Genomic DNA, 72,089 nt, shown 5'->3' with positions numbered 1-72,089 from the left:
ATGTCTGCATTGTTGGTCTTCCCTCTAATTTTCACCCACAGGCACTCAACCTGATCATCCCTGATCTCTAGTTGCATGGCATCTAGATCCTCCCTGATGTACAGGGACACCCCTCCACCCCTACTCCCTTGCCTGTCTCTCCTGAAGAGCCTGTAGCCATCCATTACAATGCTCCAGTCATGTGAGTCATCCCACCACATTTCTGTGTTTGCAGCTACATCATAACTCTGTGACAGTTTTAGGCTGTGCCTTTAAGAAAAGACATCTATAGAAAACTCTAGCTGAATGTTTTGGTGTAAAAAGGAAAACAAAGATAATTCTAAATGAATTTCATTGGTAGATCAGTGGGAATGTAACTTTAGGGATTTTAGTTTCAGTCTCAGTGTGTTTGGCTGTTTTCTGTGCTGTGCAGTTTCTTTCTGTTCTTGGCCGGTGCCAGTGCTGTTCTTGGACTAATGAGATAAGAAAACTAACTTGTTTTTCCCTTAACAGCTGCTTTGAACTAACAGAATTTCCATTAATGTCCATTTTTTCTCTAATCCTTTTTGGGAAAAAAGGAGGAAGGGTGGGAAAGGGGTTTTGGGGGGAACCCTCCTCCATTGAGGGGAGGAGTTTTCTGTGTTACATTCTTTCCTGTGTATTTTTGTACATACTGTAAGTACTGTATATTGTGTATATATTCATTGCGTTTCATTCTGCTTGTAAAAATACAGCTCTTTTCCATTTTGCTTCTCCAACTGAGTTAGCTGTGGTCTGTGTGTGGGGGGAGAATTGAACTTTTCTCACTACCACACTCTCCTGCTGTAACAAGGCTTCCAGCTCCTCTTGTTTGTTACCCATGCTTTGTGCATTAGTGTACATGCACTTAAGCTGGGCTGCTGGTTTCACCCCTGACTGCAGCTTACCACCACCAGGCTCCTGTCTGGGAGGACTCTTTTCAGCCCCCTCCCCCTTCAAATCTAGTTAAAGCCCCATCAATGAGACCTGCCAACTCCCTTCCTAGAACCTTTTTCCTTTTGGGTGATAGGCCATTCTCATGCACTAAGATCCTTCTCCCCCTCTGAGATGGATGTACTCCATCTGCTGCTAGCTGACCTGGTGCCATAGAAAGTTCCCCAAGATAAAAAAAAACCAGCAAAATTCTTTTGGTAGCACCAGCCTCTGAGCCACTGGTTAATTACAGCTGTTGACCTGTTCCTTTCAATATTCCTTCCTACAACTAGGGGTATTGATGAAAATATTACCTGCAACCCTGTCCCCTCAGCCAGTTCTCCCAGAGCCTTGAAGTCCTTTTTGGATTGCCTTGGGAGCTGTGGTTGCAACATCGTCGTTCCCTAACTGCATAACTATTAAGGGATAGTAATCAGAGGGCTGTACCAGACTAGGCAGCCTTTTGGTAACATCCCTGACCCAGGCTCCAGGGAGGCAGCAGACTTCCCTGTGGGAGGAATATGGCGTACATATGAGGCCCTCTGTTCCCCTCAGGAGGGAATCACCAATAACAATTACCCTCCTCTTTTTTTTCAGGGAACAAGTCCTGATGTTGGGGGTAGGCTGTTTGGCCTCAGGCTGTTTTGCCTTAGGCAACACCTCAGATGGTGTGTCTTCTGCCCTCAGAATCACCTCACCCTCAACTTCCAGTGCCCCATATTTGTTTTGCAAGGGCAGAGGGGAAGTTTAAGCAGAATCCACACCTCAGATAAATATCTGAGGCTTTGTGAGGTTGTCTTTTGGGGCTATATATGCAGAAATGCACTAACAATGTGGGATCAGGGTCTAAGGAAGGCAAAGAAAAGCATTTAAGCTTGTGTCTAGTTCAAGAATTAAACCAAATTTTGGAAAGGTCTGTAGCATTCCTATGGGTATTGTGCTGTGTGTCCTATTTACACTTTAGACTGATGGTGTTTGCCTGCACAGAGTAGCTCACTGCCTGGCTTCTCAGGGCCATTTTTCTTGGAAGACAAGGGATATATTTGATGAATGAGTTGCTTGGACATAACCTTGGCTACGTGACTCCTTGCCAAACATGCCTGAGGCCAGGGACCTGGGAAGATTCCACATCCTAAGTCCCGGTTTCCACTTGTGGTGGTTACTGGCTCCTCCCATGTATTTTGAAGCACATTAATGATAATTAGCTATCTATAAACCTTATCATCAGCTCACCTACTAGGAAACAATGCTATAGGATTTGTGTTATGGCAGGAACTGGCCAGAAAAAAATGTGCTGAGGTGGGCAGGTGCATCAGTGATGGCAGCAGCTCCATTAGCAATGACTGAGGCATTGAGTAGGCCTCTCCCTTTTCTAGGAGCTGAATGGTGAAGGCTCTCATTTACATCCCACACTGCAGCAGAGACAGGACAGACCCAGGGGCTGAGCTATCTGTTCTTCAGGGCATCAACAGACTGTGAACACAAACATGAAGGACAGAGCACTCTATGTTAGGGTGGTGGCAGAGTGGCTAGTGTCCCTGTGGGTACCCTGCTGCAACAGGGACGGGGGAAAGGGCAGCCAGGGCATGAACACCCCCTGGAGGACCGTGTGCCTGTGATGAAGGCACATTATGCCCAGATATCGAATCTTGTCCCAGTATGTGGACAAGTTCCCCCTCCTTCAGGAGGAAGACAAAAGCCAAGGCATTAGCCAGGCCAGCACGCACTCAGCGCATGCAGTGCTCGTGCAAACACCAAATATGGGCAGAATTCTAGCTTCACGCTTTCTATAGGCTGAAGCCAGTTGTTTATGAGAGTGCCCACTGGTCAAACCCAGCCTTGAGGAATCTATAAGTATCACCCCAGTTGGTACACAAGTTGCCCCCTCTTTCACTTTGTCTCTGTGCTTGCTCGAGAGAGCAACTCTTGAGCCGCAGCGTCTGCCATTGAGCTTATTGTTGTTAGCTTCTGTCATACATGCACGCATACTGAAAGCCTCTGCATCATGAGGATCATCTCCAGAGGGAGGACCTTTGCTGAGCCCAAGAAGCCCAGCGTCATCACAGCCAGTCGTACCGACCAGGAGAGCCCACCGTGCCACTGGAGGACTGGACCAGCCCCCGAGGGTAAGATCTGCCCAGTTGCTGGGGAGAAAGGACTTGATCGAGACTGAGTCCACATATGCCTAGCCCCGCCGTAGCGGGAGAGGAGCCGCCACATGTGCCGCTCTGAGCCCTGTTAACCTCAGGGAAGACCAAAGCATTGTTCATGCCTATACTGCACCGAACCTGGGACCACTCCGAGCGTCCCTCTATTCCTTCAAGCTCAGTAAAGGAGAATCCGCCGCGTAACGCAGCTGCATTCTCTCCCCGAGGCTGTTTACATCAGCCCCGAGAATCGCCGTAGCTGGGCCGACCCCGTAGCTTTGCCTGCTGCCATGTCTTCCAAGCCCGCCTACCGGCAACCGTCGCCCCACCCTGTCGTGTGAGCCGACTCCCAAGGGCCAACCCCGACCAGGACCGATCCCTGTTGTCTGGAGGCAATCAACCAAGTCCTGAAGGGAACCTGCTTCTGAGCTAAGCCCAGGTTCCATTATTCCCTCTCCGCTGCTGCAGAGAGAGGAGCCAGTAACCCAATGCCGCCATCCAACTTGACTAGGAGCCAGTCCAGCAACAGTAGTCTGCCAGACTTCCACCTTGCTACAAACAACAGCTACAGAGTATTTTCCACGTGGTTTCCATCCACTAGCACTCAGTTCAAAGTATCTGTGTCTAGCAGAGTAATCGCTGACACATAGAAAGATTATAATATTGCTGTGTATAGCCAGAAGCCACCAGCGTCCCACTGCGTCGCCATCTAGTGGCCAAGCAGCAGAACTGCACCCTTCATTAGATGAATATAGAAATGGTCAATAGTTCAATTAAGTTCTAATCATAACACTAAGGCACTTATGGAATGTTTTTCACAAATGTGCACTAGAACATGTATATAAGTTGGTGATTCATCGGTTATTAATAACTTGATAATTAATAAAAACAATATTTTCATCATTCACATTTCATATTCATAAATTTAATAACCTCTTCACCACAGTGCCCAGGACACGAGCTTCATAGAAAGCTTTGCTAGATGAGGTTCACAGAGGTGTATGCAACATTTTTCAGAATAAAGTGTATGTACCAATACCACTGCACTTAATTTATGCACCATAATTACAAATCAAAATCAAGACACAAATGTCGTCACTCTAGCAGGAGTTTGCTCAGTCCTTAACCGGAAACCTCCAGTAATGTTTTTATCTCCATTCATGACGCCATTATCTTAAGTACTGGTCGCAGTAACCATACCCTCCTTCAGTATGATTTTTTTTTTTTTTACTTTGTTATTATTCTTAAAACAAAACAAAATAATCTAGTCTGGTCTGTCCCTATATTTAATTAATAATATCTCTGAGCTCTGAAGAGTCATTCCTCTAATATAATCTGTAATATATCAAAGATTATAGGGGTGGATTTTGGTTTTGGGGTTTTGTGTGCATGTGTGTATGGGTTTTTTTGGTCTTCAGCTCTGCACAGTTGCTCATGCTCTTGGGAACACTAAAACAATCTCTCTTTAATTGGTCATATACCATTTTTTAAAGGTCACACCCATGACTCTTCTTATTCACTTGAGAGCAGGCCTTCACTTGAGGGCAGGCCTGGGTGCAGATTGATAGTCATGTGCCTATATTGTGGCTGCATGGAAAACAAGAAAAAACATAAATAATCCTACAGGGAAGTCAGCTGTCATAAGATTTCCAATCCATAAGACTCTTGACTGAATTGCAACAAGTTTCTCAGGAAATGATTCAAACTCCTAAATTTCTCTTCATGCTGTAAAACTTTGGATGCTTATGTCCACATGATTTCACTTTTAAAATAATGATATTTTGTCCCAGAGTTGACTTCTTATCTGTCAATCACTAAGTTCTTTTAATATTTGAAATTACCAAAGGGCATTTATTTATCCTTTGAAAGAAATAATTTAGGACTTAGCAGGTAGTTTGCATATGTCACTGGTTTAATTAGGCAAAGATTAGCAAATTAAAATATAATAAAGTGTAAAGTGGAGAGATTTTGCATATTTTGCCAAAATTATATGCTTTCTGTGAATGACAGGTGGGTGATAAAGCTTTTAATAGAAAGTGTGTTCCAAAAGCGTGTCTGACTTCACAGAGGTTTCAGTAGAAAAGCAACTATGTATTTTATTATTTTATTTTAGTGAAAATGAGTCTATCATTAACTCTGGATTAAGGTAGAGAATTAGAAGATAGTTTATTATCTTTCTACAAATTGTAATGCAATTTACATTTCTTTTTCACAAACTCCAGCAGTGCTTTAGTATTCTACCCAGAAAAGCTTAGAGTCTCATCAGGTTAGCTTGCTCCCAATCACTGAAACAGACTCAGGTTCACACTGCATTCAAAACTGTGCAAAGAGGTGATTTAGACTATGGAAGGTGAACAAGTGTGTGGTGGGTTGAAGTTTCCCCCCAGCATTAACTTCAGTCAAACTAACTCAGTTAGAAGCAAATGAAGCTGTATTTACAAGCAAAAACTACATTCTACAATGGAATGCAATGAATATGTACAAAATATACAGTATTTACAATATTAAACAGATATTTACAATTAGCAAACAACATGAAACTCCTCCTGGTCAAAAAGACCTGGAGCGCTGTTCCACTGCCCCCCCAAATCCCCTGTCCCAGAGAGAGAGAGGAGTGGAGAGAGAAAAACAGTGGGTTGGACTTAACCAAGGCCAGTCAAAAGCACGTCATCTCTCCCAAGTGAAGCGAACCAGCCAGAAATCAGAAGAGAGGAGAAAAATTTAAAAAAATGTTGTGGTACAGCTCTTTTTATTCCAGATATTTATCCAATTAATCTGTTTAGAATAATCTTTTGTTTTCCTTTTTATGCACAACAGCTATTTATTTACATTTTTCTACTTTTCTGCTCAAAATCTGCAGCTAAATTTTAAAGGCATAGACTACAACCACCACAAAGTGTGAACAGTTTTTGAGAAGATACACATTTATCCCATAGAATGTCAAAATAATGGAGCATCAGAGAATTGTTTTTGTAAAACTTATGTGAATTCTCTGTATTTGATTACCCTTCATAGACAATTCTGTGTCTCATAATGTGTGTTTTCTATTTAATAAGTTGACATGAGATGTTGTAAAAAGGAGTACCTCTCAGATGGCTGAGAGGAAAAGGCTCCTGTTCTGTTACACAGTTGCAGAGTATTTCCTGTATTGTGTAACAACATAATGCTGGTTACACACTTCATCTGCCACACAGATAAACTTGCAGCATTAACTGCATCCTGGCCTATATTAGGAGTAGCGTGGCCAGCAGGACAAGGGAAGTGATTGTGTTCCTGTGTTTGGCACTTCTGAGGCCATACCTCAAATACCGTGTTCAGGTTTGGGCCCCTCACTACAAGGAAGACATTGAGTTGCTGGAACATGTCCAGAGAAAGGCAACAAATCTGAAGAGCCTAGAGAACAAATCCTATCAGGAGCATTTGAACGAAATGGGATTGCTTATTCTGGAGAAGGCTGAGGAGAGACCTCATTGCTCTATACAGCCACCTAAAAAGAGGTTGGAATGAGGTGAGAGTCAGTTTGTTCTCCCTAATATCAGGTGATAGAATTATAGATTTTCACAGAATCATAGAATTGTTAGGGCTGGAAGGGACCTCAAGGATTATCTAGTTCCAATGCCTCTGACATGGGCAGGGACCCCTCACACTTGATCAGGTTGCACAGAGCCACCTCCAGCCTGGCCTTAAAAGCCTCCAGGGACTGAGCTTCTACAATCTGTTCCAGCTTCTCACCACCCTCCTAGGGAAGAATTTCTTCCTAACATCCAATCTGAATCTACCCATTTTGTTTCATTTCCCCCTAGTCCTACCACTACCTGACATCCTAAAATGCCCCTCCCCAGCTTTCTTGTAGGCCCCCTCAAGATACTTGGAGGCCACAATAAGGTCTCCTTGGAGAGTTCTTTTCTCCAGACTGAACAGCCCCAACTATCTTAGTCTGTTTCCATAGGAGAGGTGCTCCAGCCCTCTGCTCATCCTCATGGCCCTTCTTCAGACATGCTCCAGCACCTCCAGATCCTTCCTGTAACAGTGGCTCCAGAATTGGACACAGTACTTCAGGTTGGGACTCACTAGAGTGGAGTAGAGGGGGAGAATCACCTCCCTCGACCTGCTGGCTATGCTTCTCTTGATGCAGCCCAGGATGCAATTGGCTTTCTGGCCTGCAAGAGCACACTAGTGGCTCATGTTGATCTTCTCATCCTCCAGCAACCCCAAGTCCTTTTCTTCAGGGCTGCACTCAAGCTAGTCACTGCCCAGCCTATATCAGTGCTTAGGATTGCCCTGACCCAGATGCAGGACCTTGCACTTTTTGAATGATAGAATGATAGATTTTGACCTCAGAAGTTTTCAAGAATTTTCAATGTGGAGCAGCAGTATCATCAAAATGCCTTGTATATGGTTAGAATTAAGATTCAGATTTACACAAACTAGAAGCAGGAGATATATCTCCTGAAATAGCTATTCTCTTGCTAAGGGTTCCACTGAGGCTTGAAGGATGACAGATTGCCATTATAAATAAGCTGTTGTCTGCTCAGCTGTGGATGACAAATTCAGGTGCTACAATGCTTTGCCTTTTGCAATACATCATTTTCTTAAACCATGCAATGGTTTAGGCAAAACTCTGCTCAGGTGCTAAAAATTCACAGGAGGACAATTAGCAGAAGTAGGACGATTGTATCTGACAGTTCTGTAATAATACAAAACCTGTTGAGTTCCCCAAAATAATAGTGGCAAGTGAGCCTGAGACACAGTGTATGTTTGGTCTTTTGCCTGTAATTTAAAGGATGCCTTGCATTTTCTGCTGTGTGATAGCACAATTAATTACTTTTTTTTTTCACCCCCAAAGGTGCCTATTTTTAGCATGGGAACAGAATAAGGAAGTTGTAATTGGGGAAGGAGAAGAAGTTTTTAAAAAGAGTACCAGAGACAGTGACACTGTGTGGGTAATGTGACTCCTTGTGAAAGAAATGGTAGTGTGACCACTTTCCAGCAGGTCAGCAGTTCTCAGTTAGTTTAACATCAGCTAACTCAGCATCTGGCAGCTGATTTTTAGTTCAGCTTTACTGTTCATGGAATCATAGAATTATTTAGGTTGTAAGTAGCTTTTAAAGGTCGTCTACTCCAACCCTTCTACAGTGAGCAAGAATATCTTTTACTAGATCAGATTGCTCAGAGGCCCATCCAACCTGACCTGGAACATTTCCAGTGATAGGCCATCTACCACCAGTTCCAGTGTTTCAGTGCAAAAAATTCCTTCCTTATATCTAGTTTGAGTATTCTCTCCTTTAGCTTAAAACCACCATCCTTTGTCCTACTACTACAGGCCCTACCAAAAGCCTTTCCCCATCCTGCTGAACAACCCCAAGTCTCTCAACCCTTCTTCACAGAAAGAGGTTTTCTGATCATTTTTGTAGCCATCCTCTGGATGTGCCCCAATACGTCCATTTCCCTCCTGTGCTGAGGACACCAGAGCTGGAAATAGTACTCCAGATGTGGTGAGCAAAATCACTTCCCTCAACATGATGGTCACAATTCTTTTGATGCAGCCCATCATATGGTTGGTCTAATGATTTGCAAAAGGACATGAACATATCTGGTTACAACAATTAAATTGTATGAAAATAATACATCTAAACAAACAAACAAACAAACCCCCACCAAAAACAAAAGCCACGCAAAACAAACAAAAACCTCAGTCCTTCTTCCCACTAATTCTTTTCAAAATTTTCTCAATTGTCCTCAGACACCTATATAAGATTCTGAGGCTGCCAGAATTCCCAAAATATTTTCAATTATGGAATAAAACGCACAAGCAATCCTCTCTTTTCCTCTCCATTTTTGTTCACTAACATTGCGTACAGAAGACCAAGATATTGTGTGCAGTTGTCACACTCTAAACAAAACAAACACTTCAAAGGAAAGGATTAGGGACATACCCTGAGCTGGTGGCTTGGGGTTCTCCTCATGGGCAAATGCACATCTTCCAGAAAGGGGTGTTCTATTGTCTCAAACAATGTGTAGTAATATCTGGCCTGAACAAACAAGGCAATGGCTTTTTTTGGTCCTCAACTACCCCCTTTCTGGAGCTACTGGCCAGACTTGGTCCTGGCAGTATTTTAACAATGGGAAGAGATAAGGTTCTGCATAGGTGTAATTCTGCCTTTTCCTTGCTATTAACCACTACAAATGTGTCATGGAAAGGTGTTACACTGGAGGAGACCTCCTGCAAATGAGCACAGCCGCCCTTTGTGAGTTGGGGAGGGCACCTCATGTCTGACGGCTATAAAAGGACTGAAACCTCTTGGACCCAGGTTGTTGCATCTACTACAGAAGTCCTCACTGGATGGGCACCCACCACTGAAGAACTTGGGCTATTGCCATAAGACGTCACTGGATCTAGTGGTAATGATATCTTTCTTTCTTACTTCTTATATTACTCTCGGTCTCTCTCTTTTCTCTCCTTTTATTTTCTTAGGCTACAAGTGACCAAGAGCTTTCACATAAAACTTTCTGGATCAAATAACATGTCAGCCATTTGGTGTTCACCTTAACTTACTCCAAGACAATTTTTGAATCTAGCACAACCTCCCTGCTACCCAGGGTTGGCTCAGGAAATTGGGTTAGAAAAGTATCCCTGCAACCTGGAGTAATATAGATCAGTTCAAGACTTATGCTTATAGCTTTTCTCTCTGGCTAACATCAGGCAGCTATAGATGAAGTGCTTTGACATTAAGTAACTGATTACTTAATGTCCTGCTTCGAGCCATTTCTTTGAGCCAGGGTTAGACTAGATGATCTTTTGAGGTCCCTTCAAGCTCCTGAAATTCTGTGATTCTGTACCACAACACAAACTAGCATTTGCACAAGGATCACAAGGGGCTATGGTCCTTAGAGTTGAGCACCTGTTACAGAATTCTGCATTAGGGTGAATGGTCATTCAATAGTTCTTATCCACCAAAAAGGGATAAAATTGTTCCATCTTGTCGGTTTATGCATCATCTTCATGTCCCTTAGCCAAGCACATGCTTAAAGTCCTCTTTCTCACGGAAACTCTTAATGGAATAAAATTTTAGTCTTTCTACATCGTTTGTTGTTTATGAAACAAGGGGCCAGCACTGATCCCTGGGGGATACCACTAGTGACTGGCTGCCAGCTGGATGTGGCACCATTTACCACCACTCTTTGGGCTCAGCCCTCCAACCAGTTCCTAACCCAGCACAGAATGCACCTGCCAAGCCTCTGGCTGACAGCTTGGCCAGGAGTTTACTGTGGGGGATAGTGTCAAAGGCCTTACTGAAGTCCAGGTAGGCTACATCCACAGCCTTCCAATAAATAAATCCACCAGGTGGGTCACCTGATCATAGAAGGAGATCAGGTTGGTCATGCAGGACCTGCCCTTCCTAAATCTATTTTGGCTGGGCCTGATCCCTTGGCCATCTTGCTGGTGCTCTGTGATTGCCCCCAAGATCATCTGCTCCATAATCTTTCCTGGCACTGAGGTCAGGGTAACAGGCCTGTAGTTTGCAGGTTCCTCCATCTGACCCTTCTTGTGGATGGGGATCACATTGGCCAGTTTCCAGTCACCTGGGACCTGTCCAGTGATCCAGGATTGGTGGAAAATGATGGAGAGCGGCTTGGCCAGCTCATCTGATAGCTCTGTCATCACCCTAGGATGGATCCCATCTGCTCCCATGGACTTGTGAGTATCCAATGGCTCAGCAAGTCCCTAACTACTTCCTCATGGATTTCAGGGGAATTATACTGCTCCCTACCCCCTTCTACTAGTTCAGGAAGCCAGTTATTCTGAAGTCCTCCTGCCTTACTGTTGAAAATGGAGGCAAAAAGGGTATTTAGTACCTCAGCCTTTTCCTCATCTTTAGTTACAAAGTTCCCGTCCTGGTCCAATAAAGGGTGGAGGTTCTTGCCCCTCTTTTTAGCATTACTATATTTATAAAAATGCTTTTTATTGTCTTTCACAGAAGCGACCAGTTTAAGTTCTAACTGGGCTTTTGCCTCTCTTATTTTTCGATCTAACAACATCCTTAAATGTATCACGAGTTGCGTCCCACCCTTTCCAAAGGCGATACAGTCTCTTTTTTTCTTTTAATTCCTTCAAGAGATGCTTGCCCATCCAGGTTGGTCACCTTCTCTGCTGGATCATCTTTCTGCACATGGGCACAGCCTGTTCCTATGTCGTCTAGAGTTCCTGCTTGAAGTAGGTCCAACTGTTCTGGACCCCTTTCTTCTTAAGGGCTGCTACCCAGGGTACTCTCCAAATTAGTTGCTTAAATAAGCTGAAGTCTGCCCTGCAGAAGTCCAAAGTAAAGGTTCTGTTATTGTGCCTCCTTATTTCCCTGCATATTGAAAACTCCACTATCTCATGGTCACTGCACCCTAAACAGCCTCCTACCATCACATCTCCCACCAACCCCTCTCTATTTGAGAACAGCAGGTCAAGCAGGGCCTGACACCTGGTTGGCTCACATTAACAGCTGCATCAAGAAGCTGTCCTCCATGTACTCTAAGAACCTTCTGGACTGCCTCCTCTCTGCTAAGTTCCCAGCAGATGTCTGGCAGGTTAAAGTCATCCACAAGGACAAGGTCGGATGATCTTGAGACAGCCTCCAGTTGCTTAGAGAATTTTTCATCAAGCTTTTCATCCTGGTTGGGTGGTCGATAATAGACTCCAACCAGGATGTCAGTTTTGGTAGCCCTTCCTCTGATTTTAACCCACAGGCACTCAATCCTACTTAATCATACTACTGCATAACCTCAGCATGTTGAATATTGTCTTTGTGGTTCTTTCTTTCCAGAAGGTGTAGATAATAATTAGAAAATATTCAGAGAGGTGGCATACAAATCTACAAAGTGAGACCAGGAATCTCTGATCAGAAAAAGTAGAAAGGACTGTGATAACAACCTAAGAAACAGAGTAGCATAAAAAAACTTGAAAAGGCAGTGACCATTCATTGTTTCATAATTTTTTTCTATGCAGCCAGGCACATTATGTAAAACTGCCACACGAAAAGCATAGCAGAAACAAAGGGAACAGCTTATCCACACAGTTGGAGTAAAGGTGTGGAGTCAGCTACCGCAGAATACTGGGGACTTTGAACATGTCTATCAACTCAGAAAGCAATTTGAAAAAATGCTGGGAAGAAGAAAAAAACAACCCATACATTACTGATAAAAACAAAAATACCTTTCTTGTGGTTGCCCCAGAAATCTCTAAGTCAGTTATTGGGAGGATATAGTAGAGGAAGTGTACTTGTGTGTTTGCCCTCTTACTATATTTGGACATTTTTTCTAGGACTAGGTCATGGTCATACTCATAGTGCACTAGAACTAAATCATCCTGACTTCACAAACCTGTTCTTGTATTCTCATGTAAATCTGTTGACCTATTATTTTATAACACATTTTCCAAGAGAGGTTTAATCTATGTCCTTCTTTTGCTGGGACAGAATACTGAGCCAGCCACAGGCTGCAGGCTATCAGCAGTTCTGAGTCATCCAGAAGAGGTGACTGGGATTTGGTACAGTTGTATCCCACACCATAAGCATCACACTCAGTAAAATAGGAGGAAGTTTGCTGAAGGGATGCCCCCTGCTTGAAGCTTCTGTATTGGGTTCCTTTTTATCCTGCTCCTTTATATTCTGCTGTTGAATACTGTGTTCCCAGGTATTAGAATACATTAGAACACATAGAATAAACCAGATTGGAAGACACCTTCAAGATCATTGCATCCAACCCATCAACCAATCCAACACCACCTAAACAACTAACCCATGGCACCAAGCACCCCATCAAGTCTCCTCCTGAAAACCTCCAATGACGGCGACTCCACCACCCCCCCAGGCAGCCCATTCCAATGGGCAATCACTCTCTCTGTATAGAACTTTTTCCTACCATCTAACCTAAACCTCCCCTGGCACAGCCTGAGACTGTGTCCTCTTGTTCTGGTGCTGGCTGCCTGGGAGAAGAGACCAACATCCACCTGTCTACAACTTCCTCCCTTCAGGTAGTGGTAGAGAGTAATAAGATCACCCCTGAGTCTGCTCTTCTCCAGGCTAAGCAACCCCAGCTCCTTCAGCCTCTCCTCACAGGGCTTGTGTTCCAAACCCCTCACCAACTTTGTTGCTCTTCTCTGGACTTGTTCCAGCAAGTCAACCTCCTTCCTAAACTGAGGGACCCAGAACCAGACACAGTACTCGAGGTGTGGCCTAACCAGTGCAGTGTACAGGGGCACAATGACCTCCCTGCTCCTGCTGGCCACACTGTTCCTGATGCAGGCCAGGATGCCATTGGCCCTCCTGGCTGCCTGGGCACACTGCAGGCTCATGTTCAGCCTACCATCAACCAGCACCCCCAGGCCCCTCTCTGCCTGGCTGCTCTCCAGCCACTCTGACCCCAGCGTGTCGCACTGCATGGGGTTGTTGTGGCCAATGTGCAGAACCCGGCACTTGGATGTGTTCAGTGTCATGCCCTTGGACTCTGCCCATCTGTCCAGCCTATTGAGGTCCCTCTGCAGAGCCTCTCTACCCTCCAGCAGATCAACTTCTGCCCCCAGCTTGGTGTCATCTGCAAACTTACTGATGATGGACTCAATACCCTTGTCCAGATCATCAATAAAGATATTGAGCAGGATGGGGCCCAGCACTGATCCCTGGGGCACACCAGGAGAGACTGGCTGCCAGCTGGATGTGGCACCATTCACCACCACTCTTTGGGCTCAGCCCTCCAGCCAGTTCCTAACCCAGTGCAGAGCGCTCCCATCCAAGCCACGAGCTGACAGCTTGGCCAGCAGTTTGCTGTGGGGGATGGTATCAAAGGCCTTGCTGAAGTCCAGGTAGACTACTTCCACAGCCTGCCCCACATCCACCAGGCAGGTCACCTGATCATAGAAGGAGATCAGGTTGGTCAGGCAGGACCTGCCCTTCCTAAATCCATGCTGGATGGGCCTGAGCCCTTGGTCATCCTGTAAGTGCCATGTAATTGCAGTTAAGATGACCTGTTCCATAATTTTGCCTAGCATTGAGGTTGAGCTGACAGGTCTGTAATTCCCTGGCTCATCCTTCCAGCTCTTCTTGTGGATGGGCATCATGTTGGCCAGCTTCCAGTCACCTGGGGCCTCTCCAGTGAGCCAGGACTGTTTATAAATGATGGAGAGTGGCTTGGCCAGCTCATCTGCCATCTCTCTCAGCAGCCTAAGATGGATCCCATCTGGTTCCATGGACTTGTGGGGCTCCAAGCTGCTAAGGAGGTCTCCAACTACATCCTCCTGCATCACAGAGGAACTCTACTGCTCCCTGTGTCCATCTGCAATCTCAGGAGGCCAGCTGTCTGCTAGACCACCTATCCTGCTGATAAAATTTGAGGCAAAGAAGGTGTTAAGTACCTCTGCCTTTTCCTCATCTTTTGTTACTCTGTTCCCCTCAGTGTCCACCAAGGAGTGCAGGTTGTCCTTGTCCCTCCTCTATTAGCATTATCAGGACATATTATTACCTTAGTGAAAGACTAAGGAAAAAATAGCATTATCAGGACATATCAGAAAGAACTAAGACTCCTACACTGAAACAAACCAGATCTGTACTAAATTTTCCAAATAAACTCCAGTGATAGCCTTAACTAAAAATAATATACACCAGAATAGTAATAATTACATGCAGATAAAAGTCATATCAAGTAAGGTGACAAAACCATTTGGGGTCACATAATGACAGATATGTAGCTGGAGACTGAACTGGTGGTGACCTAGACAACAACTCTGAAGTTGGCAGCCTTTCTGAAAGGCTGCTACTTGAGTTTGCTGGACATGCTGTTTATTTATGAATCAAATCTGTCAGAGGCATAGAAGATCGACAACTTAAAAGTCAACAACTTCTGGTGTGAAAAAGAAGGTGGAATCATGATTTAGGTTTTCTTTTTGGTATTACATTTCTGTGTGCTTCTGACTAATAAATTCACTCACACCAAACCTTCAAATTAAGTAATCACTTATGCTTTCATTCACAGCTATAGACATGTACAGCCTCATTTTCAGGCTTGTGGACTCTGCTGTTGTCATTGATTCCATGGCCTCAATATACTATTGAGCCAAATCTCAGTGTTCCTCACAACTTACACCTCATAAAGGATTGCTTAAAAGTCCATTAATTCCTGGCTATGTTAGCTTTAGGCACTACACCCTCTTTTCCCCCTTAATTCCTTCAAGAGATGCTTGCCCATCCAGGTTGGTCACCTTCCCTGCTGGATCATCTTTCTGCACATGGGCACAGCCTGTTCCTATGTCGTCTAGAGTTCCTGCTTGAAGTAGGTCCAACTGTCCTGGACCCCTTTCTTCTTAAGGGCTGCTACCCAGGATACTCTCCAAATTAGTTGCTTAAATAAGCTGAAGTCTGCCCTGCAGAAGTCCAAAGTAAGGGTTCTGTTATTGTGCCTCCTTATTTCCCAGCATGTTGAAAACTCCACTATCTCATGGTCACTTGTGGTGGTGAGAGAAGGCCCAGCTTTCCCTCCCCCACAAAGAAAGAAACCACATTTCTGTGTGCTTCTGACTAATACATTCACTCACACCAAACCTTCAAAATAAGTAAGCACTTATGCTTTCATTCACAGCTATAGACATGTACAGCCTCATTTTCAGGCTTGTGGACTCTGCTGTTGTCATTGATTCCATGGCCTCACTGTACTATTGAGCCAAATCTCAGTGTTCCTTACAACTTACACCTCATAAAGAATTGCTTTAAAATCCATTAATTCCTGGCTACATTAGCTTTAATTACTTGGCATTATAGAGTGTCATGGATTGAATTGAATTTGTTGCTGTTATTATATCATGCTGCAGTCATGCCAGCTTCCAAAATGAAGTGTTAAGTGGAACAAAGTGTTATGGGGCATGAAGTTCTGATTGCAACATGAGACGCTTCCTGTTCCTGTTGTTGCTTTTGGGTTCCGCGTATTGTGTTTTGGCTTCCTCCTGTATATATTTCAGTGAGAAGTTGGGAGTTGGGTAGCTCACTGTCTTTGGTTTTCTGTTTTATGCTGGGTTTTTTTCTCCTGGTATTTCACTATGCTGCTTCTGCTTGGCGGCTAAGCGAAGGTAAAAATGTTTTGTATTATTCGATTAATTAGAATATTAGATAAGATAATTATACATTGTGATTATAACATCTTATGTTGTATTATAACATCCTATATTGTATTAAACTCTTATCTCTTTATCTCAACCCTGAGTTTTGTGTGTTACTTCTCCCCTCACTTTTGTGTTGGGGGATCAGGCAGGTTAGCCTCTATATTAACCTCTTACATAGAGATATATAATCTGCAGGACAGACAATGCAGTCCCTAGTTCTGAGTAGGAATAAGCATATAAAACCATCTTTGACAATTATGTCAGACCTATTTAAAAAAATCTCTAATGAAAAAAGTTCCTTGACATTGTGATCCTGGCTATTTCATAGTTTATTAAGATTTCTGCAACAAAACAATATATTTCTTTCCCTCTTTTGGAATATGGAGAATAGTTAATTCCTCTCTACAACACAAAGGTTACTTTTCAGGAAAAATGAAATACAATTCACTTCAGTGTTTCACTTTAGGTTATATTTTGGGATTTGCAGATTATTGGTTTCCTCTGCCTTCTCTATTACCTGTTTATACTTGTGCTAAAGCATGATTCCCAGCATTTAACACTGTATTCAAGTGTCAGCTGAAGCAGAATAATTACTTTTAACCTCTCTGACATTCATGTAATTCTAAAATATAGTTGTTTATTTGCAAATATATACCATTAAATAAAGGCCTTTCATCTGCCTATGTGCCTATTAATATATCCATACCTAAAATTAACTTTTTTTTCCCCAATGTTATCACATTAATCTCTGACAATATTTTGTCCTGGGTAAGAAATTTTGAAGTAAATTTCTAAGAATTCCCATTTATTACATTCTTTTTTATCATTAGAGTAAACATACCAAATTCTTTTAGGATGAAACTCACTTGAAAGTTGTGCCCAGGAGCACTTGTGAGCACAAAAGTGCTTCAGCTACCACCATGGCTTCAACAACACAAGAAGGAGAAGTCTAGAAATAATCTGAATTTCCCCTGCCTACATACACATTTTGTTGTTATTTTATATTTTCAATGTGTCCTGTCTAAAAAAAAAATCCTTTCTTCTGGGTTGTGCTACTTGCTAATATAAATGTAGATATTTTGGACTTTCACTTATTGCAGGCCTGCAGGTACATTTATATCAGTATCCTCCACATCCTAGTTTGAGGATCCAAGTTCTAGTGACAACCACCAGACAGGGTTACAACAGAACTCGGTGGCAGAACAAAGAACTGAATACCAACACCTTACATTGTAAGCCACTGGCTTGCTTTTTCCTCTGCATGTTAGCAAAGGGATCTTTGTGGTGGTTTTGGTTTTTTTTTTTTTGTGTTTTGTTTTGTGGGATTTTTTTTCTCTCCAAATGCTGTTGGATGAAATCAAGTAGGGTTGATCTGTTATATTGGGTAATATTATTCAATGGACATAGGTTTTTCCTATTACTTTTATTGTATTCTTTCTCAGTGCATAGAACTTCCCCTTCTCATTTTTCATTGCCTTATTAGTAATTTTGATAGTCTTTCTGCATCAAGACACCAAGATTCAGCACCCACAAGTGTTATTAAAGATAATATTTTAGTTAAGAATATTCTGTATACATGCTGTAATAGTATTAGACCAATTTTTTTATTAGTAAATTAGCATTAGGCTATTGCAACAGTAATTTGATTTTACAATATAATAGAAGCTGGAGGAAAAGAAATATTAAGTGTTATTTGCCAAGAAGAGTGATCTTTATTAGATCTGACCTTTCTCTAAAGTGACACAATAAAAAGGTGAGTGTCATTTTTATACTTGCAAGATTAGTTTTGCTTACAGTAAGCAAAATATGAGTGTCTCAAGGGGCCTTAACATTCTCATTGGAAATAATTGAATCTCATTACCTAGTGTGAACTCTGAAGCTCTTACGATTTGCCCCAATCAACTATTAAAAACATATTCCTACTCAGAGCATTACCTTCTCAACCTCTGTGGCTGAATAGCATAGTACTAATGAACTGACCTTTTATGCAGGCTTAAACCACCACATAATTAACAGTTTCTACATGTAGAGGTAAGACTTAATAAAATTGTGAGGTTAAACATCAATATGTCCTTTGCAAGCATTTTTTTGTATTGCAGTTCTTGGCTTTCAGATGGTAATGACATACGTTCTATAAACTGTTTAACAAACAAACAAATACAAAAGCCCAATAAATTTGTGCTGCAGTGGACAACTTGGTCCATGTTTGGTCCTTAAGCCGTCAATGAAGAAGAGCTCTGAAATGCAAAGCAAGAAGACATGTTCAAGATGATTTTATGATTTTGATCGTAATCCATTGAAGTGAATGGAAATGTGTTGTACTCAAGTGTAGGAAAGCAGGAAGTACTATGGAAGGTTTCAGGACAAGAAAGAACAACAGGACATTGATACTGGAAGGATGGCTTGATGATAAAGAAGAGCTGACCATGGTAAACAACCTGAAGTGCGAGACAGGAGGACATTTGCCTCCATGCTGGAGAAGATCAACCTGATATGGGATGAAGATAACAATGGAGAGCTGCATATCAAAGGAGAAAACTCAATTAGCAGCAGTGATGCAAGAATGTCAGGGAATTGCTTACCCTGCTCGATTTTTCCTATATAAGCTTCTTGTTCTGTACCAATAAATGATTCCTGCCTCACCAACAAGGGAGTCCGTGCATGCTTTCCGATACTCAAGGTTGCGTGTTCTCCACATATGTCATTCAGTATATTTTCTCTTTAATATCCAAGGAATCTCTGTGTAAGACATCTAAATATTCATAAACAATATAGCAGGGACAGGAATTGATCTGAATACCTCTAAACAGAAGTGATTACCCTAGAAATAGGCATTTATCAATAGGAATTTCAGTGGTTGAAAAGTCTTACTAAAGGGATGAGTGAGTATTTTTTCCCTCTATATCTTGATTCTCCTTGAAATTCAGAGAAGAGAATCTTCCACTTATCATTTCACTTTTATTCATTCACAATTCAACATCATTCATTAACTCAAAGATTATTGTATGGACTGAATGAATCTTCTCAATATTTAAATGAGCACTCTGGATTCAACTAGGACCAAGTTGCAGTTTATCAGACACAGCTAGAGTTGCTTCCTCTCGAGTACCACATAAGCTTACTGTATTTCTTGACTCGATTAGATCCGTAAATATTAGCTCCCAAACTGCAGATACTATTGTGTCTTATTGTCATATCAAATTAATAAAGCCAGAATGTAATCTGTACAAGTTGCCATGCACTACATTTAATAGATAGATTCTGAGACAATTAAGAAAGGTCATATTTCTAGGGTAATTTTGTCTTTCTTTCTTTCTTTCTTTCTTTCTTTTTTTTTAAACACCATTGACCAACACATTTTAAGTAGTTGTGAAATCCATACACAGCTTATAAGGTCTGGAATTTCTGAAAGCCACATTCCTATCTTATCAGCTGGTCTACTTCATACACCTTATGATATATACCTCTCTCTCTGCTCTGCCAAGGTGTCCCAAAGGGACAAAAGGCCTCAAAAATGCTCTGAACTAGACAATGAGGCAGGGGCTAGTAGGTCTGGTTCTTCAGGCTTTTCAAGTCTGGGTTTCCATTGCCCAGACTTGCCTGAACATGTCTTTGAACCCGAGTGAGCCAGGTGGACATGCATTTGGCCACATTTGGATAGAAACCTTTCTATAGGTGACAATATCAGGGTTTTATTCCTCAATCTGTGTTGTCACTGGCCATTATTGTCTCGGGAAATCTATAAGTACCAGCCCAATGAGCCAGAGCCTTGCCTTGCAATTGTCCACGCTCTGGAAGGAACCACAAGCTTCGCTTGGAAGCCAAGATGTGTTTAAATTTACCCAGACAGGACAGCAAAGATTCCTCACTGTTTTTAGCATTGTAAAGCCCAGGAGCAGACAGATGCTTCTTGCCAGGCCAAAAGGCGAAACCCCAGAGGAGCTGAGTCCTCAGGACAGTTTTGTTTGATTGGAGCAAGGAACGACCACCGCTGTGAAAGGATTGCAGCAGAGGAACCTCGTTTCTACAAAGCTTTCAGCTACAAAGCCTTGGGAGTAAATCCTGTCTCAGCAACAAGCTGCAGACACCAACAGAAAGTGAAACTGTGCTCCCGCTGTTTCCATGTGGTTGATGCCATTTCGATTTTAAATCCTAATGTGTGCCATGAGGTATCAGGATCAGTGAGTAATTACGAAAGCTGAGTTTTTATAAGCATCTATTGAAGGTCTGTTGCCCTAGGGAGTTCTGGAGTTCCACCCCCCCTTGTGGGCAATCACCAGCTTCATTGCTGATGTTCCTTTTCTTTACAGTTTAAAGTGCTGTTTGTTGTTTCTGGATTTTTGTATATATTGTTTAAATTGATACTTGTTCCTGCTGGTGAGGGATCTGTTCCATGACCAAACATCTTGAACCTGTAAATAGGGTTTTAAAAATATTTTTCGCAGAATTAATCACTCTGCTTACTGAATATTAAAACAGCCTTTTACAGGTCATAACACCAGGCAAGGCTACTTATGCATCAGGACATCAATTGAAATGTATATACCATTCAGTATATACAATTCTCACTCAGTAGCAGAGAATTGTTATAAGGAACTATTGCAAACTAGCTAAGAGGCAACAGGATATAGACCAGAAATTCAATTTGAGACAATAATCTACTAAATCTCCTTGACTCCAAAGAGTAAAGTGACAAATTTCTGAAGTAGCTAGAAAGGAAATCTTAAATTCCATGAAAATTATGATTTAACCATTATCTAACCCATGGTGCCACAACACATGGAAAGGCCAATGGCTTCCAAATATATCCTTTCAGGTTTTCAGGGAAAAAGTCTTTATTACAACCTACAGTGGAGAAGTGTTTCTTGAAAGATTTATAAGAACAGTACTCACACACTTGTCTTCAGCAAATTAATCATATCCAACCAGACAATTACAAAGTGTTAAAGAAATTCTGTTACAAAGAGTTTCTGTAAATTCTAATACTTCACTTATGGGCTCCTTGAAGTTGCAGGAAATTTCTCCTGAGTTAGAAGACTCTGGACTCTGGGTTAAAATTAGAGGGAGAGCTAACAAAACTGACATACTGGTTGGAGTTTATTATAGACCACCCAACCAGGATGAAGAGCTTGATGAAATATTCTATAAGCAACTGCAGGCTGTCTCAAGATCATCAGAACTTGTTCTTATGCGTGATTTTAACATGCCTGATATCTGATGGGAACTTAACACAGCAGAGAGGAAGCAGTCCAGAGCTTCTTAGAGTACATGGAGGACAGCTTCTTGATGCAGCTGTTAATGTGAGCCAACCAGGTGTCAGGCCCTTCTTGACTTGCTGTTCTCAAATAGAGAAGGGTTGGTGGGAGATGTGATGGTAGGAGGCTGCTTAGGGTGCAGTGATGTGACTGTTTGAGGCTGTGCCTTTAAGAAAGGGACAGTGCTGGAACACTCTGGCTGAATATTTTGAAAACATTCAGATATTCTAAATGAATTTCATTGGTAGATTGGTAGAATGCAACTTTTACTGCAGTTGGAATCTTTCTCAGTTCCACTCTGTTCTGCCTTTCCATCCTGTCTGCTCCTGAGCAACTAGCCAGAGTTTGGCCTTGAATACCAGATAAGAACTAATCCTGCATGCACTTTGAAGCCTAATGGAGCATTTCCTCCTTAATAACTACCTTTTCTCTCTCTAACCCTTTTTGGGAAAAAAAGGGAGGTAGGGGGAGAGAGGGAGGTATGGGGGGGGGGGGGGGGGGGGGGGGGGCGGAATCCTCCTCTGTCCGGAGGAGGGAGTTTTGTTCCTGTATTATTTTCTTTGCTCTGTATTTCTGTATATATTGTAAATACTGTATATACTGTGTATATACAACCTGCATTCCATATTGCTTGTGAATACAGCTCTACCCTTTGCTTCTCCGACTGAGCTAGCTGTGGTTTCTTTCTTTGTGGGGGAGGGAAAGCTGGGCCTTCTTTCACCACCACAAGTGACCATGAGATAGTGGAGCTTTCAACATGCAGGGAAATAAGGAGGCACAATAACAGAACCCTTACTTTGGACTTCTGCAGGGCAGACTTCAGCTTTTTTAAGCAACTAATTTGGAGAGTGCCCTGGGTAGCAGCCCTTAAGAAGAAAGGGGTCCAGGACAGTTGGACCTACTTCAAGCAGGAACTCTAGATGACATAGGAACAGGCTGTGCCCATGTGCAGAAAGATGATCCAGCAGAGAAGGTGACCAGCCTGGATGGGCAAGCATCTCTTGAAGGAATTAAGGGGGAAAAGAGGGTGTAGTGCCTAAAGCTAACATAGCCAGGAATTAATGGACTTTTAAGCAATCCTTTATGAGGTGTAAGTTGTGAGGAACACTGAGATTTGGCTCAATAGTATATTGAGGCCATGGAATCAATGACAACAGCAGAGTCCACAAGCCTGAAAATGAGGCTGTACATGTCTATAGCTGTGAATGAAAGCATAAGTGCTTACTTATTTTGAAGGTTTGGTGTGAGTGAATTTATTAGTCAGAAGCACACAGAAATGTAATACCAAAAAGAAAACCTAAATCTTGATTCCACCTTCTTTTTCACACCAGAAGTTGTTGACTTTTAAGTTGTCGATCTTCTATGCCTCTGACAGATTTGATTCATAAATAAACAGCATGTCCAGCAAACTCAAGTAGCAGCCTTTCAGAAAGGCTGCCAACTTCAGAGTTGCTGTCTAGGTCACCACCAGTTCAGTCTCCAGCTACATATCTGTCATTATGTGACCCCAAATGGTTTTGTCACCTTACTTGATATGACTTTTATCTGCATGTAATTATTACTATTCTGGTGTATATTATTTTTAGTTAAGGCTATCACTGGAGTTTATTTGGATTTTTCCATATGATCAGAAAATTTAGTACAGATCTGTTTTGTTTCAGTGTAGGAGTCTTAGTTCCTTCTGATATGTCCTGATAATGCTATTTTTTTCCTTACTCTTTCACTAAGGTAATCTCTCCTATTATTTCAGTTTGATGAAAGGACTTTTGATATATGATGTTCAGCTGTGATTTTTTCATGCTTTTCATTTTAACTAACCACAAATATTTAATAGATTTCCAAAGTGGTAAAAACTGAATTTCTCAAGTCCTCTTCCTTAAGTCTAAATTTGCTAAAATGACAGGACAGAGTTCCTGCTTCCAGGCTACTTAAAAACATCTTCAAATGTACATCAGTATTTCCCAAAGCCTGTAGAAAGAAGTGTGAAAAACTACTCAGAGTGCTAAAAGATGCATGCCTCATGGACATCCTTAAAATTAGTTGCTTTAAACACCTGAAGCATGAAACATCTTCTGCATGGGTTATGATCAAACTTTAATCTAAAAATTAAGAGACACTGCTGTTAGTCCAGAGGAAGCAGTGTTCAATAAACAGAATACAGATTCATCTTTTATCTGCTCTTTTCTTCTTCTGCTCATCTCTTGAATGGTCTTTGCCTACTGAGCTTATAACTCAACTCATGAGTATTGTTCCCTCCATGGCAAGAGCTCTGTAATGTCCAGCTGCTGCCCTACATCTGACAAGTCAGTCACAAATGCAAATCACTTCTGGCGTCTTCATACACATTTCTATCAATCTGTGGGTAAAACAATCTCTAGCACCAGGAGAGATGAAGATTTGGGTACATCCAATCCAAACTGCCTGAAGCAGAGCAGCAAGGGGAGACACCCTATTATGTAGTCTCTTGTCTGGTTAGTAAAGAAACATTCTAGGAAATTGAAAAGTCTGATCACGAATTTAGTCAGTGATGTGAAGTGCAAGGTGTATACAAAACTAATTCTAGAAAGCACTAGGCTACTAGCCTATATGAATACAGCTCTACTAAACCTAATAGGATCTATAGAAGTTATTAAGTGTTCACATTAGAGCAGGGCTCCTCTTCAAATTGCTCTCAACCAAAGCAAAAAATGAACTCGTGGTTGTCTTTTGACCCAATCTTCCTATGTGCTGTGTACTCTCAGAGACCTTAGATTTCAGTAGGAATGGATGGAACATATCTCTTTATAATAAAAGGCTTGTTATTTGACATATTTCAGTATGGCAGGCAGGTAGCAAAAAGCACCTTCTAGATCAACTTTAATAAAAACTTTGGATCTGTACATCAGGGAGGCTCCAGACACCATAGAACTGGAGATCAAGGATAATCAGGTAATGGGACGACGGAGACTGGAATCAATACAGCTGATCAATATGATCTGGTATTGTTCCTTTATTGCTTCAGTGTTGTTCGATTATAATGCAAGCATAGTACAGAGCAGGCAGTAGAGCTGACAGGCTAGTAAGAAGTGTGTAGAAGTGCATACTAAGAAAACCTTTACAACTTATATAAACTCGGAGAGCATTGCTGGCATGGCTTCATTGGCCCCTCACAAGTGACCACACACTGTACTACTATTGATTATTGGTTAAACTAGTAATAACATGCAAGGTTGTTGATGCATGTGTGCTTCCTGTTATTCCAAGATACCTCTCTGTGTTTATAGCTACCAGCGTCCTGCTTTGGTTACGCGGTGCAGGCACAGCACTATTCTGCTACACTGCTAGCCACTTCCATACCCATGCTGGACGCGGCCTACCACCATGTCAGGCTCTAGGCCTACACTGCCAGATTGCTCACACTTCTTATTGCAACCATTACCACAATCAGGTTGAGTGCCCGTGGGTGAAAATTAGAGGCAAGACCAACAAGGCAGACATCCTGGTTCAGTCTGTTATAGACCACCCAACCAGGATGAAGAAGTTGATGAATTATTCTATAGGCAGCTAGAGGCTGTCTCAAGACCTACAGACCTTGTTCTTATGGGCAATTTTAACATGCCTGATATCTGATGGGAACTTAACACAGCAGAGAGGAGGCAGTTGTGGTAGGTTGAGAGAGGGCTTAGCTCTCCCTCCTCCACAGAGTAAGAAACCACAGCTAACTCAGTCGAAGAGCAAGCTATATATTTACAAGCATATATGGAAAGCAGGTTATATATAACACAATATATACAGGTATTTACAATATATACACAGAAATACATAGCAAAGACAAATAACACAACAAAAATCCCTCCCCGAGGGAGGGATCCCCTCCTTGGAACCCCCTCTCTCCCCCCCCTACCTCCCTTTTTCCCCAAAAAGGGGTTAGAGAGAGAGAAAGGCAAGTTACTAAGGAGAAGAGTTGTTAGCAAGCTTCAAAAGCCCATGCAGGATTAGTGTTTGCTTATCTGAAGGCCAACTCCAGCAGTTCGCAGAAGAAGCAGGCAGGGAGAACAGGCTGAAACCTCCAACTCCCCCAACTCCCAAACCGAACTCTAAACTGAGGAAAAAAAAATTCCAACTGCCAGAAGATGAGCCGCTGGGGTAGACATCCGGCCTGGATGGGAAATGGAACTTCTGAGCTAATTAAGGGGAAAAAAAGAGGGTATATCAGCTTGGGAAACAAGAAGTTACCCATTTAAGGATGTTCCTAGGTCATGCAGGAAAAAAAAATAGAGAGGCAAGAGCCCATTTAGAGCTTAGACTGGCCACTGCTGTGAAGGACAACAAAAAATCCTTCTGCAAATATATTAATGGCAAGAGGAGGGACAAGGACAACCTGCACTACTTGGTGGACACTGAGGGGAATATAGTAACAAAAGATGAGGAAAAGGCAGAGGTACTTAACACCTTCTTTGCCTCAAATATTAACAGCAGGATAGGTGGTCTAGCAGACAGCTGGCCTCCTGAGATGGCAGATGGACACAGGGAGCAGTATAGTTCCCCTGTAATCCAGGAGGATGTAGTTAGAGATGTTCTTAGCAGCTTCTATCCCCACAAGTCCATGGAACCAGATGGGATCCATCCTAGGCTGCTGAGAGAGATGGCAGATGAGCTGGCCAAGCCACTCTCCATCATTTTCCTCCAGTCCTGGCTCACTGGATAGGTCCCAGATGACTGGAAGCTGGCCAAGGTGATGCCCATTCACAAGAAGGGCGTTTGACACCATCCCCCACAGAAAACTCTTGACCAAGCTGTCAGCCTGTGGCTTGGACAGGAGCACTCTGTGCTGTGTCAGGAACTGGCTGGAGGGCTGAGCCCAGAGAGTGGTGGTAAATGGTGCCACATCCAGCTGGCAGCCAGTCACTAGTGGTGTCCCCCAGGGATCAGTGCTGGGCTCCATGCTCTTTAATATCTTTATTGATGATCTGGATGATTTGGATCAGTAAGTTTGCAGATGACATCAAGCTGGGGGCAGGTGTTGATCTGTTAGAGGGTAGAAGAGCTCTGCAGAGGGACCTTGACAGGCTGGTCAGATGGGCAGAGTCCAATGGCATGAATTTTAACACATCTAAGTGCCAGTTTCTACACATTGGATAGAGAGCGGCCAGGCAGAAAGGGACCTGGGGGCACTGGTTGATAGTAGGCTGAGCATGAGTCAGCAGTGTGCTCAGTGGCCAAGAAGGCCAATGGCATCCTGGCCTGTATCAGGAATAGTGTGGCCAGCCTGAGCAGGGAGGTCATTCTGCCCCCGTATTCAGCACTGGTTAGGCCACACCTTGAGTCCTGTGTCCAGTTCTGGGCCTCTCAGTTGAGGAAAGATGTTGAGTTGCTGGAACATGTCCAGAGAAGGGCAACAAAGCTGGTGAGGGGTTTGGAACACAAGCCCTACGAGGAGAGGGTGAGGGAGCTGAGGTTGCTTCACCTGGAGAAGAGTCAGCTGAGAGGAGAACTTACAGCTGTCTACTACTACCTGAAGGAAGGTTGTAGCCAGGAAGGGGTTGGTCTCTTCTCTCTAGCAACCAGCACCAGAACAAGAGGACACAGTCTCAAGCTGTGCCAGGGGAGTTTAGGTTGAATATTAGGAAGAAGATCTTCATAGAAAGAGTGACTGGCCATTGGAATGGGCTACCCAGGGAGGTGGTGGAGTCACCACCACTGGAAGTGTTTAGCAAGAGACTGGATGGGGCTCTTGGTGCCATGGTTTAGTTGATTAGACAGTGTTGGATGATAGGTTGGACTTGATGATCTCAAATGTCTTTTCCAACCTGGTTATTTCTATTCTATTTTCTTCTGTATCACTGAGTTTCCTTCTCTAGAGACTTGGACGTGGCACTTGAAGCCATGGTTTAGTTAGTCATGACGTGTTGGGTGATAGGTCGGACTTCATGATCTCTGAGGTCTTTTCCAACCTTATTGATTCTATGATTCTATGATGATTTCTGCTGTGTCTTCTATTAATTATTAATTATTGATGTTTGATTTTTTATTTGCTTGTCTTGACCACTGAAGTGGCATTTCATGGAATTATGGACTAAAATTTTAAGATCCCTTTCCTGAGTGGTAATAGCTACTTTATGCCCCCTATTGTGTATACAAAGTTATTATTATTTGTTCCATGCCCCTCTTTGTTAATTTCTGTACAAAATTTCATTTGGCATTTTATGTCCAAGTCTTTCAAAGTGAGATTCTTCTGGTGACATGTGAGCTTTTCACCTTTGGTTCCCTTTGTAATCCATTGAGACAAAGTGGAATTTTTAAGGGATGATTTATCGCACTTTGCATTACAGTGAGACAAGTCACTGCATAAAAGTACCTATTTCCTTCCACTGATTGTGAAGAGGGAGCAAAGGCCTCTCTGCACTGCAGATGCACATATTTGGTCAGAAGAATGACACTCTTAGTATTATGAGATTTTTTCTGTATTTCTTCTCAATCAGTTTTTTAGTTTCTTTGCTCTACATGATTTAGTTTGATTGGAAAGCTTTATTACCTCATTATTAACTTATTTTCCAACCTTTTTGATTCTATGATTCTATGACATTCAGCACACTGTACAAGTGGAGAACGTGACTGCATAATGCAAAAGGAATTCAAGGCAAAATCATCAATCTATGGTCTTTTTCCTCTGTCTTTCAGAGATATGTCTCCGGTTCACAGTTCAGTACTTTCTTCAGACATGTAATTTGATATATTTAATGCTGGTTCTTATAATCTATGCTTTACCTATACATTTTTCTCTCTCTTATACACAAATAATCATAGTAATGCAGAGAGGTAGAGAACATTAAGGACATCCATTTCTGTAATCTGATATTTTAAACCAAAATTTAGAGAGATGTTCCAGTGCTACATGAAAGATCTGATAGAGGCCTCAACTGCATTACTACAAAGCATGAAGTCTTATTAATAACTAGAATTTTCCTTTCCATTCTTCCCTGACTCCATTCCCCAAGGCTGATGTATGATTTATATATTCATTCTAATTTCATTCAGTCAGAATTTAAGTACCAGGCCCTCCTAATTCAGGTGAAAATTGACAGGTTAGAAAGGGACCTCGACAGTCTGGACAGATGGGCAGAGTCCAACGGCATGAGATTTAACACATCCAAGTGCCGGGTTCTGCACATTGGCCACAACAACCCCATGCAGAGCTACAGGCTGGGGTCAGAGTGGCTGGAGAACAGTCAGGCAGAGAGGGACCTGGGGGTGCTGGTTGACGGTAGACTGAATATGAGCCTGCAGTGTGCCCAGGCAGCTAAGAGGGCCAATGGCATCCTGGCCTGCATCAGGAACAGTGTGGCCAGCAGGAGCAGGGAGGTCATTCTGCCCCTGTTCACTGCACTGGTTAGGCCGCACCTCGAGTACTGTGTCCAGTTCTGGGCCCCTCAGTTTAGGAAGGATGTTGACTTGCTGGAACGAGTCCAGAGAAGAGCAACAAAGTTGGTGAGGGGTTTGGAGCATAAGCCCTACGATGAGAGGCTGAGGGAGCTGGGGTTGCTTAGCCTGGAGAGGAGGAGACTCAGGGGTGACCTTATTGCTCTCTACAACTACCTGAAGGGAGGTTGTAGACAGACAGATGTTGGTCTCTTCTCCCAGGCAGCCAGTACCAGAACAAGAGGACACAGTCTCAGGCTGCACCAAGGGAGGTTCAGGCTAGATGTTAGGAAAAAGTTCTATACAGAAAGAGTGATTGCCCATTGGAATGGGCTGCCTGGGGGGGTGGTGGAGTCGCCATCATTGGAGGATTTCAGGAGAAGACTTGATGGGGTGCTTGGTGCCGTGGGTTAGATGTTTGGGTGGTGTTGGATTGGTTGATGGGTTGGACGTGATGATCTTGAAGGTCTCTTCCAACCTGGTTTATTCTATGTATTCTATGTATTCTATGTATAGGGTATCCACCAACTTTCATGACAAAACGACTACATCTAGTGTCTAGGAGGGGCAGTTGCAGGAAAGCGAGAAAAGCATTCCTGTGAAAAGGTGTATGCTTCATCATTAGATGTAACATAAAGAAATCTTCTCAATATCAGTACAAAGATGTTTCTGAATTTCTGGAAGGTTATTATTTTGTTTTGACTTGTTTTAAGCAAGCAAAAATTGCTTGCAATAACACGACTATTTAAAGTCATTGTTTACTCCCATGTGAAACAAAATTCTTGTTCTAGAACATCTATTGCACTCTCTCAGAAGAGACATGAATATTTTTTAACCTTCTAGTAGTTAAGAAAAGTATACAAGCCAAAAGTACCTATTAACATATGACTCACACACAGGCATAGTATTTCTAGGCAGCTCAAGCTCAGACTGCAAAGCAAATTCAGGTCAGATGAGAATCACTACAAAGTCTATAGACTGTCTCTTTCATATTCCCATCTACCTACAGAAGATTTCAATTTCTACATAAATTATCCCATAAACCAAACTTTATTTTCAGAATTATTTTGCATTCATATTTCATATTTCAACATTCATATTTCTGTGCTTCTGAAGAACTGATGTAGAATATTGTGCCTTATTCTTTTCATTAATCTAATGGAAACCTTCAAGACTTTCTTTAGAATGTCAATAATTCCTAATTTGAATATGAATTATAAATGACTGATAAATATATTGGAAGTTAACTTAAAAACCCTACCTGATATGAGTATCCCAGAAGAGAAACAAGAAAGCAGAGGAAAAAAAATGTACCGAACATTATCTCTGACAGAGCAATTTTTATCTCTACATGTGAAAATGCATTACAAAGGAAGTTAATTATAATTATTACTGTATTCCTTTCAGATTGGTAAGATAATTAAAAGAGAGTTTATATAAATCAAGATCCAAGATGAAAAGAGAGGGGAATACCTGCCTGTTTGTAACTCAGCCAAGCATGGAAAAAAAACACAGAAAACTATTTAAGGCAACAGAAATGTAGCAGTTGGCACATCACAGCAAACATGTCAATGGATGTTCAAAGTAGCCACCTTTGGTTAGACTTCTGTGGTTTTTATAGGTCTGAAGACACTGCTGTAGGAACAGCACAAGGGCCAGTTCAAAGTATTATACTTGGACCAACTATTATGACAAAACTGTGCAGGTAATATTCAGCAATGGTGTAAAAAGATCTACTCTCACAAGAAAAAAAATCTATGGTGAGATAAGAGTATGCTACTTGTTTTGGTTGTGTTATATAGAGCTTCCCTTTCTATTTAATTTGTAATATGGAAAACATTCTTTATTATGCTTTTAAATCTGTTATTTAATATCTCTAATTTAATCTGGATAATTGTGTGGTGTTGCATACCTCAATAGAACAAAAAGCTACATATAAAAAGATAGAAGACAACAGTGTTTTTCTGCAAAATGACTGCTTTGTGAAGTAGTCACCTTTTTCTGATATTGCTAAGTGACCATAGCCTTGGCATTTTGCTCTTTAGAGATCTTCCTCCTTCCAGTGAAGAAGGTTAGGCTTACTTTGGTGGATTTCTCATGGTGCCCTTTATGCAAGGAACTGCTTATCTTGTGTTTCTATTTGGGCTAAAGTTGGCTGTAATACTACAATTCTATAGCCTGTTAAACCAGTGAATACCCACAGAAAGATAAGCATAAATGCACAGAGAGAGCTGCCTGTTGACTGAGGTGAAAGACTATTTACTCATACCTGGATGTCTCTAAGGAAAATAATAATCCATATTGGCTCCCATAGAGCCAAAAGATATAACACTTTGTCACATTCTAAAATAGATGTTTAAAAGACACCAGTGAAAAATACACTTTCAGTTCTTCCAAATTTTGAGGCAGAACAGTATGAGGCAGTAATATCCTTTTTTTTTGGACCTAACCTCAACTTAAGTGGATGAAGACTGTATTTTGTGACATTTGAAAGGTATACCTATGTGACCGATGTCACCAAGCCCCAAAGCAAGCTCAGTTAAAATTTGGGGTTACTTTCAATCCAGATGATAAACCACATTTAATGAGTGTTTGCATTTTATTTTACTGAGATGCCCAAAGTATTTGGCTGGACATTAAATGTGCAGCTATATTTGACAGCTTGTTTCAAGGGCCTTATACCCAGAACAGCATTTAAGCTTTAAAGAACTAGGCAGCCCACTCTAATATTCCTGGGACTGCAGTTTAAGCATACTGAATTATTGCGTTACACAGTGATACTTTTCTGAGCTTCAAGCTCAAATTCAAGTGTTCCTTTAGGGTCCACATGTCCCTCATACAAGGTGTAAACAGCCCTATTGATGATCTGGAAGAGGGCATTGAGTTCATCATCAGTAAATTTGCAGATGACACCAAGCTGGGGGCAGGAGTTGATCTGCTGGAGGGTAGAGAGGCTCTGCAGAGGGACCTCGACAAGCTGGACAGATGGGCAGAGTCCAACAGCACGAGATTTAACACATCCAAGTGCCGGGTTCTGCACATTGGCCACAACAACCTCATGCAGAGCTACAGGCTGGGGTCAGAGTGGATGGAGAGCAGCCAGGCAGAGAGGGACCTCGGGGTGCTGGTTGACGGTAGGCTGAACATGAGCCTGCAGTGTGCCCAGGCAGCCAGGAGGGCCAATGGCATCCTGGCCTGCATCAGGAACAGTGTGGCCAGCAGGAGCAGGGAGGTCATTGTGCCCCTGTACACTGCACTGGTTAGGCCACACCTTGAGTCCTGTGTCCAGTTCTGGGCCCCTCAGTTTAGGAAGGATGTTGACTTGCTGGAGCATGTCCAGAGAACGGCAACAAAGTTGGTGAGGGGCTTGGAACACAAGCCCTATGAGGAGAGACTGAGGGAGCTGGGGTTGCTTAGTCTGGAGAAGAGGAGACTCCGGGGTGACCTTATTGCTGTCTACAACTACCTGAAGAGGGGTTTGTAGTCAGGCAGAGGTTAGGCTCTTCTCCCAGGCAACCAGTACCAGAACAAGAGGACACAGTCAGAAGCTGCACCAGGGGAGGTTTAGGCTGGAGGTTAGGAGGAAGTTTTATACAGAGAGAGTGATTGCCCATTGGAATGGGCTGCCTGGGGGGGTGGTGGGGTTGCTGTCGCTGGGGGTGTTCAGGGCAAGGCTTGACAGGATGCTTTGTTGCATGGTTTAGTTGATTGGGTGGTGTTGGATGATAGGTTGGGCACGATGATCTTGAAGGTCTCTTCCAACCTGGTTTATTTTATTCCATTCTATTCTATTTTATTCTATTCTATTCTAAAACATCAATAACTTGGTATAAACACTGTGGGGATAGCAAAATTGACCCTTTGTAAGACATTTTTTGAGTAATATTTCTTGTAATAGACATGGATACAAATAGCAAAATAATCAATTATTTATCAGAAGAATTTGAAATATGCTTTTGAATATTCACCTAGATTACTACATTTTGTGCCGAATCATCATGACACTAACAATGTTCAAACTTCAACCACTGTATGCAATTATACTTCTGTGTGGAGGTCATGCAGAAATTGTGTATTTTAAAAGCAAATACTTCCTGTGGATAATAAAATTAAACCCAACCAAACCAAACCAGCTCTTTTAACACTTTAAAATACTCTTAACATACAAAGTATCTTCTGAAAAATCAACACTGAAAATCCCCTAGCAAGCTTCAAAAAAGCCAAAGTTTGTGTGTGAAGGGTTTTTTTCTCTTTTCTTTTTATTTTTCTTTTTTTTTTTTCTTTTCCTTTTTTAATGCAGCTGCATTATCATGTCAAGGTATTCTATCACATGTTCTGAAGTTATAGAGAAGCTTTCACAGATAGGAGGGTAGGGAGGTTAATGGTTTCTGATAAGGTGTTATTACAATATAATGACATTATGTTTCTGATTTTTTTCAAGTTGTCGCAAACAAACAAACACACACACACACATGCATACAAAAAACCACCACCACACATAAACCATATGGTTTATATCTTGACCATCTCGCTGATTATGAGGTGTTTCTATGAGAGTTGCTAGCTCTTTGATTTTTCAAAAAATACTGATATTAATATGGCAATATCTCCAGTGTTTGCTTCTTACTGTGTCCTTGAGTCATGATTATTTTTCATTTATTCTATTTCATTACTGAAATGTATGGATTAAAGAGGATGTTAACAATTCACCTGCATATTGGCCTGGATCCTCTCAAAATCCCTCCATTTCTGTGCAAACGTTCCAAATGACAGAGATACTTTCACCTTTTCTCAGAGCCTCTGCCAGTGACTCCTCATCATCACCTTTAGAAATGTGGATTTTATTTATAGTTTGGATTTCAACTCCCCAAAATGGGACCAAGTAACCCTTCCATCTCTTTGAAGACTTCTGTTGTTGTTTTCTACAATGATCAGCCAGTAGAGCCTAAACTGTGACATATAGAGCTCTGCTGTGTCAATAAGGCTTTTATCTGGGCACTAGAATGGCATTTATGGTGTGGTGTGAATACCTACCAGTGATAAAGATAAATGGCAACTTGATTGTGGCTTGTAAAAGTCTACATGGGAGAAATACTCTCCATAGTAAAGGGTTTTTAATTTAAAAAGATCTAGGAGGTGAAAATTGAAACTTTGTAAAGTAGTTCAAACTATAAATAACAAAGAGAGATTATCAGTATAATTTTAAAAAGCACATTGCACATTTTCCAGCACTTGAGATGAAAATTGAGTACCTTCTTCAATGCATGGAAGTGCACTTCACTAAACTATGAGCTTGAGAGAGGAGTGATTAGATGGACATCTGTTCTTTTGTTGTCATGGAAGCAAGTTCAATAAACAGCTTGGTCTTTTTTAATCTAAAATTCTTCAAAGAACTACAGTAAAAATGTAGTAAGGCAAAAAACTGGATGCCAATGTAATATAAATAACCATCACAATTTTAATTTGTCAAATTTACTATTTTTTCTTTTCCAGTAAAAGAAATATCATTAGTTAGAAAATAATCATAGAGAGAGAAACCGAAACCAATGTCATTTTATGTTAGAATTAATTTTGAGTTGTACTTTTTAATTATATAGGTCTGGATAGCTATAGGTCATCCTATATGTTTGCTACTCCAAAAGTAACTTGACTTTTTACACTAGTAAAGATATAAATTTAAAAATAAAATAATAATAACAAAAAAAACCCCAACCATTGAACACCAGCTCAGCCTGGAGAACAACCTACTGTCAGTTAAATGAAGGAGATTTTGTCCCAGTTTTGGGAAGGCTGGAGGAAAAAAATGAATTAGCAAAACCCAGTAATATAAAGCTATTTAAAGTCCAATATACCTGGTAGAGAATCAAAGGAGATTTGAAGAAATACACAGGAATTTATTTTTAAACCTGATGGGCTTTCTTGGAAGTGGAAATTTCTACAGAATTGTATCAATTTATTTGTTTAGTTCCTTTTAAGCTCTTATTACTCAAGGAACCTCAGGAAAAGCTGCCATCCAGTGCTGCTGAGGTCTTCAGGAAAAAAAATAAATTGGTTTGATATCTGAGGGTACTAAGATGGCAGTGGTGCTGTAGCTTCTACTCGTTGGTAACATGCATCCCCTGAGAGCTCACAGAGTATCTGGAGCATGTATGAGAGCTCTAGAGTTTCATTCTCCTTACAATTTATAATTTGATTGAAACAGTAACATTCTGATACATTCTCCTGTTTCTTCCCGTGCAAGAGAAGGAAGACATTAGCCACCTGATTTCATACTAGCTTACACTACAGTACAGTATGGACTGAATGGACAGAGGGATCTGAAAATCGCTTCTGGTCCCATGTGAAATGGAGGACTCCCATGGAGTAGGTTTTGCCAAGATTACACAGCTTTTATCATCTTGAGAAGGAAGTTACAGTCTTGTGAATAGCTATGTCAAAAATGTATTATATATGGAAGTTTAAATTATATACACTGGGGAAATTAATGTGGAAAAGACTCATTTACAAAAAAAAAAAAAATGTTTGATCATAAACCTTGAATTTTACATTCTGTTGATATCTAGTATCAGCTGGGCGAGAAAACATATCTTTGAATTACTAAAATGTGTTCTGTCATGGCCAGTGCAGACATACACAACTCTTAAAATACTCAAACAACTATTTTGATATCTACTTTAAACGGACAAATACCTCCAGATAGTCAATTCTCTTGCCTAAGGTCTTCTGTGTTAACTTGATGTAATAAAACTAGGATAGGATGTTGCACAGAACAAAGAATGTAGGCACCTAGACAGCAAGTCATTTCACTTATTTATTATGAAACATTTGAAAGAAAAGAAAGATCATCAAAACCTGTGTGTTGCCTACCTCAATTCACAGTATCACAGTATCACAGTATAACTAAGGTTGGAAGAGACCCCAAGGATCAAGTCCAACCTGTCTCCACAGACCTCATGACTAGACCATGGCACCAAGTGCCATGTCCAATCTCCTCTTGAATACTTCCAGGTACAGTGACTCCACCACCTCCCTGGGCAGCCCATTCCAATGACGAATGACTCGCTCAGTGAAGAACTTTCTCCTCACCTCGAGTCTAAACCTCCTCTGGCACAGCTTGAGACTGTGTCCCCTCGTTCTGGTGCTGGTTGTCTGGGAGAAGAGACCAACCCCTTCCTGGCTACAACCACCCTTCAAGTAGTTGTAGAGAGCAACGAGGTCACCCCTGAGCCTCCTCCTTTCCAGGCTAAACAATCCTAGCTCCCTCAGCCTCTCCTCATAGGGCTTGTGCTCTAGGCCTCTCACCAGCCTTGTTGCCTTTCTCTGGACACATTCAAGTGTCTCAATGTCCTTCTTAAACTGGGGGGCCCAGAACTGGACACAGTACTCAAGGTGTGGCCTAACCAGTGCTGAGTACAGGGGCACAATGACCTCCCTGCTTCTGCTGGCCACTCTATTCCTAATGCAGGCCAGGATGCCATTGGCCTTCTTGGCCACCTGGGCACACTGCTGGCTCATGTTTAGGCAGCTGTCAATCAGCACCCACAGGTCCCTCTCTGTTTGGCAGCTCTCCAGCCACTCTGACCCCAACCTGTAGCTCTGCATGGGGTTGTTGTGGCCAAAGTGCAGCACCTGGCACTTGGACTTGTTAAATGCCATGCCATTGGACTCTGCCCATCTGTCCAGTTGGTCAAGCTCTAAAACTCCTGGCATGTGAAGGACATGAATCTGTTGGAGCAGGTCTGGGGGAGGGCTACAAAAAATCAGAAGGATGGAACACCTCTCTTATGAAGACAGGCTGAGAGATTCATGACTCTTTCTCCTTTGCATGAGAAGAATAGGGTCTGGAGAGACATTATAGCAGTCTTCCAGTACTTCAAGGGGGCCTACAACTCTTTAAAAGGACATGTAAGGATAGGTAAATATCACTAAGGGCAATGGCTTTAAACTGAAAGAATGTAGATTTAGATTAGATGTATGGAAGTAATTCTTCACTGTGTAAGTGGTGAGGCACTGGAACAGGCTGCCTAGAGGAGGTATTCTATTCCTGGAAGTGTTCAAGACCATACTAGGTGATGCCTTGAGCACCTGGTCTAATGGAAGGCATCCCTGTCTATGGCAGGATTGTTGGAACTAGATGATCTGTAAGATCTCTTCCAATTTAAACCATTTTATGATTCTATGAGAATGGAAACATAAAATTACGTTCAGTTGTTATTTGCAACTTTTAAATGCTTCTTGTTCCAGAATCGTTAAAAACTTTAAACACTTTAAACTGCTTTTGCCTGTGAAATTGAGTGTTATATCTACCAAGATGAGCTAATCAGAGACAGAGAGAAGAATGAGACCCTTCAGGAATATTCTTTTTATGTTGCCATAAGTAATAGTTCTCATATCTGGGTTTACAATTATTGTGAAAGAAATTATCTCTAAAATACCTTTCATTTCAGCATATTCATGTAATAAATTCTATGTTTTGGAGATTTTTAATACCAGTATAATATCAAAGTCTTTATATAGTATCTTTTCCTCCATGTTTATAAAGTGAGATTTTTCATTCAAAGAGTTCTTGTCTGCATCTCTGATCTTTTCTAAAACACTGAAGTTTTAGTATCACATGAAGGAAGGACAAATTTGGACTGCTAATTACCATCCTCTTCAGGAGAGACAGGTGAGGGAGAAGGGGTGGAGGGGTGTCCCTGTACATCAGGGAGGATCTAGATGCCATGCAAATAGAGATCAAGGATGGTCAAGTTGAGTGCCCATGGGTGAAAATTGGAGGGAAGACCAACAAGGCAGACATCCTGGTTGGTGTCTGTTATAGACCACCCAACCATGATGAAGAAGTTGATGAATTATTCTATAGGCAGCTAGAGGCTGTCTCAAGATCTACAGACCTTGTTCTTATGGGCAATTTTAACATGCCTGGTATCTGATGGGAACTTAACACAGCAGAGAGGAGGCAGTCTAGAAGGTTCTTAGAGTGCATGGAGGACAGCTTCTTACACCAGGTGCTGCGTGAGCCTATCAGGGGTAAGGCTTTGCTCGAACTTCTTTTTACAAACAGGGAAGGGCTGGTGGGATATGTGGTGGTTGGAGGCTGTCTGGGGTCCAGTGACCATGAAATAATTGAGTTTTCAATATGAAATCAAGCTAAGAGGGGCAGCAACAAAACTTCCACTCTGGGCTTCCAGAGGGCAGACTTCAGGTTACTTAAGGAACTAACTCAGAAGGTACCTTGGGAAACAGCCCCTAAAAACAAAGGAGTCCAGGAGGGCTGCACCTACTTCAAGAAAGAATTCTTGAAGGTGCAGAACCAGGCTGTGCCAAAGTGCTGGAAGATGAGCCACCGGGGTAGAAGGCCAGCCTGGTTGGGCAATGAACTTCTGTCTGATTAAGGGAAAATGAGGGTGTATCATCTTTGGAAGAAAGGTGAAGTTAGCCATGAAATGTTTAAGGATGTTACCAAGTCATGCAGGAAAAAAGGATGAGCCAGGGAATTACAGACGTATCAGCCTGACCTCAGTGCCAGGAAAGGTCATGGAACAGGTCACCTTCACTGCAATCACACAGCACTTACAGGATGGCCATGGATCAGGCCCAGCCAGCATGGATTTAGGAAGGACAGGTCCTGCCTGACCAACCTGATTTCCTTCTAGGATCAGGTGACCTGCCTGGTAAATGTGGGGAAGCCTGTGGATGTAGTCTACCTGGACCTCAGCAAGGCCTTTGACACCATCCCCCACAGAAAACTCCTGGCCAAGCTGTCAGCCCATGGCTTGGACAGGAGCACTCTTTGCTGGGTTAGGAACTGGCTGGAGGGCTGAGCCCAGAGAGTGGTGGTGAATGGTGCCACATCCAGCTGGCAGCCAGTCACTAGTGGTATCCCCCAGGGATCAGTGCTGGGCACCTTGCTCTTTAATATCTTTATTGATTATCTCGATGAGGGGATTGAGTCCATCATCAGTAAGTTTGCAGATGACATCAAGCTGGGGGCTTGATCAGTTAGAGGGTAGAAGGGCTCTGCAGAGGGACCTTGACAGGCTGGACAGATGGGCAGAGTACAATGGCATGAAATTTAACACATCTAAGTGTTCTACAAATTGGCCACAATAACCCCATGCAGCGCTACAGGCTGGGGTCAGAGTGGCTGGAGAGCGGCCAGGTAGAAAGGGGCATGGGGGTACTGGTTGATAGTAGGCTGAACATGAGGCCAGCAGTGTGCCCAGGTGGCCAAGAAGGCCAGTGGCATCCTGGCCTGTATCAGGAACAGTGTGGCTAGCAGAAGCAGGGAGGTTATTCTGCCCCCTGTACTCACCACTGGTTAGGCCACACCTTGAGTACTCTGTCCTGTTCTGGGCCCCTCAGTTGAGGAAAGATGTTGAATTGCTGGAACATGTCCAGAGAAGGGACATGGTGAGCAGTTTGGAGCATAAGCTCTATGAGGAGAGGCTGAGGGAGATGGGGCTGCTTAGCCTGGAGAAAAGGAAGCTCAGAGGAGACCTTATTGCTGCCTACAAGTACCTGAAGGGAGGTTGTAGCCAGGTAGGTGTTGGTCTCTTCTCCCGGGTGGCCAGCAGCAAAACAAGAGGACTCAGTCTCAAGCTGTGCCAGGGGAGCTTTAATTTGAATATTAGGAAGAAGATCTTCATATGAAGAGTGATTTGCCATTGGAATGGGCTTCCAAGGAATGTGGTGGAGTCACCATCCCTGGAGGTCTTTAGCAAGAGCCTGGATGGGGCTCTTGATGCCATGGTTTAATTGATTATATTGTATTAGATGATAGGTTGGACTCAAGGATCTCAAAGGTCTTTTCCAACCTGGTTAATTCTATTCCTATTCTATTCTATTCTATTCTATTCTATTCTATTCTATTCTATTCTATCTATGATTCTCTAAATTACTGATTTTTCCAGATGTCAGAAAGAATGCTGTGTCCTGGCAGAGCTCTGGAACAGGCTGCCCAGAGAGGTTGTAGAATTTCCTTCTCTAGAGACCTTCAAAACCCATGTGGATGCATTCCTGTACCCACCTGGATGCATTCCTGTGTGACCTGACATGAGGTCCTGCTTTTCAAAGGGCTTGGACTCAGTCATTTCTGGATGATATTCCAACTCATAGGATTCTATCATTTTGTAATTCTATATTATAACCTGTCAGCTACACTTAAACATAAACACTTAAACATACACTTAAACATAAGTGTGATTGTTTTGTCAGAGACCTTCCAATGACATCTTAGTTTCTCTCTGCTGATTTGTTTTTAAAAAATGCATGGCAGATGGCAAAGACTGCCTCAAAATGGCCCATACCACAATGGTTTATTCTGTGCCATAGTTTTGAAGCTTGTTTGGTATAAAAAGGTTATTCTAATATATATCCAGAATTCAGTCTCAAATATATTTTGCTTGACAGTTCATTAACAGTCAAGCAAGCTTATAATATGTTGGAGAGGATGGGGAAACAAATGGACCTTGGTGAATGCAGAGGATGACAATTAAGCAATGTTCCATAGAATCAGGTAAAAAAATAATTTCTGAGAGTAGAGCCATCATATTCACCTCATTCATAAGCAACATTGCTGCCTTCATTACTATTTGAAGGTCTCTGCTGAGTACTTACTGAACAAAATAGGTTGGGATCATGTCAGGTTTTTTTCTGGTCATTTAGCTGCTAAGTTATCCATATCTGTGCAGAAAAACAAGCTAGCCCTCAGGAAACCATTTCTCTCTTCCAACTCTCTCTTATTGTTTAGGGTTGGTTTTATTTTGGTGTGGTTGGTTGGTTGTGGGGTTTTGTGTTCATTTTTTTTTAAAAAAGCTATTATGAAGACAAAAACAAATGAAGCTGCTATTAAAAAATGGCCATTGAGAACCAAACAAATGGTAGATAACTATGTTAAGTCAATGATATTAACTTAAGGACTCAACTTGTCAGAAAAACCAAACCAAACAAACAACACCACCCACCCCCCGAGCTTTACAAAGGCTTTATTTTAGAATCAAAACATGTCTTTCTAAACTTGATGTGCATCTGACATGTTTCATTGGTTGTGATATGAAGGCATCCGGCTCTGACTGGTAAAAAAGAATTGTTTATGTCAACAGATAAATTCATATATATTTCCTAAACTTATATTAATCCTAAGTTTCAAGAAAAAACTCTTCCACTGGGTCACTATTTATTTAATTGGGTGTTTTGGTACACTATACTGTGAGCAATTGAGCTGAAGAAAGAAGACTGAAAATCTTTGTGAAAAGACAGACTTTCTTCCCACACCTCTAGGCACCAATCAAAATAGAGATGTGATCAATAATTAAGCATATAGGAAGAGATTTGGCAGCATTCATGTGAAAGGTAAAGCATAAGATACATTTTTTTTCTTCTTGGAGTCATTAATGGCCACAGACTTTCCTCCTCATTCATGAGATATACATCAATAATCAACCCACTCATGAAAAGAAGACAAATATTAATATACAGTTAGATACACAATATTCCTTCTACCACAAAAGATTGCACTTTGCTAGGAAAAGAAACCTTCAGCAAGATCAGAAATGACAAATTCAATTCAGTTTATTCACAGTGAGATGAGCAGTTCACTTTTGGCAGTTTGAGGTTATTGAACTGAAGAAAATGAACACAGTTCCTTTCAAAGCTAAGAAATCCACTTTGACAGGTGATTAATATAACAATCAAAATAAGCACAGCAAAAATGAAACAAAAAACAAGCAAACGAACAAAACCCAACCAAATCCTTCCCCCCCAAAAAACCCAACCACACAAAAAACCCCACCACACAAATAAACAAATAAACAAACCCCAACCCAAATAGGAGCACAACAAAGCTCACAAAAATTTGGATTGGATGGGTCAAAACTTTTATGTTACTTCTAATGTTGTTAGTCAAGGGTCAGAGCTTGCAGTCCACTGAGTGACAGAGACCTCAAGCGAATAACAAGAAAAACATAGTGGGAAAAAGAAGTTTTGGCCACCATCAGATTAATGTTTTCTATAACTGTAGTTTCATAGTTGAGCATTTTTAGTATAATTAACTTTCTATAATAAATATTGAGGGATTCCCAGACCATATGTGGTAGAAACAAACTTTGATACAATTCGCACTTCACCTCCTAATCTGAGGCAGTTAAGAAGGTATCTATTTTAACACAGAGAGGCTTACACATATGTAATACCCCAAATATGAATAAACCCAAATATGAAATTTTAACCTATTTTGGGTTTTCTTCTGAGTCTCTTGAAAGGTTGCAATGCACACTTCTTTAAAGATGAAGTAGAAGCTTTCAAATATAATTTCATATGTTATGAGTATTTCAGCATTGTAAGGACTTCATCACAACATAATTAATGATAACTAAAATAGATCCCTCTAACATTTTACTCATTACTTGCAGACTGGAAATAGATCAAAAGGATGATTCTGGCTTACATATTGGGTGCTAAAAAGTATCATTACATATTATCCACAAACACCTACATCTGATAATAAAACTGACTCTTTTTTTACTCATTTTTGTTACTACCGAAGTCTTCATTTTCTGACATTCATTCATCCTATGACTTGACCATAATCCAGCTGTTCAACACCTAAATTGCCTACATTATATGAACTAGCATCTCAGCTCTCCTCTGCTGATGTCAGACTAGAATACCAATGACAAGAAGAGAGACTCACCTATATCTCTAGTTGTATTGGGTTGGACTGAGCTGGAGTTAATTCTGACAGCATCTTCCTAGTGCTGTGTTTTTGCAGCAGTAGTTGACAACATAGCAGTGTTTTGGGTACTGTTGAATAAGTATCCAGGCTGTGTCCTTTCAACATTTCCCTGCCCCAAGAGTGCATTGAGGAGTGGGCAAAAACTCGGGAGGGGACATGGCTGAGCCAGCTGACTCAGACTGGCCAAAGAGGCATTCCATACCAAATGACATCAGCTCAGGTAGAAGAATGAAGTAAAAGAAGGAAGTGGGGGATTTGTCCATGGTGTCTATCCTCCCAAGTAACCCCCAAGCTTAGAGAGCCCTGCTTCCTGAGACTGACCATTGTCCTGCTGATGGGAAGTAGACACTAACAGCTCTCTCTCTGTTTTTTGCTTCCGTACGGTCTATTGCTCTGCTTATTAGTGCTATTAAAATTGCTCCTATCCTATTCCTGGCTTCTGTTATATTTTTTTTCCCCTTCTCCCCATGTTCACTTAAGAGGGGGAGTGATAGAGTGGCTTTGGTGGGCATCTGGCCTCCAGGTCAGGGCCAAACCACCACACTAGTTCAATACTGCAGGACAAGAAATGAATAAGAAAGCTGGAGCAACTACAAACAGATGAAATTACAGAATTATTGATACAACTGGAACCTTATCTCAGGGCAAAAGATTAACAATAATGTATTTTGGTCTTGTGAATAACTTTGGAGAGGTTAAATAGTTTTGTATACAATAATTTCATATTCTTACCCAGTACAATTGCTCAATAGGGCCACATTGTATAGATTGATGCAGTGGGACACATTGTCACGTGCCAGAAAAATAGTCTTAGGCTTGTATTAACTTCATCAGTGGATATTCAAGAGGGTAATCAAAGATAGGGAGGATCAAGATAAACAAATATGGGATAATAGAGGGGGAAAAAGAACAAGACCTTGTTGCTTATGTTCAGGTTGATGGCCGGTGCCATTTCACCTGTCTTCTCCTTGAATTCCATTTCTAGCTCTTTCCTTGGGTGATGGACCCTTTACTCTGCATGTGTGTATGTGTATGGGGCTCTCAAGTGCCAGTGAATGCAGTGGGACCAGGGGTCATAGTGGCCCATTTGTCCATGGTGCCATCTGGATTGACTGGAGCACAAGCACATCAGATGCTACTTTGTGATCTTAACTGTGACCATTCACTTTTTTGTGCAGGTATGTGTAAATGAAGGGGTCTCTGCCAGCAGAGGTAGAGGTTGCATCCTCAGAGTCTTGTCTGTTCAAGTGTCAACAAAATGAGAGACTGGAATCTTGGGGCAGCTGTTGGGCTGGCAGAGGGTCTGAACCAAGCTGCTGAGGGGAACCACATTGCCATAAATATATACATAGATATATTTCCCACTAAGACCTTCATCCTGAAGAGCACATCAGGGAACAGAATGAGACTGTTTGTGTAAGTGTTTGCCTGTGTGTCTGGTTACGTGTATGTGTTGTCATGAGTTTGTGTTTGTAGGCATAGGGAAACCATAGGGAAGCCATGCTCAGTATGACTCTTGGCTAGAGCTAGGAACAGGGACCTGTGACAGCCTTGTGTCTTTTGGGCTCCCAGATTTTGTAGTAACTGAACCTGACTCAAAACAGATTTAGAAAAAGAATACAGGGCAATATTTATTCATTAATTTATTTATTCACCAGTTGTTGTTTTTTCTTCCTCATATAATAGGGACATTGATGCTCAGGATGATTTAGTGAATTCTTAGGTTTTTAGGAGTAGAGAGGTTTCTATGAAAATGAGCTGTAGAAAACAGTTGTTTATAGTTCTTGGAGCCCTGTAGCCCTGTAATACAGCACTTTCATTCTTCCTAACAGGCCATAAGCCTTGTGCTGAGTTGGCAAGGCCTAAGAACTGCCAGGCTTGCTCTGACTGAAATTTTTTTGCGTCTTGTTTGTGCTTTGGTTTACTTGGCTTAGCTGTGACAATATTTTTTTTAATAACCAGTTGTCTATCAATATGCAATTTATCATTTCTGTTTAGCTTTGCATGCTATGACTATATAATAAACAGAAATGACATTCCATGTAGGATGAGGTATTTACAACTCTAACACTATGATGTAGAGAAATACAAGCCTGGTAGGAGAGCAGAGGCCTTGAGAGGGGAAGACAGAACATGACACAGAGGAGCACAGGCAGCCAATACTAAGAGATAGGCATGGGCTGGCATTAGAGGCAGCTTGTCCATGGTTAAAGAAATACAGACTTGTAACTGGACAACACTAGGTTTAAGTGTAACAAAGAAAATAAAGACACGCATAGTATATAGATACACAGAAAGTTTGGATGTAACATGGAACTGCAGTTGAAAAGGTATATGTAGAAGCATGTTAGCTGAATTTGATAATGGACCCCAGGTGATTTCTAGTGCAAGGAAGAAGAAATCACTAAAACAAACATTGTATTCCTCTTGGTGAACTCCACATGCTATTAGCTCTAACATCCTCCCAAACAACCACAACCAGACTGAGACTGCCAGCCTTGGGACCCAGAGAAGGAGGGGAAGGGTGAGCGCAATATGAAGATAAGGGGTGAAGAATGAGAAGTGTGCGTATAAGAGTTTTAACTACATAACTCCTTCTTTTTCTGTAACATTTATACCTCAATAAATAACTATTCCTGCACTGACTGTTGAGATATTACTTATACAAACTTTTTTTTATTATTTAGACATATATTAAAAAAGTGTGCTTACTCTTCTCCCTTAAACAATATTCCAAATGTAACATTTTCCCAGGCAAGTAACTGAAATTGCAGAATTACATTGACTGGAATTAAATCAGTCTTGTGCCCAAAACAATAATGAAGAGAATGAAAGAGAATTAATCTTTTAAAAGCTCTGTGAGACACGTAAGAGTAACTAAAAATTCAGTCTAAGAGCAATGCTTCTCATGTGGTGCATCATTGATTTTAAATTTGATCCAGAGGTAGGATTTTCAACTCATCTTTAACTTGGCATCAATTTTATACATGTAATTTTGTAGACAAATAGCTGCAGATATATTTTATGTTTGCTGTGATACAAAGAACCAAAATCAGCTAAGTAGCTTATATAAAGCTTAGCAAAAAAATAAAAACATAGCAGAACGCAATAACCACTGGGCCATACATAACCACAAGTTTCACTCATTCAGACCTTTTAACAGTGTGTGCTTTCACTTGAATACCAGTGTTCTGGTCCCACTTTTGAAAGTAACTGTCGGTGGCAGGAGATTTAAGTCACCATTACTTATTTGAAATGAGGGCATTAATGATGAGCAGACATCTATTGTAAGACAAACTAAAAATACCTAAGTGAAACACAAAAGGCAATGACACATTCTTTAGACTAACTTATTTCAATTCATATTCCAGTTCATTAAGGGCATGACAAAAGGAGTTTTTCAGGCTCAGCTAAAGTTTGGTAACACTTTGTGAAAAGAGGAAATTGCTTCATTGAATGTCTCTGTCTGATCTATTGTTCTCATCTGCTCATGCTTTAACATTTGTTACCTCTTAACAGATCTCTGTGTAAGGGCAGCAACTGATTTGCTTTTCTCAAAAACCCCTCACCTATACAGTCCCAATCAAGATTAGTTTTATTTTAATATGTATAGGTGTGAGGAAATGGTCTGAAGAAGGAAGAAGTGATTTAGGGACTTGATTGTCCTGTGTTTACACTGGTGTCTTCTGACATTTGAGATAAGCCGTCACTCAGGGAACTGTGGTGGTGTCGACCACCCCATCCCAGGCCACCTTGTGACATTGATATCAGCCAACATTATTCTTGCTTCAGTTACAAAGGTAGAGGGCCCAACATTGATGTTGTTTCAACTGCATGTACAGCAGATTGGGAGAATCTATAATTTTCTGCCTTGCCTTCCACAACAGTTAGTTGAGACAATTTGGTCTTGGTGCAAATACAGCTAGTTGGGATAATTAGGCACTCCCTAGCCACATCTGGAATTCTTGTTGCCTGTGAAGTGTACTTGAGAACCCTTCTACCTGGATCACAAGCCCACACGGAAAGCTGCCACGATCACCTGATAAGAACTGCAGCTGTAGTGGAAAAATACTGACCAAAGTCAATCATCTCAACATACTATAAATATAGACCCTAAAGTAAGGACCTTGAGAGCTCTCCAAGATCACAGTAGGCTGCTACTCTGTATTTCTCTGTTGTGTTTGATTATAATAATTTTATGATATTTTATGAATTGCTCCTGGAAAATCACAAAATCTAACTTTTATAGCACCATAAAACAAATAGTGTTAATGAACCTCTAAGTGTTGCTATGGTCTCAAATCTCTTAAAGCGGGAGTGAATGACAACTGATATCATCAGAGTGGAATTACCAAAATTATGTCAATAGGACTAGGATCATACCATGGAATTCTAAACACAAAAAAAAAAAAAAAGAAGAAGAAGAAGAAAAGTATATTCAAGAGCATTTCCTGCATGAGCTACTTAAGTTTTTGTGTTTCTAAATGTCAGAACATTGCTCTGAGTAATAGAACCATAGAACCACAGATAGTACTGTAGAGCCATAGAACCATAGAATGGTTTATTTTGGAAAAGATATTTAAAGGTAATCTAGAACAAACTCCTTACAATGAGCAGGAACATCTTTCACTAGATTAGATTGCTCAGAGCCTTGTCTAATCTGACCTGTAATGTTTACACAGATGGGGCTTTTATCACCTCTTTGGACAACCTGTGCCAGCATTTCACCACCATCACTGTGAAAAAAAAAAAAAAAGTCTTCCCTATATTTAGTCTCAGTCTCTTCTCTTTTAGTATAATCCATCACTTCTTGTCACAAGAGGCCCTGCTAAACAGACTTTTGTCCCCATCTTTCCTATACCCCCTTTAAGTATGGAAAGGCTGCAAAAAGATCTCCCAGATGCCTTCTCATCTCCAGGCTGAACAACCCCCTTTCCTCACAGGACATAACAAAGGGGAAAAAAAAAATACATTCACATCACCTAGAGTCACCTAACAGTAGGAATACAGAAAACAGAATAGAGAAGTAACCAGAATTAACACCATCTAATCAACTAAACCATGGCACCAAGTGCCTCATCCAGTCTCTTGTTAAACACTTGGAGTGATGGTGGTTCCACCACCTCCCTGGGCAGCACATTCCAATGACCAATTCCACTTTCTGTGAAGAATTACTTCCTAACATCCAGCCTAAACTTCCCCCGGCACAGCTTGAGACTGTGTCCTCATTGTCTGCTGCTGGTTGCCTGGAAGAAGAGACCAAACTCCACCTGGTGACATCCTTCCTTCAGGTACTTGTAGACAGCAATAAGGTCCCCTCTGAGCCTCCTCTTCTCCAGGCTAAGAAACCTCAGCTCCCTCAGCCTCTCCTCACAGGGCTAGTGCTACAAACCCCTCACCAGATTTGTTGCCCTTCTCTGGATATGTTCCAACAACTCAACATCTTTCCTCAACTGAGGGGCCCAGAACAGGACAGAGTACTCAAGATGTGGCCTAACCAGTGCTGAGTACAGGGGCAGAATGACCTCTCTGCTCAGGCTGGCCACACTATTCCTGATACAGGCCAGGATGCCATTGGCCTTCTTGGTCACCTGAGCACACTTCTGGCTCATGTTCAGCCAGCTGTCACCCAGTACCCCCAGGTCCCCCTCTGCCTGGCCGCTCTCCAGCCACTCTGACCCCAGCTTGCAGCACTGGATGGAGTTGTTGTGGCCAACGTGTAGAACCCAGCACTTAGATGTGTTAAATCTCATGCTATTGTACTCTGCCCATCTGTCCAGCCTGTCAAGGTCCCTGTGCAGAGCTCTCCCACCCTCTAACAGAGCAACACCTGCCCCCACCTTGGTGTCATCTGCAAACTTACTGATGATGGACTCAATCCCCTCATCCAGATCATCAATAAAGATATTGAACAGGATGGGGCCCAGCACTGATCCCTGATTCCACTAGTGACTGGCTGCCAGCTGGGTGTGGCACCATTCACTACCACTCTCTGGGCTCAGCCTTCCAGCCAGTTCCTAACCCAGTGCAGAGTGCTCCTGTCCAAGCCACAGGCTGACAGCTTAGCCAGGAGTTTTCTGTGGGGGACAGAATCAAAGGCCTTGCTGAAGTCCAGGTAGACTACTTCCACAGCTTTCCCTACATCCACCAGGGCATGTCTCCTGATCCTAAAAGGAGATCAGGTTGGTCAGGCAGGACCTGGCCTTCCTAAATCCGTGCTGGCTGGGCCTGATCCCTTGGCCATCCTGTGATTGCAGTGAAGATGACCTGTTCCATAACCTTGCCTGGCACTGAGGTCAGGCTGATAGGTCTGTAATTCCCTGGCTTGTTCATCCAACCCTTCTTGTGGATGAGGATCACCTTGGCCAGCTTCCAGTCATCTGGGACCTATTCAGTGAGCCAGGACAGTTGAAAAATGATGGAGAGTGGTTTGGCCAGCTCATCTGCCAGGTCTCTCAGTACCCTAGGATGGATGCCATCTGGTCCCATGGATTTGTGGGATCCATGTGGCTGAGCAGGTCTCTAAGTACCTCCTCCTGGATTACGGGGGAACTATACTGCTCCCTGACTCTGTCTGCTACGTCAGGAGGCCAGTTGTCCAGAAGAAAACCTATCCTGCTTACTATTAAAATTTGAGGCAAAGAAGGTGTTAAGTACCTCTGCCTTTTTCTCATCTTTTGTTACTCTGTTCCCCTCCATGTCCATCAAGGAGTGGAGGTTGTCCTTGTCCCTCCTTTTGCCATTAATATATTTATAAAAGCATTTTTTGTTGTTCTTCAGAGCCATGGCCAATCTGAGCTCTAAATGGGCTTTTGCCTTTCTAATTTTTTTTCCTACATGACCTAGGAACATCATAAACCATTTCATGGGTTACTTCTCCTTCCTTCCCAAGATGATAAACCCTCTTTTTTCCCTTTAATTCATTCAGAAGCTCACTGCCCATCCAGGCTAGCCTTCTTCCCTGGAGGTTCATCTTCTGGCACACTGGGACAGCCTGTTCCTGAGCCTTCAGGATTACTTTCTTGAAGTAGGTCCAGCCCTCCTGAACCCCTTTTTTTTAAAGGGCTGTTTCCCAATGTGCCTTCTGAGTCAGTTTCTTAAGTAACCTGAAGTCAGTCTTCCAGAAGTCCAGAGTGGAAAATTTGTGTGTCATTAGCTCACCAAATGTGCTTTATCAGGCAGTTTTTACTATACTAGATAATGTCAGTGTTAAGAAATCATGACTTGTATGCGGGTGGTCAGGCCTGTATAAATATGTTTTTATATCCCTCCACTGCAAGCTCAGAGGAATCACCCCAGACGTGGACTGTGAGACTGAAGTTTTTGTTTGGATGCCTATTCTTGCCATAGTGCTGAGCCAAGGCTTAAAAGGACATGAGATGCAAGTACTGTGTTCTTTTTGGTATTATTATTGTTAGCGTAATAAGTACCCCAATAGTCCTGCAAAGTATCCAGGAAAATTCAAGGTGTAGTTTTAAAACACTGCATGTGTAAAATAAGACCCAAATGTCTGAACTTTATCCTTGAATAAGGTAAGAGAGAAAAATTTACGAAAAAGAAATCAGTATGAATTCCCATTACATTCCGGAGCTAGCAGCAAAGAGTCTCAGACTTCAAGTACATGAACAAAATGTGAAAAAAATAAACATGAAATATATTTAAAAAACATAAGACATGATTGGGAAATTAATGCAGTTCTATCAGTCCTGCAAGGTTTAAGATGAGACAAAACTTTTATGCACTACAACAGCCAAAACTGCATTGCTAAATTGAATTGTTTACTTTACTTTATTTATTCTTTTAAAATTTTATTTTATCTTACTCTCTCAGCAGGAAACTGGACATGGGAGTTCTCACCTCTCCAGTCTAATAGCCAAGTCTTTCCTCCCTGAGGTATAAACACTGAAGCTGAGGTATGAACACTTAAGATGAGGTATGAACATTTAAACTCACTCTTTCTCCATTTCTGCCAGAGGCCAAGAAGTGTGATACAGTACATAGGAAAACTATTTTGTCTTTTCTTTTTTTAAAATGTGGCAGATTGACACGAGCAACATGTACACCTTAGTCCACATGGATGAATTCAATAAATGGTCATTCATTAATCTCATTACTAATGAACTCAGTAATAAATGTCATAACATTTTTAAGCAGTGCAAAGTCCCTGGAAAATTTGAGTGTTCAGCAAAATAGACCAAACAAAAGACAAATTCATGCATCAGTTAATTTAAGAAAAATATGGTATCTGTCCTAGTCCCCACTGAAAGCTGTAGCTGAACTTCTGTCAAAGTCAACATGGTGACAGTTTTGCCTGAGGCTGACACTGCACTGCTATTTAATCCTTATTTTGTTCTCCCTCTCTGCTGCCATTCTTGAGGTGTCACATTCGAATTACCTCTACCTAAGTCTTTTGTAAAATATTTTTTATGTTATTTATTGAGTAATAGTTGATCATTGCTATGAAACTGTGAACTGTGATTGTCTGGAAATGAATAATCTTTTTTTTTTTACTTGTTCTGTTTTTCATTCTAGTGATACATGTTTTGCCACATATTTAGGAAACAGTTGCTCAGGAAATCTTAGTAATCTCTACTTCATCCCAAAACAGAGAAGTGACCATTATTTTGACTATCTATTGTTGAGATTAAAATAAAACTTTTGACCCCACCACCTCTCTAGTCAATGTATTCCAATGCCTGATGTTTGGCATAGGTAATACTTTTATTTTCAATGAATTTCAAGTGGTGTGCCAGCTTTGTGGAATTATCATCCAGCACCTGTTTCTGCACAGAAATGGAACAAACCAATTATCTCAACCCCCTGTGTCAATTGGTTTTTGCACACCAGGTGAAGAATCTAGATTTGGGACAACATTTCCACATAAAAGATGCTTTAAAAAAGAAAATACTTTGCACTGTTGTAAACTGATATATTTCAAGAATATTTGTATATGTCTTTTAAATAACAACCTCAATCTATATTAAAAACTTAGAGTAATATTTTGTCTTTCAGTGAATTTTAGGCAAATTCTGCTTTGAGGAGAAAAAAAATATTTAGCTTGAATAGAAATGCACAAATTCAGGCAGAAAAGGGGTGACAAATGTTTTTAATCGCAAAAAAACTTGGCTTAAGGATATCATTTCCCTTGCCAAGCACAGGCTAAGTGGTTTCAAGTCAGTCACTGTGATCAGGAGAGAGAGTCTGGAGTCAAGAAGGAAAGGACAGAAATTATATGGTGAGAAAAGTGTCCCAAAACCACTTGAAAATTATGTAAATTAATGCTGAAAGCTTCAGTAATAACCCAGTTCAACATGTCCTTCCACTCAGCTACTCAGAAAGGAGGGGAAGTTTTTTCCATTGCCAGGCTTTTTAAATGTCACATTTGATAATAATGAAGGGGTGTAGGATTTACTGAAAATGTTTAAATTATATCTCAGCTTTGTAGAGGAATATGGGCTTGTTCTGAATCGTATCCTGCAAAGACTGTGTCAGTGTAAATTGTGCAAATTCATCATGGCTGTGAGGCCTGAACTTAAAAGCCCATGAAGAGATTGCAAACAGCTTTAATCATGACCAGATCTGAAGTATGTGCAAATCGAGGAGAAGAAAGGAATCATTTCCCCCCTGACATCTGTCTAGATACCACAACATAGTGACAGGAAAAGGTGGCTGCCAAACTAGGTCAGCCAGAAGGAGTAATAGGAGAGAGGCTGATCACAAAGACCTGCAACGACAAGACAAGGCACAATGGCTTCAAACTAAAGAAGAGCAGATTTAGATTGGCTGTTAGGAACAGGTTCTTTACTCTGAGGATGGTGAAACATTGGAACAGCTTGCCCGGGGGGTGATTGAGGCCCCTTCCCTGGAGATATTCAAGGTGAGGTTCGATGAGGCCCTGGACAACCTGGTCTACTTGAAGATGGTCTTGCTGACTATGGGGAGGTCAGATTAAATAACCTTTGAAAGTCCCTTCTGGCCCAGTCCATTCTATGATTCTATGATTCTCTGATATCAGTGTGATATGTCACCGAGAGAAACTAGAGGCTCAGGATATTTAATTAAGTTCACACTGCCTTTGGCATTCTGGCTAACAAAATGGGCCATTTTTGTTTTAGACTTACAATAGCTCTCTGTGCTTCAATTATCTCATATTATGTTCAGAACATTAGGCTGTCTCAATTTTTTTGTCTGGTTCAAGTATATTGCCTATATAGAGTGCCTTCAGCATACTATGTACAGATAGCTATACAATGAAGAAAAAAATACAGATATTTTTTCCAAATATATATGAAATAAAGTAAAGCCTGAGTAAAATTACACAATTTCAGGGGAAAAAAAATATTGTTGAGATACTCACTACCCAAACAGGTAGAAAAAAAAATTTCATGGAAAGAGTGACTAGGCATTGGAATAGGCTGCCCAGAGAGGTGGCTGAAGCACCAACCATGTGTTTTTTGGATGTGGTGCTTGGGGATACAGTTTAGGGGTAAACCTTGTAGAGTAGGGCTATCAGTTGGACTTGGTAATCCTGAGGGTCTTTTCCAACATGAACATTTCTGTGATTCTGTGGTTTTTATCAGCATAGCCTCAGAGCAAAAAAGAAATTATGTTTTGATCCATTAACGGCTTTTACAGTCTGACATGACACATACAGCAATGTGAAAGACAATCTCTGCAATCTAAATGGAAAATCTGTAACACCACATTTCATCTGTTATCACGAATAACCACAGTTCATAAGAAGATATTAAGAATAAAAATGCTCTAAACAAAAGTGAGAACTCATTTTTTTTGCTCTGATTCAACATCAGAAAACATTATTAGAACTCTTCATTTTCTTTGTAAATGGAAATAAAAAATATATTATGGAACTTTTTTTTTTTTTTTTAATTTTCTTTTGTTCTCCTGAAACATTTGGAGGTAAGCCTGGACTTGAAGATCTCTGGGGGAAGCACTGAAATCCAAGGTGTCCACTGCTTTACCAGAGTTAGTGTATTCTGCAAAGACCAAGAATTGTTGATGACTGTGGCATAGGAGCAGGTAAAACACAAAACTCAAGAAGACAATTGTGATCTCTGTCTGGTTAAGAAGAAGAGCAACCAGCAAAGCTGGTACAAAACCAGATCCAAAATATCCTAAAAGGTCAAAAAATAAAATGTTCCGTTGCGGCAGTTTAGGATGGGTGCCTACTTTTGCTGCCACACAAGTTGCATCTCCTGTGTTCTAAAGGTCCAGCCCAGTAGGTGGACACATGAAATAGCGTATTTCATACCCATAATATCCTGTGCCCTATAAATCTATCTGCAAAATCTCTCTCTTCCTTTTTCTTCCCTCTCTGCTCCTGCAGGAGATGCTCCCTATCGGGTAATGGTCTCAGACCTGGCCAGCTGAGACTAGCCTAGAAGTGGCAGGGGAAGAAAGAGCCCTGGGGATTTGGGTGTACCTTCAGGTGAGTGAAGGGAAGTCTTGGGAGGCTTTTGGATCTGTTGTTGGAGACTCTGTATGCTTTGGGCATTTTATGCTTGTAGCTTTCTGTAAAATACTAATTGCTTTTCCATTTAAACTTTCCATCACTTCTGCAATCCATTTGTGTGAGTGTCATTCTTTTGCCAGGACCTCCATTTATAAAGAACTTCATATGCTTAATTTAAACTCTTCTGAGCCTGGGCAAGCAATTAAGAGTGGAGAGAGATTATAGCAAAGGGAAGTTACATAATAAGACTGTTTTTAAAAAACCTGAGTAGCCACACAAGGCAGCGGAACAAAATTTGTGTTGTTATGAATTGCATCCTAGAGCAAGTTTCATGTTCCTTATATATTTTGCACATGGAAAAAGTAGCACTGGTCCAGATTAAAATGAGGCATTTGAGTTACAGTTAAAGTATATTGGTATACAGTTACTTCAATATAGGAATAAGATCCTGCCCCATACATTAATCTGCTAATAATACGGTGAATGGTCATTTTCATTCTGCAGCAAGACCAGAAAAAGTGAAACACACAAATTCACACCAATAATCAAATTCAAACTGCTAGCCTCTTAATGACAAGCCTTAATCACTTTTCTTCCCTGATTTCCATTTCTCCACATGCCACATTTTATGACTATAATCAAGTCCCTTAACTTATGTGTATCATCATTTCCCCATCCATCATTTAAAATATTTGCCTCACAAAGGCTGCAGGAGAGAAGCATTCCATGAATCATTAAATACCTTCATTGAAAATCACTCCAAACATGACTATTATTATTAGCTGTATTAATAATAATTCTTAATGGCCATTAGATCACACGTTTGTAGTAATCATGATTCTTTTCACTAAAAAAGCATCTGTCTCTCAGAGAAGAACTTTTGAAAGTTGTCAGGTGGTCTTAATGACATACATTTATACTGAGAAGTTATAATGGACCATGAAGTGAAGTTCCACAAGATGCGAAGTCTTCAGTATGAAACGTTACATTTATATAAGCTTTGTGTTTCCAAGACAATTTGGAGACCATATAAATAAATGCTTAATAAGTGATACTCATATAAATGCATTTCTTGCTTTCTGGAAACAGGAATGTATTACAGTATAACTAAGGTTGGAAGAGACCCCAAGGATCATCAAGTCCAACCTGTCTCGGTAGACCTCACAACTAGACCATGGCACCAAGTGCCACGTCCAATCTCCTCTTGAACACCTTAAGGGACGGTGACTCCACCACCTCCCTGGGCAGTCCATTCCAATGACGAACAACTCGCTCAGTGAAGAACTTTCTCCTCACTTCAAGTCTAAACCTTCCCTGGTGCAGCTTGAGACTCTGTCCCCTTGTTCTGGTGCTGGTTGCCTGGGAGAAGAGAACAACCCCTTCCTGGCTACAACCACCTTTCAGGTAGCTGTAGAGGGCAATGAGGTCACCCCTGAGCCTCCTCTTCTCCAGGCTAAACAATCTCAGCTACCTCAGCCTCTCCTCATAGGGCTAACTTACTTATTAAAACCACATCAGTAGTATGCAATAAATTAAACTCAGGTATTAGATAATGTCTAAGAGCTATCATAAAAGATTTTTCTCCTGAGACGTGGGCATAGAGCATTCAAAACAATACAAAAACACTCAGAGTGATTAGAATGCAATTGTCCTATAGAAAGGGACTCTCTTTTTTTCATGCAATTTTCTGTGTCCAAATAAGCTCACAATGAACTCAGCAAACTTCCCCTTTAAGCACCATCAATAAAACTTCCAGCTGACCTTTTCACGCCTTCTATAGGGAAGCTAAATGTTACTTGCTTTTCGCATTCAATAAAAACTATTACTACGTTCTAGTTCAATGCATATCTGTGTCATCATGGAGGAAAGTCACTTTGCACTACGTGTTAATCTTGCCTTTAAAGTTAATCTCCAAGCTTTCAGGTTGCTAAATGTGTTGCCTTGGTTTACTCATGAGCCCAATGTGGTGTTTGACAAAGTAACCTCAAGTTCATCTGAAGGTCTTCAAATGTTTAGGCCTTCAGATCTATTTGTCACAGATTTTCCATTTTTAAAAATAACAAAAGTAAACAGAGGGTCTTCTATATTTAACCTAATGCCAGACAAAATGGCATTGAATTTCAGGAAAATTGATGCTTATTCCTGTCAGAAGTTCAACTGATGCAGAGTGATACAGTAGCATTATCTTCAGTAGATCTATATTGTCCAGTTAAGTTTGACTGAACACTTCTGATATGTGTCTGAGTAACAATTCCAGGCAACATTTTCAGTGGCTGGATTCAAGGTACAAAGTTTGAAACTTCCCCAGATAATACCACTATCAGTGTCTAACTCATCAAATTTTCTTTAGGTGGGACCTTCTTTAGCCTCCTGAGATCTTAATTAACATCTTACATTTTAGCACCTTTCTATGTAGAATACTCCAGTTAGTCAGCCATAGTGAATTATGGCTGAAGAAACAATGAGTTAAATGTAGTTGTAGAGGGCAATGAGGTCTCCCCTGAGCCTCCTCTTCTCCAGGCTAAACAATCCCAGCTCCCTCAGCCTCTCCTCATAGGGCTTGTGCTCTAGGCCTCTCACCAGCCTTGTTGCCCTTCTCTGGACACATTCAAGTGTCTCAATATCCTTCTTAAACTGAAGGGCCCAGAACTGGACACAGTACTCAAGGCGTGGCCTAACCAGTGCAGAGTACAGGGGCACAATGACCTCCCTGCTCCTGCTGGCCACACCATTCCTGATGCAGGCCAGGATGCCATTGGCCCTTCTTGGCAACCTGGCCACACTGCTGGCTCATGTTTAGGCAGTTGTCAATCAGCACCCCAGGTCCCTCTCTGGCAGCTGTGTTGTGCATTAAAATCACTTCTATAAACATAGAGAATTCATATTTAATTTCTTATGACGCTAAAAATGTAGAGACATCCTACCTCATATTATGCTAAAATATCATCCCAATCTGTGATAGTTTTAGGTTGTACCTTTAAAATTTTCCTCAGATCTTGAACAGAAAGTGGTAGAATGTAAATAAATAACCATTGGGTGTAAAGAAGAAAATAATGATAGTTCTAAACAATCCCCTTGGACAGAGACCTACCATAAGAATTAGTTTGGCAAATTTTCTCTCTCTTTTTTGGCTTCCTTGCTCTAGGAGAGACTAATTTGCTTCTACTTAATCTTGGCTGTGTTCTTTGTTTTGGCTGAGTATCCTAACAAAATAGTCCTCTGCTCTTTTGTCTTTTCTCTTTGTGTCAAGGGGATCAGGGGAGGAGCAGGGAAGGGAAAGCTATTAGCTCCACTGGTTTATGGCCAGAGAGGGTCTTGTGCTGTTTATAAATTATAAATACCTGTAAATATAGTAAACACTGTATATTTTGTATACATTCATTACATTTCATTGTAGATTGTAGTTTAGCTTGTAAAGACACCTTCATTTGCTTCCAACCTGAGCTGGTCTGGCAAATTTAATGTTGGGGGAAATTCCAACCCACCACACAATGTCATTATTTGAAACATATGGAAATTTTTTGCTGTCATAAGTGGTGTGCAATAAAATATATGAAGAAGCTGAAAAGACTTATTGTAAGTAGAAACCTACATTAACTCATATCTTAACATTTGCATTTCAGTTAGTTAATCTCAGTGATCTTGAATTTTCTGAGATATCCTGAAAGCTGTAGTGTGTCCCCCAAGTTGAAGCATAGAATAACATCAATTTTGAAAAATATCTAAACCTATATGAATTGGATTTCCAAATAGTTTTGGAATAATGTAATTATATAATGGCTTGGATTGGAAAAGACTTTTAAAGATCATATAGCCCAAAGACCCTGCAGTGAGCAGGGACGGGGTTGGAGGCTGTCTGGGGTCCAGTGACCATGAAATAATTGAGTTTCCAATATGCAGTCAAGCTAAAGGGGGCAGCAACAAAAACTCCACTCTGGACTTCTGTAAGCCAGACTTCAGGTTACTTAAGGAACTAATTTAGAAGGTACCTTGAGAAACAGCCCTTAAAAACAAAGGGGTCCAGGAGGGGTGGACCTACTTCAAGAAAGAATTCTGGAAGATGCAGGAACAGGCTGTGCCAATGTGCCAGAAGATGAGCCGCCGGGGTAGAAAGCCAGCCTGGATAGGCAATGAACTTCTGGGTGAATTAAGGGAAAAAAGAGAGTGTATCATGTTTGGAAGGAAGGAGTGGTAACCCATGAAATATTTAAGGATGTTCCTAGGTCATGTAGGAAAAAAATTAGAGAGGCAAAAGCCCATTTAGAGCTAAGACTGGCCACTTCTGTGAAGGACAACAAAAAATGCTTTTACAAATATATTAATGGCAAAAGGAGGGGCAAGGACAAACTCCACTCCTTAATGGACATTGAGGGGAATATTGTAACTGAAGATGAGGAAAACACCTTCTTTGCCTCAATTTTTAATAGTAAGATAGGTTTTCTACTGGACAACTGGCCTCCTGACATGGCAGACATAGGGAGCAGTACAGTTTTCCTGTAATCCAGGAGGAAGTAGGTAGACACCTACTTAGCCACTTGGATCCCCACAAGTCCATGGGACTGGATGGGATCCATCTTAGGGTACTGAGAGAGATGGCAGATGAGCTGGCCAAGCCACTCACCATCATTTTTCAACAGTCCTGGCTCACTGGAGAGGTCCCAGATGACTGGAAGCTGGCCAAGGTGATGCCCATCCACAAGAAGAGCTGGAAGGATGAGCCAGAGTATTACAGACATGTCAGCCTGACATGAACAGGTCATCTTCACTGCTATCACAGTGCTCTTACAGGATGGCCAAGCGATTAGGCCCAGCCAGCATGGATTTAGGAAGGGAAGGTCCTGCCTCATCGACCTATCTCCTAGGATCGGGTGACCCGCTGGGTGGATATGGGGAAGGCTGTGAATGTAGTCTACCTGGACTTCAGCAAGGCCTTTGATACCGCCCCCCACAGCAAACTCCTGGCCAAGCTGTCAGCCTGTGGCTTGGACAGGAGCACTCTGTGTTGGGTTAGGAACTGGCTGGAAGGCTGAGCCCAGAGAGTGGTGGTGAATGGTGCCACATCCAGCTGGCAGCCAGTCACTAGTGGTGTGCCCCAGGGATCAGTGCTGGGCCCCATCCTGTTCAATATCTTTATTGATGATCTGGATGAGGGGATTGAGTCCGCCATTAGTAAGTTTGCAGATGACACCAAGTTGGAGGCAGGTGTTGCTCTGTTAGAGGGTGGGAGAGCTCTTCACAGGGACCTTGACAGGCTGGACAGATGGGCAGAGTACAATAGCATGAGATTTAACACATCTAAGTGCTGGGTTCTACATGATGGCCACAACAACCCCATGCAGTGCTACAGGCTGGGGTCAGAGTGGCTGGAGAGCGGCCAGGCAGAGGGGGACCTGGGGGTACTGGTTGATAGTAGGCTGAACATGAGCCAGCAGTGTGCCCAGTTGGCATCCTGGCCTGTATCAGTAATAGTGTGGCCAGCAGGAGCAGGGAGGTCATTCTGCCCCTGTACTCAGCACTGGTTAGGCTACACCTTGAGTATTCTGTCCTGTTTTGGGCCCCTCAGTTTAGGAAAGATGTTGAGTTGCTGGAACATGTCCAGAGAAGGACAACAAAGCTGGTGAGGGGTTTATAGCACTAGCCCTATGAGGAGAGGCTGAAGGAGCTGGGGTTGCTTAGCCTGGAGAAGAGGCAGCTCAGAGGAGACCTTATTGCTGTCTACAGCTACCTGAAGAGAGGTTGTCACCAGGTGGAGTTTGGTCTCTTCTCCCAGGCAACCAGCAGCAGAACAAGAGGACACAGTCTCAAGCTGTGCCAGGGGAAGTTTAGGCTCGATGTTAGGAAGAAGTTCTTCATAGAAAGAGTGATTGCCCATTGGAATGGTCAGGAATAGTCAGTTAAAGAAAAGGGAGGAAAAGGGAATCAGAAAATATCTACAGTTCAGTGTGCTAATTATCTTCTGGTACAAAACAAAACTGAGCACATCAGCTTTGTGAGAAACACTCTCAATTTGATTCATACAGCTCTACAGAAGAGCAGAACATGCCTTCTCTTGTACTCAGTTTTTCTCTCTTTGTAAAAACCTGCATAAATTGTTGATTATCAGCCTCAAAGATATACTGACAATATACAAAAAAAGAATAAAAACCCAAAGCAACAACAACAACAATAAAAAACCACCAACCCCCACCAACCCCCAAAATCCACAAAAAAAAACTCCACCAAAACTGATTCCTGCCAAATGTTCTAAGACTATGAAATAATTTTTCTGATTTGCTGCACAAAATACTGAACAAACCTAATTACTCAGAATCATGTTCAGGTACATTAATAGAAATATGAGCACTTCTTATATAGACCATGAAAATCTTCTTTTTCTTGTGTTTTGTTTTCTTTTTTTTTTTTTTTCCACAGCACTCTGATGTCTGATAACTTCAGAAATAGTAATCATAATTACACTGTAATAATGTTTGTATCGATATCAGCATTAATTGGCTAGCAAAACGCCCAGCAATCATAAAGGAATCTTTTAATTATTTCAAGAAATGTTCATTTAGCTTCTTATGAATGCCAGTAAAACCATTGTGTAAGACTAAAATTTATTTCTGTGCTCTTGACACACATGAAATATTAAAAAAACAAAACAAAGTAACATTGTCCCCTCATGTTACATAGTATTATACACATAAATACTAGCAGTTTCTTCCCAGAAGACTGAGTCAGCTTATTCAATTTAAGTGAAGAACTTAACATGAGATGACTATGTGCAAAATATCATCCAGGTGCCCTGAAAAGGGCAATTTCAAGCTAAAATACAAATAGTCAGATCTGGATGGGATTTTCTACAAACTCATTAAATTTAGGAGAGCCATTTCAGAAAATTCGTGGCTAATTATTCCTCCCTGTAGATGAAACCTACATTCTTTTCCTTTCCTTCCCTCTTCACTTCATTTTCAAAAAGGCTGGTTTAAAATGCTGAGTCACTACTATCCTGCATTTTCAATTCTTTTTACATCCCCTACTTTAAATTAAAATTAACTTTAAATACTTTTTTTTGCAAAACCAAACCAACCAACCAAACAAACAAAAACCACAACAAAAAGAGTCAACCTCCGTTTTTCTGTAGTTGCATGAGTGAGCACACTCCAAATTTTCAAGGCCAGCATACTCTTCTTGTAGTACAGGGAGGTAGGCACTGTGGTAATACCATGTTTCAGCCTCTCTGCCTTTTCTGAATACCAGAATGAAAGAAGCAGTTTTAACTTCACTATAATCCACAGACTCCTATACAGGTTTAAATAACAAATCCATACTTTGTGAGCCCAGAGGGCATCACAGAGAGAGAAAAAAAATAATCTTGGAGTACAGAAAACACTGTAATAGTATTTAAAATACTTAAAGGTTACTAAAGCAACCAGTGATGAGTGAAGTATATCACTCACAGAGAGATTTTTCCTGTTAAACCATAGACATCTGAAAAGTAGGTATCTTTGCCTAAGAGCATCACCACACACTCTTTATCATCAGTGGGGAAAGTAGGATCTCTCAGTGTGTAATCTGGGCAATTTTTTCAAACATACTCCAGGATAACATGAAACATACCATAGCACTTCTGTGTTACTTAACTGAGGCATATGGAGATGTAAGGATGTGATCAACTTAAATCTTCAAAAACTGAGAAGGGAAAGAACAAAAGGCAACAGGTACAAAGTAAAACACTGCAGGTTTTACTTGAACTTATGCAGAATCTTCTTTACTTTGAGGGTGGCAAGAGCACTCCAACAAGATGCTCAGAGAGGCTGTTGGGAGGTGTGGGCACCCTCAGGAAGGAAATAGAAGAACAGGTTACAAGTGATGTGGAAAAGTCTGAGGTTCTCAGTGCCTTCTTTAGCTCAGTCTTCACTGGCAAGAGCTCCAGCCACACTCCCAAAATCACAGAAGCTAATGGCAGAGGCTGGAAGTAGAAACTGTCCCTTGTAAGTGAAGATCAGGTTTATGACAATCTGAAGAACGTGAGAGTGTTCAAGTCCATGGGAGCTGATGGGATACACACACAGGTGCTAAGGGAACTGGCAGATGAGGTTGCTAAACCACTCCCTATTATATTCCAAAAGTCATGGCAGTCCCCACTGACTGGAAAAAGGGAAACACAAACCCCATTTTCAAAAAGGAAGAGAAGAATGATTCAGGGAACAATATGCCAGTCAGTCTCACCTATGTTCCTACTAAGATCATGGAGCAGATCCTCTTGTAGGCACTGCTGAGGCAGAAGAATAATGAAGAGGTGAATGCATACAACCAGCATGGCTTCAACATAGGGCAAATCATGTCTGACAAACCTGGTGGCCTTCTGTGACAAGGTCACAACATAGACAAGGAGGGAGCAGCCAACATAATTTATCTGGACCTGAGCAAAGCCTTTGACACTGTCCCACACAATATTCTGATCTTCAAGCTGGTAAAATGGATGGATGTACCATGCAGTGGACAAAGAACTGTCTTGACAGCCACACCCAAAGAGTGACTGTCAACGGGTCCACATCTGACATGCAAGTGGAGTCCATCAAGGATCAGTAACAATATAAACTGGGTAGTGACTGGCTTGAGAGCAACTATGAAGAAAAGGACTTAGGGGTACTGGTGGATGAGAAGTTCAATATAAGCTGCCAATGTATGCTTGCAGCCCAGATACGCAACCATATCTTAGGTTGCATTAAGAGAAGTATGGCCAGCAGGTCAAGAAAAGTGATTCTTCCCCTCTACACTGTTCTCGTGAGACCCCACATGGAGTACTCTGTTCACTTCTGGAGCCCCTATTACAAGAAAGATATGGACATGATGGAACATGTCCAGAGAAGGGCCATGAGGATGATCACAGGGCTGGAGCTCCTCTCCTGTGAGGACAGGCTAAGAGAGTTGGGGTTGTTCAGTTTGGAGAAAAGAAGGCTCTGAGAAGGCCTTATTATGGCCTTCCAATATCTGAAGAGGGCCTACAAGAAAGCTGGTGAGGGGCATTTTAGAGTGTGGGGCAGTGTTAGGAGTAGGAGGAATGGATCCAAGGAGGGGAGATTTAGATTAAATGTTAGGAAGTTCTTCACTATAAGGGCAGTGAGACACTGGAACAGGTTGTCCAGGGATGTGGTAGAAGCCCCATCTCTCAAGGTTTTCAAGCCAGGCTGGATGTGGCTCTGAGAAACCTGATCTAGTGGAAAGTGTCTGTGCCCATGGCAGCGGGGTTGGAACTAGATGAACCTTGAGGTCCCTTCTAACTCTGACAATTCTGTGATTCCGTGAAGTCTCCTTCTCTGGAGACTTTCAAAACCCACATGGATATATTCCCATGCAACTTGATCTAGGCAAACCTACTTTAATGGGAGTGTTGGAATACATAACCCCTGGAGGTCAATTCCAACTCCTATCATTCTATGATTTTGTAAAATTCCCCCATTACCCTCCAAAGAAAGAAAATCATAGGTGTATGGAAATCAAAGAATGTTTTGAGTTGGAAGGGATCTCTAAAGCTCATCTGGCACTAATCCCTCTCCAGTGAGCAGAGGCATCTTCAACAAAATCAGGTTGCTGAGAGCCATATCCAACCTGACTGCAGATTTAAAGCCATCACACCTTATTCTGTCACAACAGACCCTACTATTAAAGGTCCCCTTTAAGTCCTGGAAAACCACAATAAAGTTTCCACTGAGACTTCTCTTCTCCAGTCGCCGAAAATGGTGCCGAGCACCTGGCTCCGCCTCCCTGCTTCTTCAGTGGGCTGTGGCGCAGCTCCTCCCTCTTCCGGGGGTGGAGGTTGTGCAGCCGGATGCTGTCCTGCCTCGGTACGCGAGCGCCCAGCCGGGGGGTGCGGAGTGCCTCTGACATGCATCCGTGTAGCTTTGGTCCACGTGAAAGCGGTTGGCTGCGGCACCCTGGATGGATTGAAAAAGGCAGTCGTGGAGCCAGATTGTTCCGACTGGCCTGCCCCAGGGGTGGAGAATTTGCCGCTGAATAGGAGAGTAAAGGCTTGGCTGAGAAGTTGTGAGGTATTTCCAGGTGACCAGGATGTCCCAAGGAGTCCACAAGGAATTCACGCTGCAGGAGAAGGACTGTGTCGCTGGGAGGTTCCATCACATAAGGAAGAACAACTGGAATGGACTGATGCTTGAGCCTGAATGAGAGACTGTTTGAGTGGACGCCCAGATGAAGATGTGGACTTCGCCGGACATGTCATCAGAAGTTTTCTGATCTGATGATGTGTTTGGGTGCAAAGATTATGGTATGAAATACAGGGGTGGCATGTTGTAGTTTGAGTTGGGTGCCCCCCTGGTGCATTCACTTCCTGTGTCCAGAAGTCCAGCCCAGAGGGATGGACACAGGAAATTGTGTATTTCCTACCATAATTCTTTGCACCACTATAAGATCCAGTGCGGAGTCTGGCACTTCCTCTTTCCTTCCCTCTCCGAGACTTGGTAACTGGGGGAGAGATCTCCCGGCCATGGGCCTGATTGGGCCCAAGGCCACAGGGGGATGGGCAGTCTCAGGCCTGGCCAGCTGAGACTAGCCCAGCAGAGGGAGGGGGAAGAAGGAGCCCTGGGGGTTTTGGATGCACCCTCAGGTGGGGATGGGATCTCTCTTTGTCACTGCGCTTTGGGTTTTCTGTAACATTCACTGCTTTCTATTTAAACTTTCATCACTTTTGCAATCCGTTTGCCTGAGTCGTTATTTCTGCCTGTGGTGGGGAGGGGATCTGCCCCAACCCATTACATCCAGGCTGAACAATCTCAAAAAATAGCTTTAGGATCTTGACATGGCCTGACTCTAACTTATGAATGAGTAGCTGTCAATTCAGCAAGTGTCACTGAAACAAACAATATTTATATACATATATATATTGTATCATGAATGATGCATGCATACACTGAGACACAGGACTCAGTGCACACGTGATCTTTGTTTATGCCCTTGCCATCAGCTGAATCTACATGACTGTCTTTAACTTCTATATTTACATCTTTCTTCCTCTAGCATTGATTAGATAATTTCACAGATGCAGAATACAGGGTTTTCATTCCCTTCCATTGAGGCCAAGAAATGAAAACAAAGCATGAAGCTCATGGGTTACAAGTGCAACACTTGCAAGTATATTTTTGGTCACTTATTATCATAGCAGTAACAAATGAACAGCTGAATATGAACAAAAGATTGTGAATGTTGTAATGTTTTGCATATGTCTTCACACATTTGTACTATAATAAAACTGTTCAGATTTTCTTGACCACTAGAAAACTTTTGGGCATCTTCATAGCATCTTCTGGGAGTAAATCAAAAGCAAAGAAAAAGCAAAGCAAAATCAGGTGAACATCTGGTTTTGAACATCATCTCAAATTCACTGCAGTCCCTCACACATCTGGAGTGTATTCAGTTGTGTACAGCATCTCATTTGGGAGTGTAATACTTTAATAAAAGTTTTATTTTCTGTGTAGCATTAACACTTTGCTGACAAACATCACAGTTATCTATGAAATGTTTAGAATGTTTTCAAAGTTTCATTTTAACATTGTGTGGCCCCACTGACAGTGTAGTAAACTATAGTGTAAAGATCAGAAAAATCACAGTATCGCAGAGTCACAGAATCAGCAAGGTTGGAAGAGACCTCAAAGATCATCAAGTCCAATGAGTTCTTAAGCAACTAAAGAATTACAACCTTTTACTCCCACAAATCCATTTCTAATGATTTCAGATAGTTGGAAAAATAGAATAGAATAGAATAGAATAGAATAGAATAGAATAGAATAGAATAGAATAGAATAGAATAGAATAGAATAGAATAGGAGACCTTCAAGTTCATCATGTCCAACCCATCATCCAACACCATCTAATCAACTAAATCATGCAATCAAGGACCCCAGCAAGTCTTTTCCTAAACACCTCCAAATAGTTGTACTTCAGAAATAACAGATAGAGAAAGAGCTCATAGTGTTATTTAGCTTGATTACTTCTCATATGAGCTGACTCAGAGGACAAAAGCAGCATTTTTTTCTTGCCAGCGGTGCTCACTGCTGCAGTTGCAGAATGCAATGCAAACAGGAATGAGAGTATTTTCCATGGCTTATCTTGAGTGATGGCATGTAAGAAACAAACAAACAAAACACCCCCCAAAAAACCCCACCCACAAACCAAAAAACAACCACCAAGCTACCCAACCCCCAAACTTCATAATTGCCAATTTATGTTCTTTATCTAGATTTTGTTCAGTGTTAGGATATTTGCCTCTGCTTAGAGCTTGCTACATTCATGGTAGCAACGCCATTAACTTCAGCAGCAATTATGAATGATCAGCACTTCCATAAATCACAACTAAAGCTTCTAGTCAGACATCCTATCCCAGCCCTGGCCACATCCATGCTTCTATGTGCCATATGTTTGACTTTGGTTCTAGATCACCCTCTGCAGTCAGATTAGATTTGGTGCTTTTTCTATACTGCCATACTAAAGGATGAGTACAGGAAAGACAAATCCTCTGTTGCAGACTAAAGCAGGGATTTCCCTGCATGTTCTCTATGCTTTGCAAAGGACTATACCCAACTTAGATATAATTGAAAACTGCATCAGATTCCTAATGTACCTGATAAACAGATAAGAATTTCAAAGCAGATACCTTGGGTGGAAAAAAATAAAGCTTAAGCAAACCTCATCTGAGAAAAATAAGAGACAGGCTGGAGAGCTGGACAGGAGAAATTTAATGAAATTCAACAAGGGTATGTGTAGGCTCTTGCACCTGGGAAAGAACAACCCCAAGGGTCAGTACTGATTTGGGCCTGACCTGTTGAAGAGCAGTGAAGGGGAAAAGAACCTGGGGGTTCTAGAAGATGGGAGGATGACCATGAGCCAGCAATGTGCTCTTGTGGCCAAGAAGGTGGTTACCAGGGCGAGAGAGGTTCTCCTCCACCTCTATTCTGCCCTAGAGACATTATATCTGGAATTATGTGTCCAGTTCTGGGCCCCTCAGTTCAAGAAGAACCTCAGGGAAGTGCTTGAAAGAGTCCAGTGCAGAGACACAAAAATGATTAAGGAAGTGGAACATCTTCCTGATGAGGAGAGGATGAGGTCTCTCTAGCTTGAAGAAGAGGAGACTCATTAATGTTTATAAATATGTAAAGAGTGAATGCCAAGAGGATGGAGCCAGGCTCTTCTCTGTGATGGAAAATGACAGGGCAAGGGTCAGTGGGTGGAAGTTGAGGCATATGAAGTTCCATGGAAACATGAGGGAAAAAATTTCTATTGTTGGGGTGGCAGAACACTGGAACAGACTGCCCAGGGGTGTTGTGGAGTCTCCTTCTCTGGATATATATTCAAAACATGCCTGGATGTGTTCCTGTGTGATCTACTCTAGGTGATCCTGCTCTGGCAGGGAGGTTGGACTAAATGATCTTTTGAGATCACTGCTAGCCCCTAAAATTCGGTGATTCTGTGAAATAAATTACTGAAAATGGAAGTTTAAACTGAGAATTTGCACATAACTTTTTTATTATAACTATGTGACCAGCTGCATCAATTAAAAAAAAAAACAAACACCATCCCTCTGCTGAAGTTAAAAGCATAATATATTTTAATTTGCAAATGCCTCACAGGAAAACTGTCAGCAGATCCCAAGTAGATTCTTTTTGAAACAATACATTTATTAATGCTAAAGAGTTGCAGCACAGGTTTTCTTCTCTTTTTATTAAGGTTTTTCAAAATTTATTTTCCTGGACTATTAGAAATCTTGCATTTAAAGACACTTTATGTAATCACAGATCAAGAAGTTTCTGGCGGATCTCATAATTTTACACGCAATATCCATCTGTGAGAGTAAACAGATAAGACACTAATGACTAATTTTAATAGAAATAAGACATTTAAAGATATCGCTAAAGAGCTTTCCTATTTTACTGGTACTTATCAGAATTGAAACAATTGTCTTCAAACTGTAATACACTATTATTGTAAATTACTAAAGCCCTACAGCAAAATTATTGTGAAGTCTCAAGTGTTTAATTTGGTCATATCAAAAAGTTACAACTGAATATTAATTTATTCATGAATAAATTAAGTTTTGAGTGCAATTTGGCTAATACATTAACATTTTATCCTGATAATGCTTTTGATCAAAAACATACAACCTTTAAATGCAGCCCAGATCCACCATTTGTCAGAGTTTTGGTGATGTGTCAGATGTTTAGAAATAGAAATGCCCATTATAAGAGTGTGAAATCATTACCCAAATTTTCAAATCAAAGTACTGTTACCTCTGAACAGTACAATGAAGAACAGACTGTGGATATAGGTTTGTTTTTTTTCTTTTTTTTTTTGTGAAAGACTTTGAGATCCCAGGACAAATGCCAGCTATCTAGTACTTATTGCTACTGTTATTTCTGCTCATTAAATCCAATCCTGCAGGACATTTCTCAAGACTGTATAAGACAACCTTACTGAGATGTGGTAAGGGGGACCTTTGTCTCTTTCTTTCTTTTGGTTCTTCTGACTGATCAATGAACCCCTATGGTAGAGGAAGGCTCAGTGAAGATGGGCCAGGATCATGCGTCTGTGAGGTTTGTAAAGAGACTGGCTGTTCCAAAGACATTGGCTTTTAGTTAGCATGGAAAGGACTGGAGAATAGCCTTTGTTTTAGGTGGACATCTGTCAGCAATTGAATGGGTAAACTGGTGGTGTCTCTCCTTGAGTTCTTTATAAATGTGAATGTCTCTGTGGGTTAGCCAAATCAATATGGGGAAGTCAAACTCAGCTCAAAGTATGGAGTTTGAACAACTGGTGTGGAATTTCAGGGAGAATGGCTGACTTGGTTTGGCTTCAACTCACATATTCCTTCACACTGGGCACTGCGAGAGACTAAAGCTTGTCTCTCCTGATGTGACTCAACAAAGATAAAATCACCTTTGCTGCTTGCCCAGACAATAGCTGATGTGTATTGGGCAGAGCCACTGGAACTACTCTTGAGAAGATGCAAAGATAACATTGTTCACTGGATCACAGCTGGTCTGACAACAATGGACCAAGACCACCTTCGGGAATATGCATAAAACAAGATAATCTCCACCCTTCAGGTACCCCAGAAAGGGAGGATGGTGTGAAAATGGATTCACCCCTGGCCCCTTATTTCTTGAGGGACAATACTTGGACACATACGTAAGGACTAAAAACTGTATAAAAGACTTGAGCAACTACTGGCTCAAGAGAAGAAAAACACAGAAGTAAAACACAGATGAAGAAAAACACAGGATAAGGACAATACTGCTGAGAAGGAAAACACGAGAGAAGAAAAAGCTTGGGGCAATGCTGCTCTGAAGAAAAACCAGGAGAGGAAAAATGACAGAGCCATCACCATGGAGCCTGGAAGACGCAGAACCCTCTCTCTGTGTCCTAAGTTCCACCTGCTGCAACTCATGGAGCTGAAGAGGCTGCCCAGAGAACCACATCTCTTCTACAGCCAAAGCCTCAGCACCCTTTCTCTATAGACCCAACATCTCCTGCAGCACCTTCCCTCCACAGACTCAAACTGTCTTGGGGGGTGAGTGGTGTGGTAAAATAATTCCTTTCTTCTTCTCTCTCTCTCTTCTCTCTCTCTATTTTCTCTCTCTCCCCTTCTGATCCATCCAGTTTATTTATGCAATAAATAGTCTAGCTGTTGATATTTTGGCCTCGTTTGTGCCTCTAATTTCACAACATAGGAATATTCGAAAGAACTGAGTCTCTTTCCCTCTCCAGACTGACACAGAGACACACAGCATTGTAATGGTGAGTAAATAATAGACACTGGTAATGGGAATCACATTGGTACTGTGATCAAAGAGTGTTTTCCAATTGCTATATATATTTTGCTAGGTGTAATTTACATTTGTATTATATTAAGCAACACACATTGTATCACACTCTTAAATCAGAAATTCTGTGCACCAAGTATCTTTAAATAAATAAATTTGATATTAAACGCCACATCTTGAATGTGTGAAAAATATCTAAAAGAACCTGGTCAAAGTGCATTTGAATCTGCAAGTCTTAAGCACCAGTACTTCACTGTAAGTATATTGCAATAATTCAAATAACTCAAATAAAATCCATGAAATATATGGTAAATGCACATACTTTTTTACAATAATTCTTGCCTGAGTATGAAAATCACCCTAACTGTCTCTATATTTAACAGCTTACCTAAAGTGAGTTATTCTTAGGACTCTCAGAAAGGAAATGGATCCAACATTGTGGGACTCACAAGAGGTGTTGTGTACCACAGCACTTACACTGGAACCTCTGTTTTGTAAACAACAGCAAGATACTCTCAAATAATGTGACAGCATGCAATGCTTTCTCTTCATGGAAATCATGCATCCTACAGCATTTCCTCCAAAACATGGAAAACAGCAATTCTGACTAATGACATTGTCAGTGTTTTCACCCAGCCTCTGACTATCCACTAAATACAAAACTGTCTTTGGCTGCAATCTGCCTGGATCATCCAGATGATCTCCGGTACTTCAGCAAGTGGCAAGGCTAAAAATGGGAGAGGAAATAATGAAAGTCAGCCCATATACACTTGTCCCTGGTAACAGATACCAGAGGAGCCAGTTCAAAGTTTCCAGGAGCAGCCAAGCTGGGAAAAAAGCAGATGGCTTAAATTTTCTCAGGGCAGAGACTGCCTTTTATTATAATGTGTAATTGCACAAACACACATGAAATGATTACAAAAAGTAAACATTTCTCAAGAGCTCTGCCATTTCTGACTATTATCTCTTTCCTTACAGAGCACTGACTTTTCACTGATAAAAATGAATGGACCTTGAATGGACCTGACCCTCCCTTTCATTAGATGGCTTTTACACCAGTGTTATTCAGGCCAGTACTATGCTTCTACAGATTTCAATTACTTTTTTTCCAAGATCCCTCTGTACTCAAGAGCTTATAAGGAGTATAAACATGAAATTATAGTGCTGGATGAATGAGACCTGTTTCAATATTTTGGCACAAATGACCCTTCTTTGTAATTGTTCCAGGGAATGAACTGTCTCTTAATGTTTCTTAAATGCCACTGATAGAAGACTACATCTGTAGCTGCATATAACAGAGTGTGAAAATGATTTAATGTTTCAAGACTATCTGAAACACATACTGTGGCAGACTTTCTCAAATCAATTTTCGATGAAGTAATTTGAAATTATGTGCTAAAACTATACTATGCTATTTGCTCTGGAGTCTGCCATTGTTCACTGGTTCTGCTGCCTGCTCACAGATGATGACACACACCAGATCTCATCAGCTGCACAATTTTCTGTGCAGCAGGAAGATTTTAAAAGCAAGCAAACTGAAGGTGAATAAGTGTCAAAAGAGACAGAGTTGGTGGAAAGCATTATTCAGCCTTGAAGATAACAACAGCAGCAGAAAATATTTAGATGTCAGATAAGACTCTATCATGAATGACCTGGATTCATAAAAAGTATCCACAACAAGCTGAAACACAGTATGAAAGGCCAAAATTGTGTTCACTTGTCCATTTGGGCAGAATAAGAGTGAGTTGGCTGAAGACTATTAATGTTATCATTACTGCAATGGGAACTTGGATTCACATCTCTGCTTCTCACAATGTAAATAGTTTATCTGATATATCTTTCCCTCAGAGTTACCAGAAACCTTTCTTTTGCATCTGATTCTTCCCAGATACTTCTATAATTATGTTTGCAAACAGTGAATCTATATGAAATCATTGTTCTTAATAAAAAAAAACAAAAACAAAACAAAAACATTTAATCAAGCCAAGAGACAACCACCATAAATGAGTTTTGCTCTACTGCAGTAAATTATATCCTGCTGTTCAGGCTATATATCTTACTCCCTATTTCACATTCCTAGTGACAACATGAATAATTTTCTTTTATTAACTGTGGTGGTAAAGACCCTACTAGACAATGAACCCTTGAGCTCTATGAAAACTTAGAAAGATTAAAGTGGCTTAAACAGGAGGATAAACATAAAT

The sequence above is a fragment of the Dryobates pubescens genome, chromosome 10 (assembly GCF_014839835.1).
Source record: "Dryobates pubescens isolate bDryPub1 chromosome 10, bDryPub1.pri, whole genome shotgun sequence".
NCBI classification, from domain to species: domain Eukaryota; kingdom Metazoa; phylum Chordata; class Aves; order Piciformes; family Picidae; genus Dryobates; species Dryobates pubescens.
The sequence above is the reverse complement of the archived record's forward strand: the minus strand, read 5'-3'. Positions refer to the sequence as shown.